The sequence below is a fragment of the Amphiura filiformis genome, chromosome 18 (genome assembly GCF_039555335.1).
Source record: "Amphiura filiformis chromosome 18, Afil_fr2py, whole genome shotgun sequence".
NCBI classification, from domain to species: Eukaryota; Metazoa; Echinodermata; class Ophiuroidea; order Amphilepidida; family Amphiuridae; genus Amphiura; species Amphiura filiformis.
The window spans coordinates 50,650,522-50,722,610 of NC_092645.1; the positions used below are offsets into that span (position 1 = coordinate 50,650,522).

The 72,089-nt window shown below is 35.9% G+C and overlaps 4 protein-coding genes across 4 annotated transcripts in view; 2 read left to right on the plus strand and 2 right to left on the minus strand.

The window, feature by feature from the left end:
* Positions 1 to 4,289: 4,289 nt before the first annotated feature.
* Positions 4,290 to 16,705, minus strand: LOC140139501 (uncharacterized). The gene is made up of 2 exons (XM_072161231.1): positions 16,521 to 16,705; positions 4,290 to 6,851 (listed from the first exon to the last, which is right to left on the minus strand). The coding sequence occupies exon 2, from the start codon at positions 6,845 to 6,847 to the stop codon at positions 5,261 to 5,263; it is 1,587 nt and encodes a 528-aa protein (XP_072017332.1). The 5' UTR covers positions 6,848 to 6,851; positions 16,521 to 16,705; the 3' UTR covers positions 4,290 to 5,260.
* Positions 16,706 to 21,528: 4,823 nt separating this feature from the next.
* On the plus strand, positions 21,529 to 30,925 carry LOC140138779 (uncharacterized). The gene is made up of 2 exons (XM_072160547.1): positions 21,529 to 21,686; positions 28,409 to 30,925. The coding sequence occupies exon 2, from the start codon at positions 28,413 to 28,415 to the stop codon at positions 29,871 to 29,873; it is 1,461 nt and encodes a 486-aa protein (XP_072016648.1). The 5' UTR covers positions 21,529 to 21,686; positions 28,409 to 28,412; the 3' UTR covers positions 29,874 to 30,925.
* Positions 30,926 to 32,246: 1,321 nt separating this feature from the next.
* Positions 32,247 to 36,680, plus strand: LOC140138780 (uncharacterized). Its single transcript, XM_072160549.1, has 2 exons — positions 32,247 to 32,991; positions 33,978 to 36,680. Exons 1-2 carry the CDS (start codon positions 32,969 to 32,971, stop codon positions 35,500 to 35,502), a joined length of 1,548 nt encoding a protein of 515 aa, XP_072016650.1. The 5' UTR covers positions 32,247 to 32,968; the 3' UTR covers positions 35,503 to 36,680.
* Positions 36,681 to 46,882: 10,202 nt separating this feature from the next.
* Positions 46,883 to 72,089, minus strand: part of LOC140139502 (sialidase-3-like) — a 29,641-nt gene continuing 4,434 nt past the window's right edge. The window contains exons 3-5 of the mRNA XM_072161232.1: positions 66,852 to 66,985; positions 57,240 to 57,473; positions 46,883 to 47,351 (exon numbers count right to left, since the gene is read on the minus strand). Coding sequence (XP_072017333.1) covers positions 47,004 to 47,351; positions 57,240 to 57,473; positions 66,852 to 66,985 — 716 coding nt within the window. The 3' untranslated portion in view covers positions 46,883 to 47,003. The remainder of the gene's footprint in view (positions 47,352 to 57,239; positions 57,474 to 66,851; positions 66,986 to 72,089) is intronic.

Genomic DNA, 72,089 nt, shown 5'->3' on the forward strand with positions numbered 1-72,089 from the left:
TATTGAAGATATACAAGAAATTTCATAAAAGACCTAAACATTTTAGGTAAACATGCATATGTCAACATTTTCAATTGATGGTCGACTTTTCCTCCCAGCTACATACACTTTAAGTATCGTTAGATTTATTAAGTTTACTTCGAAGACCGTTAAATGTCAACAATTTTAAAAATGTCAATTTTTTAATAATTCGCCATAAAAATTTGTATTATATCGGGAATAAAAAAAAATCAATATTCAAAAACTCACATTCAGAATGCAATTTGGTGTGTCTGATGTGCTCTCAGATCCCACAAAACACTGTGCAAAGGTGGGTTACTGACCCCTTAAAATCTTAAAATATGTTTTGCTGCGTAGACTACTCATTTTCAATAAGCATATGAAATATGCGCTATAACATAATGGTAAAAAGTCAATGTGTTCGAAAATATATTATATTTATATAACTAGTCTGTCTGTCTGTCTGTCCGGCTATGCGTTCCGCCGCGCTTCGACGCATCGAGCCGAAATTTTGGATATGGATAGGTAACGGGAAAAGCATGTTGACCGGGTGGTTTTCGCAGGGCCCCCTTCGAGGTCAAAGGTCATCTAGGGGGGAAAATACCCCAACTGGATAGCAAAAGCAGCAGCAAGTGGATACAAATATGTGTACTGGGCAACTCTGGACATGTTTCATCCAGCTTTTGGCTATCTCCCCAATTTGAAATGCACTGTAATGTCTACCCAGAATGCATTGCTGCAAATGAATCTTAAATTTCAAACTTTGTCCGATCGGGCCCAAACTTGCTGGAAATGAATTCTACAAGCGCTCATGATACCCCAATCAGTGTCCACACCCCAAAAAGCGCCCATACCCCAATAAGCGCCCATACCCCAATAAGCGCCCATACCCCAATAAGCGCCCATACCCAATAAGCGCCCATGTACCAATGAGCGCCTATATACCCCAATAAGCGCCCACATACCCCAATAATAGCTAAAGGGCCATTAGGGTCATTATAGCTGCAGGTGCACTAGTATCAAAATAAAAATATATTAAAATCCGCGGTCGCGGTTTGCCAAAATTTAAAAAAAAAGAAAAGACATTTAATGAACGAAATGAAGAAGACCGCGAAATTTAAGCAACGAGAGGGTTTATTAGCGCAAAGCATTCAACTACTTCAAATCTATTGAAATCTACCATTGTATTCTATTTATAAAACGTAATGTGAGTTTCGCGTAAACCGGTCAAATACATATTTATTAAATTTCTCAATTATTAGCATGTTAAAAATGCTCCAATGACAATTAAAGACTTATACATACTTTTTTTTATAACATATGTGACCCGGCAGCACAAATGAGCCGTAAATTCCCTAAATTGTATTCTGAGTTACGGTGTAAAATGTGTACGAAGGTCGTATTCATCGGTAACTTAAGCTGGCCAGACATCTGTCTCATTTTGATAGTCAAAAACTAATCAATAATCCTATTGTTGAAGTGGATAATAAGCTTCTACCTTAGATGGCTATAGAACTTTTAATAGCTCTGGTCTTTGTTTGCTTTTGCTAAATCCTGTTCAAGTGGTGGGTTACCAGGCATTGTATTTTGTACAGGTATGCATAACCAACAATTAAGGGGTGGTGCAATAATTATATGTACCCCCGGGGGGTGAATACTCAAAATGGTCTGCCAAAAATCGCTTGCCCCCTCCTTTGGCCGTGCCAAAAAACCTTTGCCCCCCCCCCTTTTGGCGTGCCAAAAAATCTTTGCCCCCCCCCTCACACATGCAAGATTTTGGTGAGCTCGAATTTAAAACCTTCAATTGTCTTATCATATAATGCGAGCGCAGTGAGCAGGAAATTTTGCATATTTGAACGTGTTTCTAACGTTTTCCTACGCCTTTTTACTTTTAGGGCGTAATATAGAAATGGTGCCCAAAATATCTGTGCCAAAATTGCTTGCCCCCCTTTCGACCTGCCAAAAATCGCTTGACCCCCCTTTCGACCTGCCAAAAATGCTTGCCCCACCCTTTTGGCCTGCCAAAAATCTTTGCCCCCCTATAATTCACCCCCGGGGTACACATAATTATTGCACCACCCCTAACAATGAGAGAACTTTCTTAGACCTCGTTGACTTGGGGATGATTTGAAATGACCGCCAATTATGACTGTTTGATATTTATTGCCAGCAATGTGGAAAAAGAGACACATGTAAAAACGTAAAAAGCTATAATTTTGTTGAAGGAGCAAAGTTTAACAAACCATAACCCCGCTTCTGGATATCGTTTGAAGTCAAATGATATACCATTTTAAGTTTATGATGTTTATTTTTAAACACGAAATAAAACAAAATTGACCGGGGAGGAATTTACGGCTCATTCGCCGTGAACGGTCACATATTGACAAATCGAAAAAACAATGATTAGGCCTAAGAAATAACTTGGTCAATTCTTGTTCGATTTTCACGAACTGGGTATCAAATGAGAAAGCAAAGTCCAATTAACAAAATATATATTCCAGAATAATCCAAAATTATCAGGTTGTTGAACAGCAAGGATCATGACTATAACTGACGAGTTTCTTTTTGTGCCTGGGTGTAGTTGCACCCTATTCGGCAATCGCTCCAAAATTGATAATACTGTAATGCAACAAGTAGATACAACTAAATTCCTAGGCATTATTATTGATTCTCTTTAAATTTCCTGCTCAACATATTTAAAATTGTTTCCCAACTTTATTTATTTATTTCTTATTTAACCTGGGGTGACCAATCAATGCACTGGCACTGTTCTCCCTTGGTGCCCAGGTGGAACTTAACTGCATCGTTCACAAAGTTCGCCCTTCCTTACCCCAAGATTCTCTTCGCACCATTTATAATTCGCTAATATACGAGGGTCATTCAAAAAGTTCTACTTGTTGGGTCATAACTTTTGTTTTGTTAAGGGTAGCTATTTGAAAATTTGCATACATATAGTTCGTAATGTCACCTATAGGTGATGAAAATTCATATCAAGACCATTTTCAGATTTTTGTAGGTGACCTGAAAAACACAGTAAGATATGGTACACCGGAAACGGCGACGCATCTTTGGATATTGCACTTGAAAACATGCGTGCAGCCAATGTACGAACTTCCCTCTTTAAAAAAAAAAAAAAAATCATATTAGTAACAATATAAATACACCTTACAGTCCAAAACATCATCTGTGACTGAAAAAGTAAAATTTGGATGGACAGAAATTACCCAGAATTCCAATTTTTGAAGGGATATCTTGTAACATCTCAGGTAAAGATAATCAGCATAGTGTCTATCCCTACAGTGAGACTTTTTTTTTTAGATAAAAAACAAAAGTTAAAGCTACTGTAACATATTTTTCAGTCATTCCCTTTGTGATCTTTTGCAAAAGAAAGCGAAAGCGACATAATGCCACCATTTTACACCATGTTTTATTAAAGTCAATATCTTCATAGACTGTGTTTGTGGTCATCTATACTAATTTTATTACACTGCTACACTGCATATTAATGTCCATCATTTTCAGTTTGTGGTAACCTTTTAACCAGTACATATAATTTTATGATTATTCTTGTGTTTTATACAGTTTTTACTGTATAACATGACCATATGGAATAATTATGGGATCTTCAACAGTCAACACACTGTACTTGAGACGCCTTTGTAAATATTGTACATATTTTTACCGTTTCCGGTGTACCATATCTTACTGTGTTTTTCAGGTCACCTACAAAAATCTGAAAATGGTCTTGACATGATTTTTTCACCACCTGTAGGTGACATTACGAACTATTTAAGTAGCTACCTTTAACAAAACAAAAGTTATGACCCATCAGGTAGAACTTTTTGAATGACCCTCGTATTTGCCTATTCCTCTTACGGAGCCATGATCTGGGCGGATCCGAACAACACAAGCATCGATTCCCTCTTCCTACTACAAAATGAGTTATCGGATCATAATCCTACTCACCAAGGCTTGCGCACACTGACCCTCTTTTCTCGTCTCTGAATACATTTAATCTATGACATCTACAAACTTCAAATGTCTATGGCGAAGTAACGTAATAAATCGGATTAACGACCAGGGGCGTATTCCAACTTTTTTTTGGTCGGGGGAAAAAATTAAATTTCGGGGGCACAGACGAAATAATAACAGTTGCATCATACAATACATAGAGACTGTAATATTTTCGAGCTTCGAAAAAGGCTTTATTGGGATGATGTGCGCGAGTATCGCACAAAAGTTGGTATTATACACTATTTTCGCCCATTATCAGGATGGAAATGGCTTTATCGAAACAATGTGCGCGCGTTGCGTGCAAGAAATTTGTATTTTACACTATTTTGGCCCATGATTTGGCTGAATTTTGGTAGAAGAGGGGCTCCTTGCCCCTTTTCCTTTTTGTTTTCCTGATTTTTTCTTTCATTTTTTGTCAGAAAGGCACTTTTATCTTTCATTTTTTGGGGGGGGACACTCTGCTACTGTTACGGTACTGTTAACGACCATAGCGATAGGTGAAAACAATTGTGAATATATCGCGCTGCACTACAAGCAAAAGCAGGTTGTACTCATCACCTATGTCTGCAATCATAGATTGAATACCGGTCTTTTCAAAGATACTAATCTTACAGGTATAAGATTGCCAATTTAATTACCAACTTCACAAGTTCTCTGAGCTAGAGTGAAGGACACTATGGTACACCAAGGTATTATAGCCATGGATAGTGCACTATCGCTCCTCCTGTGATCCATCATGTATGCCACCTGATTAAATAATAGCACAAAGGATCACAGCTGAAAAGAAATTTCTTATCAACATGGATGTGTCTCAAACTAAAAATGCATGATTATTAAAACCCCCATAGTTTCTTGCTTGAAAATCTCTATTCAACACATATGTTAATTTTATAAATATGTTAATTTTATAAATAGACAAATCAAAATAATTAAATGTATAAAATTCAAGTCCACTGAATAATATTGGGGGATTTTTACGACAATTCTTGCAATATTTACATTGGTAGGGTTTCGCTTTGCTATGAGTCCTTTCATGTGCAGTCTTGGTACCCGAATGTGAGAAACTATTGTTGCAATATTTACATAGATGTGGTTTCTCTTTGGTATGAATCATTTCATGTACAGTCTTGTGACCCGACTTTGAGAAAATCTTGTTGCAATACTTACATTGGTAGGGTTTCTTTGCTATGAACTCTTTCATGTTAAGGTCTTTTGACCTGACTGCGAGAAATTCTTGTTGCAATATCTACATTGGTAGGGTTTGTTTCTCTTTGCTATGAGTCCTTTCATGTTTAGTCTTGTCACCTGACCATGAGAAACTCTTGTTGCAATATTTACATTGGTAGGGTTTCTCTTTGCTATGAATCCTTTCATGTTTAGTCTTGTTACCTACGTGTGAGAAACTCTTGTTGCAATATCTACATTGGTATGGTTTCTCTTGGGTATGAGTCCTTTCGTGTACAGTCTTGTTACCTGAGTGTGAGAAACTCATGTTGCAATATTTACATCGGTATGGTTTCTCTTTGGTATGAATCCTTTCATGTTTAGTCTTGTTACCTAGTTGTGAGAAACTCTTGTTGCAATATCTACATTGATATGGTTTCTCTTTGCTATGAATCATTTCATGTTTAGTCTTGTTACCTAGTTGTGAGAAACTCTTGTTGCAATATCTACATTGATATGGTTTCTCTTTGCTATGAATCCTTTCATGTTCAGTCTTGTGACCTGACCATGAGAAACTCTTGTTGCAATATTTACATTGGTAGGGTTTCTCTTTGCTATGAGTTCTTTCATGTTCAGTCTTATGACCTGACTGTGAGAAACTCTTGTTGCAATATCTACATTGATATGGTTTCTCTTTGCTATGAATCCTTTCATGTTTAGTCTTGTTACCTAGTTGTGAGAAACTCTTGTTGCAATATCTACATTGATATGGTTTCTCTTTGCTATGAATTCTTTCATGTTTAGTCTTGTCACCTGCTTGTGAGAAACTCTTGTTGCAATATTTACATTGGTAAGGTTTCTCTTTGTTATGAATCCTTTCATGTGAGGTCTTATGACCTGACTGTGAGAAACTCTTGTTGCAATATTTACATTGATATGGTTTCTCTTTGGTATGAATCCTTTCATGTTTAGTCTTGTTATTTAACCGTGAGAAACTCTTCGTGCAATATCTACATTGATATAGTTTCTCTTTGCTATGAATCCTTTCATGTGTAGTCTTGTGACATGACTTTGAGAAACTTTTGCTGCAATATTTGCATTGATATGGCTTCTCTTTGGTTAGGATCCATTCATTCTTTGACTTTTCACACGCTGCCAAGGTCTTTAAATCACTGCGCTCTGCATTCGTTTTGTCGCAGCAATATTTATTTGATTTGAGGTGATTTCCTGTAACATTGCCCTTTAGTATTTCTTCCAAATTTAGTTTCTTCAAACAAATTGTCAGTCGTTTTTTAAGTTTATCATGCTGATCATGTACTGATTTGCCTTTAGTACGAATCCGTTCATGTCTTGCTTTGTCATTTGCGCATGAAAAAATCCTACATCTGTCATGTTTCTGATTGGTGCTTATCCTTTTACGTACATTTATCTTTTCTGGACTCGAGAAACTCTGCGCGCAAGACGATTTTGCGATGTGTTTTGCCAACAAATGTCGGCGATATGCTGCAGCAGCCTGCTGGAACGAATCATTCCTGTATGGGTGTGTCCAGTTTTCATGGAATCTTAAATGAAGTAAATATCGACTAGTACTATAATAGAATCTTTGTTTGCAATACTTGCATGTATGAACTGGCACACGGTCAACCAGATAGTGAGACAATTTCTTCATGATTCTGCGCAAAAAATGAAAAAGCACAAAAGTATGAACATGACATGTGATATTTCTGAGACGTAAATATGTGCGTGTAATGAGCCAGGTTTGTTATGGCTTCATGGTAATTTTACCCTAACGCCCCACTTGCTTTTTGGCGAGGGGGAAGGAAAGAAGGAAGAAAGAAAGAAAAAAGATGAAGAGAGACCTTTTTCCCAGATGCGGTTTTAAACCACCGACCCCTCGGGTGCTAGAGACGTGGACGGAGCTACCTTGCCACAGGGGTGTAGATTGCCCGGCTAAACTTTCCCTCGTCATATCACTGTTCTCATGATGACACAGTCGCATCACGTGGGATACCCGCCCGTGCATATGCTGTTTTTTATGTTTACTGCGGTTAGGGTTAACCTACAGAAGAATTTAATCCATTCGACAAAAAAATCAAACTTGATCAGAATCGTTATGATCTAAAACTACTCGTAGTTCAAAAGAAACTTACCGTAAATTTTACTAAAACCTCGTCTACAAGCATATGGTGTTTTTGATGAAAGCTATATTAAAACGAAACAGACCTGAATATGCAAATACAATATAGATTGGTCTTACAATAGCAGTTGTTTGTATCGTAATGTTAGGATTTTGTCAATGGATGGCGCCTGGATTAATTTAGCTTTCATCAAAAGCGCTCTATATGCTTTTGACGAGGTTTTACGGACTTTCTTGTGAATTGAGACCCACCCCCACCCGGGGTCGTCCCGTATTATTTTTTTAGATTTTAGTTTGTAATTTCAATCATTTTAAAAGTTTTAAAAGATTTAAACTTTGCATTATATATACTATTCCCAAAACATTAATGTGTGTGAGAAATTTTTAAGCCAGCTTGAATTCTTTATACAATAATTCTTTTGTAACATTAACGAAAATATATATTTAGTACCGAGCATCATCTTGCATGCAAGCTTTCATTTTCAATATCGTGCCGGTTTTCAAATTTGAATAAAAAACCTAATTAAATGTTTTGCAAGAAATAGATTGTTTAAAAAGAGTATTTCACAGAAGAAATATGAAACCCATTGACAGTTTTAAAACAACTAGTGTGCATTATGTTGAATGATCTTTCTTTCAAACTTGGATTGAAGTGGATTGAGACATGCGTTATTTTCCGTTATGTAAGATTTTTGGATTTTGATGTCTATTTCTCGACTTACGTTGAAATTTGTTCGCCCGGTTTTTTTTTTTTCTGGGACACCCTGTACTATTGTTGATTTTTTGTCACAATTTTTGGCTCATCGGATCGGGCTTTAATTTGCCAACGTTGCCCAATATGGGTATTAGAACGTCGTAGTCCAGTACACGCTAAATTAATTTGCATAATACATAGGACAACGTTCAGCGTACGTCAACAATCACATACATAGGATGTAATGTTGACCTCGGTGTTTCAACATATAGCTACAACATATTGACATGGCTACTTCAAAAGGCTATACCATTAGTACAAGCAGGCCCGTACGCAGTTTTTGCAAAAGGATACAAAAGTCCACTTTTCACAAAATCGCCCCCTTTGGAAAAATGTCCACTTTTTCAAAATCAGCACGTACGAGTACGAGCCTGATCGAGTAGGCCTACAAGGAACTTATACGATGTCCTCATTCACAAACTGATAGGCCTACTATTTGTCCGAATTTGAGTTAGGTGCGGGATTGTAACTTTTTTTTATAGATAATTTGTGTGTTATAGTATAGGGTGAAAATATGCTATTTTAGATAGTTACAAGGTTGTTTTTAGCTATTTGGCTATTTTTGTGGATCATAATATCTCATATTATCTAAAATATCAGATATATCAGATATTTGAGATATTATTCAAAGTAATTTGAATAATAACATGATAATTGATGGCTATTAAGATATTATCAGATATTTAGCTATTATCTAAAATAGCCCAAATATCTGATAATTCAGATATTATCTAAAATATCCGCTATATCAGATATTTAGATATTAGGAACTTATACAATTTTTATTGCAAATTTTTTACTAAGTAAGTGATGGATATTAAGATATTATCAGATATTTAGCTATTATCAAACTTATCCAAAATATCAGATAATTTAGATATTATCTGAAATATCCGATATATCAGATATTTGGGACTTAGAAATTTTTTTTTTGCCTGGTTAGTGATGGATATTAAGATATTATCAGATATTTAGCTATTATCTAAATTAGCCAAAATATATGATATTTAGCTATTATCTAAATTAGCCAAAATATCTGATAATTTAGATATTATCTGAAATATCCGATATATCAGATATTTGGATATTTGGGACTTATAAAAATTTAATTTATTTTTTTGGCCTGGTAAGTGATGGATATTAAGATATTATCAGATATTTAGCTATTATCTCAATTATCCAAAATATGTGATATTAGCTATTATCTAAATTAGCCAAAATATCTGATAATTTTGATATTATCTCAAATATCCGCTATATCAGATATTTGGATATTTGGAACTTATTGTATTGACATTGTATTGACATTTTCTAATTAATAACTGATGGATATTAAGATATTATCAGATATTTAGCTATTATCTAAATTATCCAAAATATCGGATAATTTAGATATTATCTGAAATATCCGATATATCAGATATTTGGATATTAGGAACTTATTGTATTGACATTGTATTGACATTTTCTACTTAATAACTGATGGATATTAAGATATTATCAGATATTTAGCTATTATCTAAATTATCCAAAATATCGGATAATTGAGATATTATCTAAAATATCCGCTATATCAGATATTGGGATATTTGAGACTTATAAAAATTTAATTTATTTTTTTGGCCTGGTAAGTGATGGATATTAAGATATTATCAGATATTTAGCTATTATCTCAATTATCCAAAATAAGTGATATTAGCTATTATCTAAAATAGCCAAAATATAGGATAATTCAGATATAATCTAAAATATCCGATATATGAGATATTTGGATATTATCTAAATTATCCAAAATATCGGATAATTAAGATATTATCTGAAATATCCGTATATCCGATATTTTAATATTTGGGACTTATAAAAAAATTCATTAATTTTTTATGCATGGTAAGTAATGGATATTAAGATATTATCAGATATTTAGCTATTATGTAAATTATCCAAAATATCGGATAATTTCGATATTATTAGAAATATACGATATATCAGATATTTTGATATTTGGGACTTGGAAAATTCTTACATTTTGTTTTGGCCTGGTATATTATTAATATTATTTAAATTATCCAAAATATCAGATAATTAAGATATTATCTGAAATATCCGATATATCAGATATTTTGATATTTGGGACTTGGAAAATTCTTACATTTTGTTTTGGCCTGGTAAGTGATGGATATTAAGATATTATCAGATATTTAGCTATTATCTAAATTATCCAAAATATCTGATATTTAGCTATTATCTAAAATAGCCAAAATATCGGATAATTCAGATATTATATAAAATATCAGATATATCAGATATGGCCGTGTGTCTTGAGTTGGTAGATTTTTTGGTACTCGAAATTTCCAATTTTTTTCCTCTTTGAAAATGCACGCTTTTTGATACAAATATAATTGTTTGTTAACTAAACCCATAAGTACAAGAAATATACATTTCCTGACAGGAAATTAAACAGGGAATCCAAAAATGATATTAGTTTCCCAGTAGGAAGATTGGTTAGGAAGGTAGTGGAAGTTGAATAGCAACATTTTCCATAAAAAATGTTCTATCTTCAGTGGGATATATTTTTACATATTATACCCTATGCTGAAAAGAACATCATATTTGAGTTCCTTGGCTCAAGAGCTTTAAAAAATGTATACTTTTATTGTGATACCTGCTACAGGTTTCACTGTGTGCGAACATATTTGAAACACACATTTGAGGCATTCCGAATAGGGATTTACACACAAACAGTGCAATTTAAGGCATTTTCTCTAATTATGTGATTTACACTAGAAATTCACTAAATTTTAGGACAGAGTTACCTTTTTTAGTTTCTAAATAATTGTTCTTAAGTCTTTACAACATAAAACCAATTAAAAGAAGCAAATATATTAATATACACCCATTTTTTTGAAATTTTTAGTTAAATTTACATATCAATCCTCCATATCAATCCTCAGCTCCACCCTGTCAATTTTTCACTAAAATCAAAATAACTTGAGAATAGTAAATGCTACATAAAATGTTATGATATCAATACAAAGGTCTCATTAAAAGCTTTAAATTGATAGGTAATTTGTCTAGGTAGCTGACACCCTTGACTTAAAAATAATAATAATTAGCACAAAAAATCTCGCACAAAAGTACTGCTCCACCCAATTGGTGTACCCAGTTGGAAACGCATGGCCATATTTGGATATTAGCAACATATAAAATTTCTATTGGAAATGTTTTACTTACTAAGTGATGGATATTAAGATATTATCAGATATTTAGCTATTATCTAAATTATCCAAAACATCTGATAATTTAGATATTATCTGAAATATCCGATATATCAGATATTGTGATATTTTATTATTATTATTATTATTATTATTATTAATAATCAACACTTATATGGCGCTCTAAACAATGAGCACAGCGCCTTACAAAATATACAAGCAAAAATGAATCAAGAAACAAATACAACCAACATTAATATAAATGTGTTTTAAGCAAACGCTTGAAAGCAGGCACAGACACCGCCTCCCTCAACTGGATAGGCAAAGCAACTCATTCCAGATCCATGGAGACTTAGAAAATTAAAAAAAAAATTGCCCTGGTTAGTGATGGATATTAAGATATTATCAGATATTTAGCTATTATCTAAATTATCCAAAATATTGGATAATTTAGCTATATATTATAAACAGCCTACATCATGCATGTTGTGTTTTAGTTCATAATCCTAGACGATGGATATAGTTGGTAAAGACTTTTAAAGAACGACGAATATTATATTGTGCATTAAAGTTGCATATGCATCAAGTTTCCTAAACATGTATATTGCTGTAAAAGAGTTTAAAAGAGCATACACTAGTGATATTGCATATTGAACAATATTATGAACATCCTACATCATGCATGTTGTGTTTTAGTTTGTAATCCTAGACAATGGATATAGTTGGAAAAGACTTTTAAAGAACGACGCATATTATATTGTACATTAAAGTTGCATATGCATCAAGTGTCCTAAACCATGTATATTGCTGTAAAAGAGTTTAAAAGAACGACGCATACACTAGTGATATTGCATATTGAACAATAATATGAACAGCCTACATCATGCATGCTGTGTTTTAGTTCATTAGCCCTAATAATATCTATATTATCTAAAATATCCAAATATCTGAAATATCCAAATTAGCCATAATAATATCCAAATTATCTAAAATATCCAAATATCTGAAATATCAAAATTATCCTAATTAGCCATAATAATATCCAAATTATCTAAAATATCCAAATATCTGAAATATCAAAATTATCCTAATTAGCCATAATAATATTTAAAAAAATATCTAAAATATCCAAATTATCCTGCATGTTGTGTTTTAGTTCATTAGCCATAATAATATCCAAATTATCTAAAATATTAAAATATCTAAAATATCCAAATCATCCTAATGAGCCATAATAATATCCAAATTATCTTAAAATATCCAAATATCTGAAATATCAAAATTATCCTAATGAGGCATAATAATAACCAAAATATCCTAATTAGCCATAATAATATCCAAACTATCTAAAATCCAAATTATCCTAATTAGCCCTAATAATATCCAAATTATCTAAAATATCCAAATATCTGAAATATCCAAATTATCCTAATGAGACATAATAATATCAAAAATATCCACATCATCCTAATTAGCCATAATAATGTCCAAAATATCTAAAATATCCAAATTATCATAATTAGCCATAATAATATCCAAATAATTTAAAATATCAAAATATCTGAAATATTCAAATTATCCTAATTAGCCATAATAATATCCAAATTATCTAAAATATCCAAATATCTGAAATATCCTAATTATCCTAATGAGCCATAATAATAACCAAAATATTAAAATGATCCTAATTAGCCATAATAATATCCAAGATATCTAAAATATCCAAATTATCACTAATAATATCCAAATTATCTAAAATATCCAAATATCTGAAATATCCAAATTATCCTAATGAGACATAATAATAACCAAAATATCCAAATATCTGAAATATCAAAATTATCCTAATGAGGCATAATAAAAACCAAAATATCCAAATTATCCTAATTAGCCATAATAATATCCAAATTATCTAAAATATCCAAATATCTGAATATCCAAATTATCCTAATTAGACATAATATAGGTTTTCTCAGTTAATTTAACACATTTTTCGTTATATTTAATATCCCGTTAAGTTTATATTCGTCCATAAAATTTTGAAGTGTCTATTTGTAAACTTAAATTTCGTCTTTGGTCAAATATATTCATATTTTGATCAAACATATTCATACAATGTTCATTTAATTTCGTCCAAATGCATTTAAATTTCGTCCAATGTAGTGGTTATCAACTTAATGTGTAAATATATTTCGTCTTTGATCAAATCTTTTCATATTCGGGTCATTTAATTTCGTCTTTGACATAAAGCATGTAGAAGTAGGCCTACATTTTTTTTTTCTTTCTTTCTGTTTATCTTTCCAATTTTATATATTTCATTATTTCTTTATTTTGTTTTCTTTCTTTCGTTATTTCTTTCTTTTCTGTTCTTTTTTTCTTTGTTTTCTTGTTTTGTTTTTGTTTGTTTTTGTTTTGTTTTTTGTTTCTTTCTAATTTTTATATCATTTATTATATTTCAAACGTGGTTGTATGGCCCTCTTTGTGGTAACTGTTATTTGGTCAGAATAAATTTAAACGCGTCTGTTCGGATTTATATCAGTAAGGTGAAAACTAGTGTTATTTCAATGCATTGGAATAGGGAGTGAATTGAATTTGATTTAGGCCATTTTCATTTCAATTAAGTGAAGTGAATCGAAATGTTTATTTTTCATTTGAATTAAATTAAATTCATTTCAATTCATTGTTTTATTCTTTCATTGCAATTCATTGAATTGAAAATGCTTACAACATGTATTTGGTTGTATACCACTTCATCTGTATTGTCAGCTTATCAGTTACAATGAACTTTTTCCCTGAACAGTTTTGAGCTAAATGGCCGGTAAAATATATCAGTGTTGGTAATAAGAATTGAATTTGAATATGAATTGAATTCAAATACTGTGAATTGGAATTAAATTCAAATGCTGTGAATTGGAATTGAAATTAGTTAGCAGTTTATTTCAATGCATTGAATTGGAATTGAATCAAAATGATTTAAAGTAGAGAAGAATTGAATTGAAATTGCATCAAAATGGTTTTATATATATAATAAGAAAGTGAATCTGAATTGAATTGAAATTCATTTTGTGAATCGAAATGACACTAGTGAGAACTCAATACCAGTGGTTGAAATCTAAGATGCAATTAATAAAGGCCTGCAATGCATTATGGAGGACGAATCGCTTTGATCACAGCATGAAAATTAATGAACAAAGACGAATTATATTTGTGCAAGTACTGTCCATGCAGCAGGTGAGACGATTTCAATGCACTCTTGGACGAAATCAAATGAACATTGTATGAATCTTTTTGATCAAAATATGAATTTACTTGACCAAAGACGAAATTTAAGTTTACAAATAGACACTTCCAAATTTTAAGGACGAATTCAAACTTAACGGGATATTAAATATAACGAAAAACGTGTTAAATTTACTGAGAAAACCTATAATAACCAAAATATCCAAATTATCCTAATTAGTCATAATAATATCCAAAATATCTAAAATATCCAAATTATCCTAATTAGCCCTAATAATATCCAAATTATCTAAAATATCCAAATATCTGAAATATCCAAATTGTCCTAATGAGGCATAATAACAACCAAATTATCCTAATTAGCCATAATAATACATGTATCTAATAATACAAAATATCTAAAATATCAAAATTATCCTAATTAGCCATAATAATATCCAAATTATCTAAAATATCAAAATATCTAAAATATCCAAATTATCCTAATTAGCCCTAATTATATCCAAATTATCTAAACTATCCAAATATCTGAAATATCCAAATTGTCCTAATGAGGCATAATAACAACCAAAATTTCCAAATTAGCCTAATTAGCCATAATAATATCTTAAATATCTAAAATATCCAAATTATCTTAATTAGCTCTAATAATATCCAAATTATCTAAAATATCCAAATATCTGAAATATCCAAATTATCCTAATGAGGCATAATAATATCCAAAATATCCTAATTAGCCATAATAATATGTAAAATTATCCTAATTAACCATAATAATATCCAAATTATGTAGAATATCAAAATATCTGAAATATACAAATTATCCTTAGGCATTATAATATCCAAATTAGGCCTATCTAAATTATCAAAATATCTGAAATATCCTAATGAGGCATAATAATAACCAAATAATAATATCCAAAAATCTAAAATATCCAAATTATCCTAATTAGCCCATATAATATCCAAATTATCTAAAATATCCAAATAAAATTATCTGAAATATCCAAATGAGGCATAATAATAACCAAAATATCCAAATTATCCTAATTAGCCATAATAATATCCAAAATATCTAAAATATCCAAATTATCCTAATAAGCCCTAATAATATCAAAATTATCAAAATTTTCCTAATTAGCCATAATAATATCCAAATTATCTAAAATATCAAAATATCTAAAATATCAAAATTATCCTATTAGCCCTAATAATATCCAAATTATCTAAAATATCCAAATATCTGAAATATCCAAATTATCCTAATGAGGCATAATAATAACCAAAATTTCCAAATTAGCCTAATTAGCCATACATCCAAAATATCTAAAATATCCAATTTATCTTAATTAGCCCTAATAATATCCAAATTATCTAAAATATCCAAATTATCCTAATGAGGCATATTTTAATACTTTAATATTAAAATAACTAAAATTCCAAATTATCCTAGTTAGCCATAATGATATCCAAAATATCTAAAATATCCAAATTATCCTAATTAGCCCTAATAATAGCCAAATTATCTAAAATATCCAAGTATCTGAAATATATAAATATCCATAATATCCTTGATAATATCCAAATTATCTAAAATATCCAAATATCTAAAATATCAGTAGGTGCAACTATTACCCAAATTATCCATAATATCCTTTAATAATATCCAAATATCTTAAATATCTAAATTAGCTTAATAGCTGAAGCTAATTGGATATTTGTCAGGATAGTTTAGACAGTTACAATCCCGCACCTTAATGCCGAATTTTGAGCCATACAAGTTTACATACGTGGTGAACTACTATACCATGCTGTTTACAACGTCGTAATCTACACGTTAAATTTATAATTTGCACACTTGTAAGTTGTAACCAAATGAGTACGTTAATATAACGTTCGTGCGACGTTATACATGTATAATTAACAATAACATTACCAACCATTTTTTTATTTTACGGATATTTTATCCGAATAATTTCCCAGGATAATTTCTTACCTGTTTAAAAACAGCAAATAGATGAAATATATACTGAGCGTCCAAACAATTAAAGCGTGAGATTAGGAAATAAATAAGCACGTAATTAACGAATATAAAACGCAAAATGTAATATTCATGCATGAATTACCCGCCATATAGGCCTATACAACAAGTCAGTTGTGTACTGTGGCTACACCATTTGTACACTGAACAGCAGTCATCACAAGGTCTTTACTACAAGTAGGCCTACACCACATTTCGCCATAATGCATTCTAGAAACGCTTGCTGTTAGAATAAGAAAAATTTTAATGCTAAATTATTGCACATTCTAGGGAAGCTTGGTTACCGTTGAAATAACCGAGTGAGAGGGTTTTCAAGAAAATATTTTTCCTGTCAAAACTGAAGCATCCTCTGTATCAAAGAAAATATGAATATTAACTGCACATCATATATAACGATTCGTGATATGCCTACCCAATTGTGGCACATTTGATGTCGTTTATGAGGCAGAGAATTTTATTTCAATTTTATATACGCCAAAATATTTTTTTAATTGAGCAAGAATAAGGATAGAAAAACGTTGAAAATTCTATGTATAAATAACATTAGACCCGGCAAAAGATTACTGTTTCATTTTTATGGTAATCTAATCTTTTATTTCCGGAAAAAACATTTGGGGTCTAAAATGGATTTTTTATGTAATTGATAAAAACATCGAACGTGTACACAAGAAAAATGGTAGGTTCCTCTATAGTATTTTACTGACCATGGAAATGTACTGACACCGTGCGAGCACATGTCAAAATCGATATAATGTATTGTCCATATAGACGCGCATTTATCATGTTTATTGTCGGATTAACAACAATTGAGTGCTATTAATACACATTAATGTTTTTAGGCAAATAAAATTCCAAAATATAGTACGTTTTCTGCTTTTGCTTGTCACGTGGTAGGCCTATATTGAAGTTGCGATTATATCTTCAAATAAGTTTCAAATGGATTCCATCAAGACGAGTGGCCGAGTGGTCTAAGGCGCTAGGCTCATAGAACATATCCAAAGCGGCGTGGTGCGCCGTGAGTTCGAACCCCGCCTCTGCCAAACTTTAAAAGAAGTAAAATTAAAATTAAAATTTAACTTTTTTTAAATTTCATATTGGGGAAATGTGACTGGGAGAATTTATGTATGGCGTGGAGTGGTGTGTACTACAAGCGAGACAAAAAGGTTAGAGTTCAAACATAGCCTGAGGAAGTACGGTTTACAAGAACTGTCTTTAAAAAAGACAACGCAGTTTAAAAATAAAATTTAGTAGGTCTATTTAAGGGGTGAGGTATGAGCGTTTGGATAGCGTTTTTTTGTAATTGTGGAACATGATAGCACATCAGACATATTGCATTGCATTCTGAATACGAAGAATGTCCTTCTGATATCAAATAATTTTGATTTGTTTTTTAATTCGCGATATGATATGGCAAATTAAACTTGAATTGATATTTTTGATAAAGGCAGTCCTCGAAGTAAACTTTATCAATCTAATGATATGTACTTAAAGTGTATGTAGCTGGGATGAAAAGCCGACGATCATTTGAAATTTTGACCTTTCGTATCGAAGATATGGATTTTTTCCAAAAAAACACCAATTAGGTCTTTTTGGGGGAAAAATTAAATGTATATCTTCAATATGAAAAGTCAATATTTTCAATCGATCGTCGGCTTTTCATCTCAGCTAGGCATACATACACTTTAAGTACCGGTACATATCATTACTTCACTAGGACTGTAATGTAGGATATCAAAAATTTAAAAATATCAATTTTGAATAATTCGCCATAAAATTTGTATTATATCGCCAATTTCAAAAAAAAAAGAAAAAAAAAAGAAAAAAGCAAATAAAGAAGCACGTAATTAACGAATATTAAGAATAAAACACAAAATGTAATATCCATGCATACGCCATATCAAAAAAAATCAAAAAGAATCAATATATCAGAATTCGATATGTCTGATGTGCTCTCAGGTCCCACAAAATACTGTGCAAACGTTGTTATCACAGCCCGGGGGGAGGGGGCACTCAACTTTGGAAGTGACGGTATGTGCCTGTCAATAGGCCCCCTCTTTTGAAGTTGACTATACCCGATGACCCCCTTTTTTAAAAGTTATACCCAATGACCCCCCCTTTTTTTTAGTTGCGGCTACCCAATTACCCCATTTTTTGGTTGCGGCTACCCAAAGACCTCCTTTTTTCTAGATTTTCTATAATAGCATCATCAAAATGCCAAACATTAATGCCGAAACTTTTGCTCAATTTTTTCAAAATTATGCCGAAATTTTCGTTCTGGTGCACCAGAACGAAATTACAACGCATTGTCTATGGAGCAATGTAATACACATAATCATGCATAACTCGGAAACGCAATATCGGAATCAACTGAAATTTTGGAAATAAGCTTTTTTCGTGGATATGTATTGGAAAATGTCATAAAAAGAGGATGCTAGGATCACGAAATACTCTTTTTAAGTACATATCATTAGTTTGATAAAGTTTACTTCGAGGACTGCCTTTATGTCAATTCAAGTTTAGGCCTAATCATTTGCCATATCATATCGCGAATTTAAAAACAAAATCAAAATTATTTGATATCAGAAGGACATTCTTAGTATTCAGAATGGAATTCCATATGTCTGATGTGCTCTCATGTTCCACAAAAAACACTATCCAAACGCTCATTCCCCACCCCTTAATATAGGTTTTCCCGGAGTATTTCGCATGTATATTGTTCATAAAGGACAGTTTAAATTCGTCCTAAAAATCAAAGTCGCACTAACTCAAAAGCAATTTCATTATTCGGTCATAGAATTTCATATTTGTATCAGTATATTTCACATTTGTATCATTCATATTCGTCAAATATGTGGTCAATTTCGTCTCGCGTGGCGATGGTTTAGTAATCGTAAAATCAATTTCGTCTTTTGTCATTCATTTTAATACATATGCCATTTATATTCGTCAGGTGCTAAATGGATGTATAATATGCCTATTTAAAAGGACATTGTTCGTTCGTTTTAGTTTATGTTGAAGTTCTTATTCTTAGTTGAAAATGAAAATCTTAAATAATCATAAAATTATATGAGAAAATGAAAGAAAACACATAAAGATCATAAGAAGACTATAAAGAATAGAGTAACGTTAAAGAATTAAAAAATACCGTATACCTAGAACAATCTGAAGGAATATGTAGTGGGCATTTCCAAGCAAACAGGAACATGACCCAAAACATCAAAAAATGCTCAGAACTTAAAAACTGCAAGTGCTAAAAATATTGGTATCGAATGAAAGAGGTTAACATGCTCTTTAAATTAAGTCGTCTTACATGTTTATCATGTTCTTAGAAAACCTGTTTTTGGCCAAATTTGTTACTTTTTTGAGGGAAATAAGACCTACATTTTGGATCTCTTTTGCACATATTCATTGATTTTATTGCATTTTTTTTTCTGTGTTTTGTTTTATTGCTTTTCATGTTTTTGTTTTTGTTATTTTGTAATGTATATTGTTTTAGGACACCATCAAAATAAAAATGAGTGATTTTTTAGCATGTCCTCTGCTCGTAGTACGAGGTTTTTTACAGTCGTCCCATACGTACAAAAGTTGATATATGCATTTGGCAATACTATGAGAATCTAGCCTTAAATGTTGGATATTAAAATTTAAAAAAAATCCACTTAAATGTGTTTTAAAGCTGGAGCATAAAGTATGTAAAAGATTGCCTATAAGTGTAGCACGAGTTACAATGCATTGCCTATAGGCCTTGTATGATATATCAAAGAAAGAAAGAGCGACAGAACAGAATTACATGCAATAAAAACAATCCAGAATAATCCCCCCAAGAAAAATAAAGTTGCTTTAAAAATGTTTTGTATACTTATATCAATTTCAAAAATAATCTTTAACATGTTTATATTTGTAACAATTTTTTGGATTAAAAAGGTAAAAAGAAATTACATATATGAGCTCATAAGCATAAGGGGTGGTGCAATAATTATGTGTACCCCCGGGGTGGTGAATTATAGGGGGGGCAAAGATTTTTTGGCAGGCCAAAAGGGGGGGGGCAAGCATTTTTGGCAGGTCGAAAGGGGGGGGGCAAGCGATTTTGGCAGGTCGAAAGGGGGGGGGCAAGCAATTTTGGCACAGATATTTTGGGCACTGTTTCTATATTACGCCTTAAAAGGCGTAGGAAAACGTTAGGAACACGATGATGTGCAAAATTTCCTGCTCGCTGCGCTCGCATTATATGGTAAGACAATTTGAGGTTTTAAATTCGGGTTCCCCAAAATCTTGCATGTGTAAAGGGGGGGCAAAGATTTTTGGCACGCCAAAAAGGGGGGGCAAAGGTTTTTGGCACGTCGAAGGGGGGGCAAATATTTTTTGCACGGCCAAAGGGGGGGGCAAGCGATTTTGGCAGACCATTTTGAGAATTCACCACCCAGGGTACACATAATTATTGCACCACCCCTAAGTAAAAGATAAAATATATTTAAAAATATTTAAAACAAAACAGACCAAAAAGAAACCCTAAGAATGAACGCACGATTAACACGTATTCTTGCATATAGGCCTATATGAGACGAAATTAAATGAAACGATAATGAATATCAATGACGAATTTGCTTTGGCGAAAGGGGTCGCTACGTATTTTCAGACGAATTTGACCTGCAATTTGACGAAAATCAATGACACAAACACGAAATATAATGCTACAATGTTGAAATCTAATGTAATGGCACAATAGTGAAATTGAATTGGAGTTTCTGGCTTGAAGATTTTTCGGGACGAAATTGAAATGTCTTTTGTATGAAAATCAATGACACAAGTGCGAAATACTCTGGGAAAACCTTTAATATTTTTGAATTTGATAAACTGCGTTGTCTTTTTTAAAGAAAGTTCTTGTAAACCATACTTCCTCAGGCTTTGTTTGAACTCTAACCTTTTTGTCTCGCTTGTAGTAAAGACCTTGTGATGACTGCTGTTCAGTGTAGCCACACACAACTGTGTTGTATATAAATGGCGTATGCATGAATATTACATTTTGCGTTTTAATCTTAATATTCGTTAATTACGTGCTTATTTATTTTCTAATCTCACGCTTTAATTATTTGGACGCTCAAGTTTGCTGTTTTTAAACAGGTAAGAAATTATTCGGATAAAAAATCCTTAAAAGAAACAAAATGGTTGGTAATGTTATTGTTTACATCAACGTTATATTAACGTACTCATTTGGTTACAACTTTTAATACAAGTGTGCAAATTATAAATTTAACGTGTAGATTACGACGTTGTAAACAGCATGGTGTAGTAGTTCACCACGTAAACTTGTATGGCTCAAAATTCGGACAGATAGTATCAGTTTGTGAATGAGGACATCGTATAAGTTCCTTGTACTAATGGTATAGCCTTTTGAAGTAGCCATGTTAATATGTTGTAGCTATGTTGAAACACCGAGGTCAACATTACATCAGGCGTACGTCAACAATCACATACAATGTACATAGGATGTAATGTTGTAGCGAGTGTTGCTAATCTTCGAGTATCGAGTTTCGAGTTCGAGTATCGAGTTTCGAGTTGCAATTTTTAGAGTATCGAGGTGCAATTTTCGAGTATCGAGTTGAAATTTTCAGTATCGAGTTGAAATTTTCGAGTATCGAGTTGAAATTTTCGAGTATCGAGTTGCAATTTTCGAGTATCGAGTTGAAAGTTTCGAGTATCGAGTTGAAATTTTCGAGTATCGAGTTGAAATTTTCGAGTATCGAGTTGAAATTTTCGAGTATCGAGTTGAAATTTTCGAGTATCGAGTTGAAATTTTCGAGTATCGAGTTGAAATTTTCGAGTATCGAGTTGCAATTTTCGAGTATCGAGTTGAAATTTTCGAGTATCGAGTTGAAATTTTCGAGTATCGAGTTGAAATCTTCGAGTATCGAGTTCAATTTTCGAGTATCGAGTTGCAATTTCAATTTTCAATCTGCTTTTGAAGTAGGCTATAGGATGTCCCCTCTCCGACATGAAGAGAAAGCACAAATGTTTAACCCTTCTCTATCCAATTTGTTATTACGTTCTCCACGGAATTCGTTAAAGCCCCGGTAAAAGCACACTAGTTGTTCATAAAAAGGGGTAGGCCTACTAGTGGATAGGTATTAACCTCGGGGGTATTACCCTCCCGAGTAGGCCTACATTGATACCAGAATGACTAAAATTAGACTAGGGTTAACTTATATATATACCGGGATATATACACGTTACCATTATATTAAGGGCTCGTGGATAACGAGAAAAAAGGAAAATCTGCATCAGAAAATTCAAACTAGAAAATCGTTCATTTTAGCATACTTCAAGTTTCAAACTCGAAAACCTGCAAAATGAGCCTACTTCGAGTTTTATACTCGAAAATCTGTAAAATGTTTAATTTTAGAGTTTCATTTATACCTAGGCCTATTATAATGAAAAGAAAACTACTTCACATCATATTAGATTAACCCTACTCTAACGCAGGGGGTGCATGGTACCGTGGTATCCAACTCCCCTTACGGATGACTTTAACGTAACCCTAAAACGCTTTTATTTAGTTTTAGCACCCTCTACTTTTTATATAGCTCGAAAATCGTTCATTTTAGCATACGTCGAGTTTCAAACTCGAAAACCTTTAACATGAGCCTACTTCGAGTTTTAAATTCGAGAATCTGCAAAATTTTAAATGTTCGAGTTTCATTCATTCCCCATAATGTAAGGTAAACTAAATTTACTTCAGATCATTAGATTAACCATATAGTCCAACGAAGGGGTGGTGTCGTGGTATCCAGCCAACACGGGATCCAACACCCCAACAGATAAGTTTACCGTAACCCAAAACGCTTTTATTTAAGCTTTAGCACACATTTCTTTTGTGCATGCGCATGTGCGAAAAATGTATCATTTGTAACAGGAAAGTTTAACCCGAACTTCGTTCATTTGAGCGCATTTCGAGTTACAAACTCGAAAACCTGCAAAATGAGCGTTCTTCGAGTTAAAAATTCGAAAACCTGCAAAATGATTAATATTCGAGTCTCGTCCATATTTACTATATATGAAAGGCAAAATACTTCAGATCAATCTAGATTAACATTTGGCCTAATAATATGTGTTTACCACTTTGATTAAGGGCCGCATGTGCGACAAATGCATCATTTGCAACAGAAAAGTTTAACTCGAACTTCGTTCATTTGAGCGCATTTCGAGTAACAAACTCGAAAACCTGCAAAATGAGCGTACTTCGAGTTCAAAACTCCAAAACCTACAAAATAACCAATATTCGAGTGAAATCCATATTTACTGTATATGAAAGGCAAAATACTTCAGATCAATCTAGATTAACCTTTGGCCTAATAATATGTGTTTACCACTTTGATTAACGCGGCTGTGTACTCTAGACATTGTTTCTTTCGCGAAATTGAGTTTTTTGATACGTTTGTACTTTGTTATGTTTTTTATAAATACAAGGAATGAAAATCCAGATTTGTAAACTCCAACTGCAATATTTTAAGGATTTTATTTCGCTATTAATATTCCACTCGTGTTTGAAATTGAAAAGGAAAGAAAATCTTTGTTGTACCAGCAGGATACACGCGCGCAATGACGCATCGCGTTGCGTATCGCGCAATTTGTTAACGCGCAAATACGCTACGCATACGCGACGCTTATCTGCATGCGCGGCGCATCTTATGGAAAAGCACTGATTTCACAAAAATCTAGTGGTCAAATGGCTCCGTTTTAGCTGATAAGGGTTTTTCAAGTTCTTTCCCCGATTTAAATATCAATTTATGAATGGATTTCGCTCAAACTTCTCAAGGGGCCGTGGATTTACCCGATGTTCATGTAATGTAAGGTAGAAAACGAAAACTGCCGCATTCTCCTGTGAGATTCGATGAAAGTGCAAAATATGACCACTTTAAACTTCAACGGCCATTATTTCAATGTTCATTTTCTCGGTAAAATGACGATTTAGGTACACGATAACTCAATACAGCATCTATATGTAAGCAAATATGATCATCGTAAGAAGCATGATCGACTCGAGAAACGGTTTTCCCATTTTTTTATATTTTGGTCTATTTCCGATTTTGGGCATCATTTTGAGCAAATAGGCGTTTGTGAATTTTAAAAAGTTCATTTTGATGCCTTATATGGTCAATAACTCAAAAAATAAGGCCAATATCAAAAACTAAAAAACCGTTTTTGGAATGGAGCCTCAAGATTGAGATAAAAACAAAATGAAATATTTTGGAAAGAGTGTTTTTTGTTATGATGTACCAAACAAATATTGCCAAAAACTCACTTTTTGTGGTTTTCTTCATAACTGTTGTTTTTACACCAAATCTATATTTATATTAAGATTCATTGATGTCTTGCCTTTATAAAAATGTATACTTTTATATGTGTTGTGCGAATAATTACAAAGTTATTGCACTTTTACTACATGCATGTCTGAGAGTACACAGCTGCCTTAAGGGCCGCGTGTGCGAAAAATGTATCATTTGCAACAGGAAAGTTAAACTCGAACTTCGTTCATTTTGCAGATTCTCGAATTTAAAACTCGAAGTAGGCTCATGTTAAAGGTTTTCGAGTTTGAAACTCGACGTATGCCAAAATGAACGATTTTCGAGCTATATAAAAAGTAGAGGGTGCTAAAACTAAATAAAAGCGTTTTAGGGTTACGTTAAAGTCATCCGTAAGGGGAGTTGGATACCACGGTACCATGCACCCCTGCGTTAGAGTAGGGTTAATCTAATATGATGTGAAGTAGTTTGCTTTTCATTATAATAGGTATAAATGAAACTCTAAAATTAAACATTTTACAGATTTTCGAGTATAAAACTCGAAGTAGGCTCATTTTGCAGGTTTTCGAGTTTGAAACTTGAAGTATGCTAAAATGAACGATTTTCTAGTTTGAATTTTCTGATGCAGATTTTCCTTTTTTTTTTTGTTATTCATGAGCCCTTAATATAATGGTAACGTGTATATATCCCGGTATATATATAAGTTAACCCTAGTCTAATTTTAGTCATTCTGGTATCAATGTAGGCCTACTCGGGAGGGTAATACCCCGAGGTTAATACCTATCCACTAGTAGGCCTACCCTTTTTATGAACAACTAGTGTGCTTTTACCGGGGCTTTTACGAATTCCGTGGAGAACGTAATAACAAATTGGATAGAGAAGGGTTAAACATTTGTGCTTTCTCTTCATGTCGGAGAGGGACATCCTATAGCCTACTTCAAAAGCAGATTGAAAATTAAAATTGCAACTCGATACTCGAAAATTGAACTCGATACTCGAAGATTTCAACTCGATACTCGAAAATTTCAACTCGATACTCGAAAATTTCAACTCGATACTCGAAAATTTCAACTCGATACTCGAAAATTTCAACTCGATACTCGAAAATTTCAACTCGATACTCGAAAATTTCAACTCGATACTCGAAAATTTCAACTCGATACTCGAAAATTTCAACTCGATACTCGAAAATTTCAACTCGATACTCGAAAATTTCAACTCGATACTCGAAAATTTCAACTCGATACTGAAAATTTCAACTCGATACTCGAAAATTTCAACTCGATACTCGAAAATTTCAACTCGATACTCGAAAATTGCAACTCGATACTCGAAAATTTCAACTCGATACTCGAAAATTTCAACTCGATACTCGAAAATTTCAACTCGATACTCGAAAATTTCAACTCGATACTCGAAAATTTCAACTCGATACTCGAAAATTTCAACTCGATACTCGAAAATTTCAACTCGATACTCGAAAATTTCAACTCGATACTCGAAAATTTCAACTCGATACTCGAAAATGTCAACTCGATACTCGAAAATTTCAACTCGATACTCGAAAATTTCAACTCGATACTCGAAAATGTCAACTCGATACTCGAAAATTTCAACTCGATACTCGAAAATTTCAACTCGATACTCGAAAATTTCAACTCGATACTCGAAAATTTCAACTCGATACTCGAAAATTTCAACTCGATACTCGAAAATTTCAACTCGATACTCGAAAATTTCAACTCGATACTCGAAAATTGCAACTCGAAACTCGATACTCGAACTCGATACTCGAAGATTAGCAACACTCCGCCTGGTTAACGTTGTCCTATGTATTATGCAAATTAATTTAGCGTGTGGACTACGACGTTCTAATAACCATATTGGGCAACGTTGGCAAATTAAAGCCCGATCCGATGCAGTTGTAGTAACTACAAATTTCAAACGTTTGAGGACTTGTTCTCAAGTTGTAGCAGGTTCCATAGGGTGTCTTCAGTGTTAATTGTTTTCATTATAAATGTCGCAAAATATTAAATTTGACAATAATTAACAACCTGTTTGATCTCTCCATATATTCATACATTGCTCACCAGTGTTTTCATATCATATTTTGTGGTGAAAAATAATTACAAATGTGTAATTTGCAATCATTTTTGGAGCAACAATTTCTTCGTACCGACGGCTAAGTCCCGGCTAAATGTGTATGTGAATGCACATTAAACACATACAACACATACACAGCACCTGTTGGAACTCCCGGTCGGAGCCGTGAGTTTCAATTATTGGAACTGGATCCGATGAGCCAAAAATTGTGAAAAAAAAATCAACAATATAGTAGGCCTACAGGGTGTGACACTGTCCCTGAACGTAAGTCGAGAAATAGCCCGGAGAAATAGACATCAAAATCCAAAAATCTTACATAACGGAAAATAACGCATGTCTCAATCCACTTCATTCCAAGTTTGAAAGAAAGATCATTCAACATAATGCACACTAGTTGTTTTAATACTGTCAATGGGCTTCATAGTTTCTTCTGTGAAATACTCGTTCTTTTTAAACAATCTGTTTCTTGCAAAACATTTAATTAGGTTTTGTTCAAATTTGAAAACCGGCACGATATTGAAAATGAAAGCTTGCATGTAAGATGATGCTCGGTACTTGTAAATATATATTTTTCGTTAATGTTACATAAAAAATTATTTTATAAAGCATTCAAGCTGGCTTAAAAATTTCTCACACACATTAATGTTTTGGGAATATTATATATAATGCAAAGTTTAAATATTTTAAAACTTTTAAAATGATTGAAATTACACTAAAATCTAAAAAAATAATACGGGACGACCCCGCGTGGGGGTGGATCTCAATTCACAAGAAAGTCCGTAAAACCTCGTCAAAAAGCTAACGTAATCCAGGCGCCATCCATTGACAAAATCCTAACATTACGGAGTTTCAGCAAACAAATTACCGATACAAACAAGTGCTATTGTAAGACCAATCTATTGTATTTGCATATTCAGGTCTGTTTCGTTTTAATTGAGCTTTCGTCAAAAACACCATATATGCTTGTAGACGAGGTTTTACGGTAGCGTTCTTTTGAACTACGAGTAGTTTTAGATCATAACAATAAAGATTCTGATCAAGTTTGATTTTTTTGTCGAATGGATTAAATTCTTAGGTTAACCCTAACCGCAGTAAACATAAAAAACAGCATATGCACGGGCATCCCACGTGATGCGACTGTGTCATCATGAGAACAGTGATATGACGAGGGAAAGTTTAGCAAGGTAGACCCGTCCACGTCTCTGGCACCCGAGGGGTCGGTGGTTTAAAACCGCATCTGGGAAAAAAGGTTTCTTTTCTTCTTTTTTCTTTCTTTCTTTCTTCCTTCTTTCCTTCCCCCTCGCCAAAAAGCAACTGGGGCGTTAGGGTAAAATTACCATGAAGCCATAACAAACCTGGCTCATTGCACGCATATATTTACGTCTCAGAAATATCACATGTCATGTTCATACTTTCGTGCTTTTTTCATTTTTCGTGCAGAATCATGAAGAAATTATCTCCCTATCTGGTTGACCGTCTGCCAGTTCATACATGCAAGTATTGCAAACAAAGATTCTATTATAGTACTAGTAGATATTTACTTCATTTAAGATTCCATGAAAACTGGACACACCCATACAGGAATGGTTCGTTCCAACAGGCTGTTGCAGCATATCGCCGACATTGGTCTCTGCATCATCAATCTTGCGCGCAGAGTTTTTCTAGTAGAGAAAAGACGAATCTACATAAAAGGATAAGCACCAACCAGAAACGTGACAGATATAAGATTATTCCATGGGTAAAGAATAAGACAAGACATGTACGGATTCGTACTAAAGGAAAATCAGTACATGATCAACATGATAAACTTAAAAAACGACTGACAATTTGTTTGAAGAAACTAAATTTGGAAGAAATACTAAAGGGCAATATTATAGGAGACCACCTTAAATCAAATAAGTATTATTGCTGCGACAAAAAGACCTTAACAGTGTGTGAAAGGTCAAAGAATGAATTGAACCACACCAAAGAGAAACCCTATCAATGTAGATATTGCAACAAAAGTTTCTCACACCAAAATGACACGATTCAACATGAAAGAATTCATACCAAAGAGAACCCATATCGATGTAAATATCGCAACAAGAGTTTCTCACAGGCGAGTATCAAACCTACACATGAACGGATTGATAGTAAAGAGAAACTCTATCAATGTAGATATTGCAACAAGGGTTTCTTATGGGCAGGTAACAGAACTGTACATGAAAGGATTCATACCAAAGAGAAACCTTACAAATGTAAATATTGCACCAATTGTTTCTCAGCGCCAGGTCACAAGACTAGACATGAAAGGGGCCATACCAAAGAGAAACCATACCAATGTAAATATTGTGAAAAGTGTTTCTCACAGTCATATAACAAGACTGCACATGAAAGGATTCATACCAAGGAGACATCATATCAATGTAGATACTGCAAGAAGGGTTTTGCATACGGTGGTAACAAGACTAAACATGAAAGGATTCATACCAAAGAGAAACCATATCAATGTAAATATTGCAACAAGAGTTTCTTATGGGCAGGTAACAGATCTGTACATGAAAAGGTACACACCAAAGAAAAACCTTACCAATGTAGATATTGCAACAAGGGTTTCTTATGGGCAGGTAACAGAACTGTACACGAAAGGATTCACACCAAAGAGAAACCGTACCAATGTAAATATTGCAGCAAGTATTTCACAGCGTCAGGTCACAAGACTAGACATGAAAGGAGCCATACCAAACAGAAACCTTACCAATGTAGATATTGCAAGAAAAGTTTCTCACAGTCATATAACAAGACTGCACATGAAAGGATTCATACCAAAGAGACTCCATATCAATGTAGATACTGCAAGAAAGGTTTTGCATACGGAAGTAGCAAGACTAAACATGAAAAGATTCATACCAAAGACAAACATTAAAGGATTCATACCAAAGAGAAACCGTATCAATGTAAGTATTGCAACAAGAGTTTTTCACAGTTAGGTACCAATACTTTACATGAAAGGATTCATTTCAAAGAGACTCCATACCAGTGCAACTGTTGCAAGAAGAGTCTCTCACGTGCAAATGACAAGACTTCACGTGATAGGATCTATACAAAAGAGAATCCAAAATCAATGTAAATATTGCAAAAAGAGCTTTTCACGTGCAAATGGCATGATATGTATACGCATGAAAGAATTCATACCATATCGATGTAAATATTGCAACAACAGTTTCTCAAGTGCTCAAACTAATGATAAAGACAACGTCACTGATAATCTGTCAATTAGTCATTGAAATAAAAAGTCAAGTCATTCATCATATTTCGGCAGAAAGTCATAAATGTGTAATGAGGGTGCTCTCTATGTAATAATGAATAAGTTATTTTGATACAAGGTGGCAATTGTTATAGAGATTGGGTTGAGCAAAAAACCCCTCAAAACCTCAAATAAATGCCTTACGCAATTTGGTTAAGAGTGCGACGATATAAATTGTAACAAGTGTTTTACACAGGCAGGTGAGAAGATGGTACATGAAAGAATTCATACAAAAGAGACACTATACCAATGTAAATATTGTAGTACTTTTTCAGTGGCAAGTAACAAGAATATACACAAAAGGATTCATACCAAAGAGAAACCATATCAGTGTAAGATATTACACTTTAAAAAGTTTCTCACAGTCAAGTCACAAAACTGTACATAAAAGGATTCACACCAAAGAGAAACTAAAGCGAATATTGTGGCAAGAGTTTTACAGAAACTTGTAAAAAGACTAACTAGACAAGGAAGAAAGACAGAAAGAACTAGGGGGCCTTCTATTTGTACACAAATACGGCTATACCCGAATGTTATCGGTGTACACAAACTTATAGTCGTTATTTGCTGAGGATTTGAAATAAAGAAATTGTAAAAAGTCGCCAATTGGGCGGAAAAAGTATACAAAGTGAATGTCCAAGTCACAAGCTTTAATATGATGAAGGTTGCACCCTCGTATAACTTAAAATTAAGATTATTAAAAGTCGCTCAATTGCGCGTCGTCCAAGTATAAGCTTTCCTTTTATTATGCATGTTCTACTCACGAAGCACTAAATAAAATCCATGAAACATGAAACAATTATTATAAGCCTAACATTGCATTGTTAACCATGCAAGTTTAATGCCAATTTATAATGAACAAGAAGAAGGAAAAATAATTAATAATGATAATAATAATAATTCTTTTGTTTATTCTTGTTTTTAAATGATTAATAACGATGATTGAAAAATATATGGGTTATAATGTGAATTCAATTTCAAACATGGTTGTATTCGTCGAGACAGGCGAAACACTCCCGGAACACTACGTCTTTAGAGTTGGTACTTGCTTAATTATTCATAGATACCTTGAACGGTTGGAATACTAGTACACGGATTACGGTGACGTGACCGGCGTAAGATTTATCCACGTTGTGTAGATATAAAACTTGGTTTATCGGCAAAGTTTTTCAGTTGCGATTGCGTAATGTTCAGTTATTTGAAAAACCAAGATTTGAAACCGATAAACGAAGTTTTTTCAATGCACAGTCGAGAAACCCAAATTTTTCAATCGAAAATCCAAGTTTTTCAGTTTGAAAAACCAAGTTTGTCGGTGAAAATCTTTGATTTTCAATCGATGAATCCAAGTTTTTTTCGATCGAAAATCGGAAGTTTTTCAATGCCCAGTCGATAAACCAAGTTTTTCGACGAAGCAATTTTTCGAAAAACTTGAATTTTCGATTGAAATCCATGTTTTTCAGCTTGCAAAACTCGGTATATCGACTGAGCAATTGAAAGTCCAAGGTTTTCAATGCCCAGTTGATAAAGTTACCCAATTTCGAAAACTGGACGTTGAATGTACACTCTCATGAATATTGAATAGCAACATTTTCCAATTATGTCAGCGCTCTAATCAAAACAATAGATGAACAGATGCTGCAGCCCGTTGCTTACAGGCATAAGGCGCAAAGTTTATTGGAAATTCCTACACCTGACTAGCAGCCTTTAGTTGGGTAGCCGTCGGCTACAATGCTCTCAAAATGTGAAATGATTCGGCCTTGGCAGAAATTTTAAACTGCATTCCATCACCCGTTTTACACCTTCCGCGAAAACAAATGTAGACAATGAATGATTTTAAGTGTACAACACAATACAGTTCCAACAGTTGTGCAAATAAAAGCCGCCTTACAAGTTACACCTAGATAAGGTCGAGGAGGGTTAATAGAATAATACAATAGAGATAATTCCGCAGGTAATCCCGTCGCATCTATTCATAGATGTACAAATGGATGAACAATAGATGCGACAGGATTACCTCTATTATATATATTATTCTATTAACCCTCCTCGTCTTTGCATCTTCTCCAGGTGCTAGGCGGCTTTTATTTGCACAATCGGGCGCTCAAAACCCCAGGTTGGTGCTAGCGGGAAACCAAAGATGGCCGACCAAATCCTGACCATGACTTGGCTCGTTGGATTCGTCTATAGAGGAATCCAAATTCACGCATTCCTACACCTGACTAGCAGCCTTTAGTTGGGTAGCCGTCGGCTACAATGCACTCAAAATGTGAAATGATTCGGCCTTGGCAGAAATTTTAAACATTCCATCACCCGTTTTACACCTTCCGCGAAAACACAGGTAGACAAAAGAAAGATTAAAGTTTACAACACAATACAGTTCCCTTCGACAAAACACACAGCTGGTCTATTCGCTGTTGAAGTGACATAATAATCGGATTAACTACACGCGGTATCTATGCATTGATGTACTTGCAAACAAAAGGACTATGTATGAATAGATGCGACGGGATTACCTGCGGAATTATTTCCATTATATATATTTTTAGCTATTATTCTATTAACCCTCCTCGTCCTTGCATCTTCTCTAGGTGTTAGGCGGCATTTATTTGCACAATTGGACGCTCAAAACACCAGGTTGGTGCTAGCGGCTACCCAAAGATGTCCGACCAAATCCTGACCATGACTTGGCTCGTTGGATTCGTCTATACCAAATTATGAAATGTTATATAAGTTTACGGTAATAATTTTCTTCTTAACAAATTTAGCTTGGAAATGAAATTTACACACAGAAAAAGTAAACCATGATTAAAATTACAAACTAAAATCTAAAGAACAAAATAAAACGGGCCGACCTCGGGGTGGGGTCTCAATTCACAAGAAATTCACAAGGTAGACCCGTTCACGTGGCACCCGAGGCACAGTGTCATCGTCCCGATATCTTCATGGCAGTAATCGCCATGGTAGGTTGAATCCACCGCCACGCATGGCCATTTTGTATCGACCTGTGTAATAGTTTTGAGTCGCATAATGGGCCGAAGGACATCTGACTAAGGCTACTGACAATAGCCCCGATTAGCCCGGTGACTGACCTCGGTGTTTGTTAGTCGAGCATGGTACGCCATAGGTCATATGCTTTTAGACCCGGGGTTTTAAAGAACCTCAACGATTGGCCTATACTGCGCTATGTAATTCGGCACATATAAATCAGAATTATTGCCCGGGAATTATGGTCAGTTTTTGACTCAAGACGCACGGCTCTTTCTCAAGACGCAAGCTAACGACTTTCATATCTGTTCAAAATATATATTCAAGTGCAAGGAACCACATCTGGTTTCTTTATACGAAATCATTTACGGGAGATATTCATCATTTTCTACCCCGGTATCCAAAGATTTTCTTCTCATATCAAACTCGTGCATAGTACATTCACGTGTATCGATCCCGTGTATTCATTTTAGTATCTCTGCTGACAAAGTAATTATTAGCCAGGCGATGTCGATGTGCGAGGGGTCGGTGGTTCAACCGCATCCGGGGAAAAGGGTTTCTCTTTTTCTTTTTTCTTTGTTCCTTCCTTCTTTCCTTCCCCCTCGCCAAAAACAACTGGGCGTTAGGGTAAAATTACCATAAAGCCATAACAAACCTAGCTCATTGTACGCACATATTTACGTCTCAGAAATATCACATGTCATGTTCATACTTTCGTGTTTTTTCATTTTTCTGCAGAATCATGAAGAAATTATCTCCCTATCTGGTTGACCGTCTGCCAGTTCATACATGCAAGTATTGCAAACAAAGATTCTATTATAGTACTAGTAGATATTTACTTCATTTAAGATTCCATGAAAACTGGACACACCCATACAGGAATGGTTCGTTCCAACAGGCTGTTTCAGCATATCGCCGACATTTGTCTCTGCATCGTCAATCTTGCGCGCAGAGTTTCTCAAGTCCAGAAAAGATTAATGTACATAAAAGGATAAGCACCAAAACGAAACGTAACACATGTAAGATTTTTTCATGGACAAAGGACAAGACAAGACATGAACGGATTCGTACTAAAGGGAAATCAGTACATGATCAACATGATAAACTTAAAAAACGACTGACAATTTGTTTGAAGAAAATAAATTTGGAAGAAATACTAAAGGGCAATGTTATAGGAAACTACTTTAAATCCATTAAATGTCATTGCTGCGAAAAAAAGACCTTAACATCATATGAAAAGTCAAGGAATGAATGGATTCACACAAAAGAGAACCCCTATCAGTGTAGATATTGCAACAAAAGTTTCTCACACCCAGGTGACACGACTCAGCATGAAAGAATTCATACAAAAGAGAAAGCATTTTGGTGTAAATATTGCAATAAGAGTTTCGTACAGGTAAGAATCAAAACTACACATGAAATTATTCATAGCAAAAAGAAACCCTATCAATGTAGATATTGCAAGAAGGGTTTCTCACTCTCAGGTGACAAGACTAAACATGAAAGGATTCATAGCAAAGAGAAACCATATCAATGTAGTCATTGTAAGAAGAGTTTCTCACTGTCACATATCAAGACTAGACATGAAAGGATTCATACCAAAGAGAAACCATACAAATGTAAGTATTGCAACAAGAGTTTCTCACAGTCATGTCACAAGACTAGACATGAAAGGATTCATAGCAAAGAGAAACCCTACCAATGTAGATATTGCAACAAGAATTTCGCACAGTCAGGTAATAAGACCTCACATGAAAGAGTTCATAGCAAAGAGAAACCCTTCCAATGTAGATATTGCAACAAGAGTTTCTCATGGTTAGCTGGCAAGACTTCACATGAAAGGACTCATAGCAAAGAGAAACCATATCAATGTAGATATTGCAAAAAGAGTTTCTCATGGTCATGTGACAAAACTATACATGAAAGGACTCATACCAAAGAGAAACCTTACCAATGTAAGTATTGCAGCAAGAGTTTCTCACGTGCAAATAGCAAGACTATACATGAAAGGATTCATACCAAAGAGAAACCTTACCAATGTAGATATTGCAACAAGTGTTTCCCACGGTCAGGTGAAAAGACCTCACATGAAAGAGTTCATACCAAAGAGAAACCCTACCAATGTAAATATTGCAACAAGAGTTTCTCATGGTCAGCTGTCAAGACTAAACATGAAAGGACTCATAGCAAAGAGAAACAAACCCTTACAATGCAGATATTGCAACAAGAATTTCGCACAGTCAGGTCAAAAGACCTTACATGAAAGAGTTCATAGCAAAGAGAAACCATACCAATGTAAGTATTGCAACAAGAGTTTCTCACTCCGGTATCAAGACTACACATGAAAGGATTCATAGCAAAGAGAAACCATACCCATGTAGATATTGCAACAAGATTTTCTCAAAGTCAGGTCACAAGACTGTACATGAAATGATTCATACCAAAGAGAAACCATATCTATGTAAATATTGCAACAATAGTTTCTTACATTCGGGTACCAAGACTGCACATGAAAGGACTCATAGCAAAGCGAAACCCTACCAATGTAAATATTGCAAGAATTATCGTAAAATCCCCAATATTATTCAGTGGACTTGAATTTTATTTCATTATTTTGCGCCTTTGTCTATTGATAAAATTAACCTATTTTGTGTGTTGAATCATTCCTTTCTAGAGTCTATGGCTGAATAGAGATTTTCAAACAAGAAACTATTTGGATATTGTGAGGCAACGGGAATAGAAACACTAATAATCATGCATGATTGATTGATAATACGCGGCATATTCAATTTTAGTTTGAGACACATGTTGATAAGAAATTTCTTTTCAGCTGTGGTACTTATGATCCTTTGTGCTATTATTTATTCAGGTGGCATACATGATGGATCAAAGGAGGAGCGATAGTGCACTATCCATGGCTATTCGCTGGAATAGTGATTAGATCATCACCTTGGATAAAGACAGCCATGCATACAATTTGAAGTATTTTGGTTCAAGCACCTCTCAAGGACAGTCCCCTGTTTACCATGTTCATACAGTATGACTAATTGGATTTTTGGAAACCAACCAAATGGTAAAAAGAACATGATCAATTCTGACAAAACTTAATATTTTTAAGACATGATTGCAGAATATTATGATTTATTTAGCTAATTACTATAACTGGATGAGTTTTTAAGCTCTTAAAATTGTGTAGTTTTTGAAATAATGCCATTTAGGCGGATGTAAACTTCTTCTGTTCAACACAAAGTCAATAGGAACCATGCATGACTGGGAACATGTGCTTGAACCAAAGTAGGCCGCATACAGGCTGTATATGACATCACACTATTCCAGCGAATAATACCTTGGTGTACCATCGTGTCCTTCACTCCAGCTCAGAGAACTTGTGAAGTTGGTAATTAAACTGACAATCTTTGTAAGATTAGTATCTTTGAAAAGACCGGTATTGTATTCAATCTATGATTGCAGATATAGGTGATGAGTACAACCACAGATATTGGAACACATCTGTGGTACAACCTGATTTTGCTTGTAGTGCAGCGCGATATATTCACAATTGTTTTCACCTATCGCTATGGTCGTTAACAGTAGCGTAACAGTATCAGAGTGCCCCCCAAACAAAAAATGAAAGATAAAAGTGCCCTTCTGACAAAAAATGAAAGAGAAAATCAGGAGGGCAAAGGAAAACAAAAGGGGCAAGGAGCCCCTCTTCTACCAAAATTCAGCCCAATCATGGGCCAAAATAGTGTAAAATACAAAATTCTTGCGCACTACGCGCGCACATTGTAAATAGATAAAGCCATTTCCATCCTGATAATGGACGAAAATAGTGTAAAATACCAAATTGTTGTGCGATACTCGCGCACATCGTCCCAATAAAGCCTTTTTCGCAGCTCGAAGACATATACTCTACGTGCCGAAAAACTTTTTAACCCCCCCTGTTCATACACCCAAAACTTTTTTACCCCCCTATTCAGAACTCCTAAAATTTTATGACCCCCCCCTACATATTTTCCAGCCCCCCACCAGAGTATTTCTGAACACTCCCTTAGGAAATCATTGTGGAAAAAGCCAAGAATTATTTATCTGTAATGAGGGAACACCATATGTACATGGGGCACACCGTCATCATCCCTATATCTTCGTGTTAAAAATTGCCGTGGTAGTACGATGAATCCTCACATTTTTCAACAACTACGCATGGTGATTTTGTTCGAGATAGGCCGTGCGACTCAGGCTATGCATACAATTTGAGATTTTGAGAGCCGGCCACACTGTTTCTATTCTATGTTTTACGATTTTCGCATGATCAGTATATGGCTGGCCGTAACCGCCACAACGTGGAGCTGCTACGCGTAGCTTACTTTTCGCTTCGCGGAGCTAAATTGACCAATCATGTTAGATCTTTTCATTACGCGGAGCCAGTTGATGCATCATCGTTCCAGAGAGAGAAAACCCTTGCCAAAATTAATGTTTACTATGTGGATTTTAAATGAATCGAATGTAAATAAACCACAAACAGTTGTACAGGATCAATACCATTGTTTGATTAGTGTATAGTCAATGTTACCTTGCATGCATGTGTCATGTGTGTGGCGTGTTTGTTTGTTTGTCTACTGTGTCAGGCCAGGATCACTGACACCCACGGTACTGATACTGTCATACTATCACGGTGATCATATTGTTGAATGTTGTTGACTTTAAAATAATCATGATGCAGTCATGTCTACAGTAGAATTCACCACGACCTTTGAAGGACTTAAACCCCATTAAAAGCTATTAAACCAAGATAACACTCAATGAAAACAGCTCAACTATGTTACATCAGATCTTCTCTGGTTAAATACACACTGCACTTGTGTCTGTTTTACCTGTGCAATGAACAATGATCTGGTATTATAGTTTCAGTTGGGTGAATGATTATAAAGCGAACGCAAGGTAACAATACTGTCTGGGCTTTTGTTTACGAAATGAGACAATAGTCTGCTTATTGTTAACCAGCGTTCTTGAAAATGAGAAAAATTAGCTAAAAAGTTAGGAAATGTTACAAAACTATATTTTCTAGAATTTCAGAGAATACTTTAAATATTGGTTGGTTATTTTTTACACAGTGACGTCCGATAGGCAATGGCATAATACTTCTAACATACACAAGGTCACGCGTCAATGGTGAGCGCACTGAGTATTGTGTATAGGAAAACGGGCAGTACCGTAACTACAGTATGTATGGCCTACTACTAGTATATAAAGTAAATCCGAACTGGTTTGCTGAAGGTCGAATTCCGCAGGCCACGCCGCGCAAGATGTACAAATCAGCTCCCGGCGATACACTGCAGATCGCAGAATTGTGTGCATGGTTTACCACCACTCTGCCTAGCTATATAGTTGTGTACAATACTGTATATGAGTTTCTTGTGAGTGCATGTCCATCTTAATAATAAGTCGGTTCGTACTTTTCATAAATTACTTTTTGAATCATAACTATCGTGACCGAGGATATCTTGCAACTACGTGAAGCTCGTCTGGCAAATTCTTAATGACTAAATTCGCTTCACGTAATGAGTAAGTCGTACTTGATTGGTCAGTTTTACCTCCGAGTAATGAAAAACTCTAACATGATTGGTCAATTTGGCTCCACGGAGCAAAATGTCAGCTACGCGTAGCAGCTCCACGTTGTGGCGGTTGCGGCCTACCATAGCAGTATCCCATATGATATTTCTATTGTAAGAAAATGTTATTTGTTGTCACGTAAATCACAGGTTTCGTTTAAATGTACTAACTTGAAATTAAATTAACTAATTAGTGAGGACCGGTATTTTGCTGTGGATATGTTTAACTGCAATTTTGATGTAAAACATTTGAAATCCGCTGTAAAATTTTTGATAATATTCAACTCTTTGAGAAAATTATTTTATAAAGGAATGCTGGTAAAACCAGGTGCAATACAATGTACATTATTGACACACTATCACTCTCTTTATCTTCGTTAATAATAGAATAATCGATTTCAATCGAATTGAATACATGAGTTTGTAGTTGACTACTGAGCGACCTAAGCGATCGATTGCTAGCCAATCAGATAGAACTCCTTTTCTTGCGTTCAGTGAAATACCACTCGCCTGCCAGTCGCTCACTACCACTCGCCCGTCGCTCACCAACGGAGTATTAAATTTATATTTATCGTATAGGACGTCGACACTGTGTGGGGGTATAACTTCATCTAAAGTAAATAAGCAGACTAATTCCATAAGGAAATTATATTGGAAAAAGCCAAGTATTATTTACCATAGACTTACCATGTAGGCCTACATGGGAGTCTTTGACACTTTGTTGAGGCCAATTTAATTTAAAATCCCTGTCTATATGTTGCTGTGATGATTTATAAAATTTGAAGAACATCTATATCTACATCTACATATAGGCTACTCAACAAAGTTGCATGAAAGCAATATCTAGTTGAGGTGATCAAAGGCGCCGGTTGAAAACAACAAGGCTATACAAAACTTGAGGGAAAAAACGGCATGCAATTACATATTATTAAGGGAAGGGGTATGAACGTCTGGACAGTATTTATTTTGGGACATTAGAGCACATCAGACATATCGAATTGCATTCTGAATACGAAGAATGTCCTTCTGATATCAAATAATTTTGATTTTTTGAAATTCGCAATTTAATACATATTTTATGGCAAATCATTAAAAATTGATATTTTTGATATTTAACAGTACTCGAAGTAAACTTTATAAATCTGATGATTTTTACTTAAAGTGTATGTAGGTGGGATGAAAAGCCGACGATCAATTGAAAATGTTGACCTTTGGTATTGAATATATGGATTTTTTCCAAAAACACACACACAAAAAAGATCTTTTTGGGAAAAAAATCCATATATCTTCAATATGAAAGGTCAAAATTTTCAACTGACCGTCGGCTTTTCCTCCCAGCTACATACACTTTAAGAATATATCATTAGATTTATATAATTTACTTCGAGGACTGTTATATATCAAAATTTGAAAAATATCAAATTTTTATAATTTGTCATAAAATTTGTATTATATTGCGATTTTCAAAAAATGCAAATTATTTGATATCAGAAAGATATGCTTCGTATTCAGAATGCAATTCGATAGGTCTGAGGTGCTCTCATGTTCCACAAAAAATACTGTCGAAACGCAATAAACGCTCATTCTAGATCCCTTAAGGATACGATACATGATTTACCGACAAGTGACTCATTTCGGAATTCGATCATGAATTTTGAAGAAAAAAAAGCTTCCACAGGCTTCGTTGGGACTCGAACCAGCGATTCCAAACTTCCTTCGATTACGCGTCTAGCGCTTTACCGCTCAGCCACCGTGGCGGTTGAGCGGATTAGTGTAATGATAAAAGATAAATCTCATAATGCCATCTTTAGCCTTTTGTTTACTAAAAAAGACGCGTTTTGTAAAGATAGATTAGCCGTTTTATGCATAAATAGCACGAACGTTTGGGAAAGGTTTCAAACAAATGAATACATGAATACAAAAGCCACCTAAGTCCATGCGAAGTTATTTTGAGAGAAAAACCTGTGTATCATTTTAATTCCTTCAGTTAGATTTACCTGGTCAATATGGTAAGTTTTACGTGCAAATGAGTGGATTAACCTGTATTAGGTATGACGATTAGCATTTCAGGGACTTCGTGGGGTTCATTTTAAATTTTGGACTTAGGTGGTTTTTGAATCATATACAAAGACAACAATGTTAGAATGAGATTACCACTAGTAAGATAATACAAAATAAAGCACACTGGTATGTATAATGTTGATAAGCATTCTGCCATGTAATATAAACCACACACTTTCCTTTATTAAACCCATTTTTTGTTCAAAAGTCATTCTCTAGCAATGAATGTGTTACAAGTGGACTTTTATACATACTGGATTTCAATCAATGTGTTTACAAGACTCCAATCATGGAATTGGGTGATTCTTTCATACATGCTATTTTTCACATGCCCAATAGACACAGAGAATGAATTTGAGTTGTTCTTTCATACATATGACAGGCCTATGTATAGCAACAATTTCCCATGCTTAACTCAATTTGGCCAAAGTATGGACTTAGGTGGCTTTTGTATTCATATATTCAAATAATAAAGACACTGATGTGATGATGAAATTGCGTAAGTCGGGAATTATCTGCGTCGCAATTTTTTGTTTTGGGTTTAGGAATTTGACCTTAAAATTTACGATTTCATGACATTATCATAAAGCCAAGAATTTTCCGCGTTGCGGAAATTCCGCGAAAATCGCGGAATTCGGAGGTAAAGCGGAAAACGCATTTCTAAAAAAAAAAAAAAAAAAGCAAAAATGACCTAGAAAAAGGAAAAAAAAAACCAATTGAAAAGAAATGAATAAAATACTAAATGAAATGGGTCTTCAAAATTCATCAAAATAAAGTAAAATCCGTCATAGATTTACCGTACAACGCTTGTCCTACCTACCATTGCAGCCATGATACCCAATCACCCATCCCAACTTTGCAAATCGCAATGATCGTCACAAGATTCTTGTGAAATTTTATTATGTCCGAAATGTGCTAAAATTACAAAGCGGAGAAAAGCGGAATTTAGCATTTGTAAAGCAGAAAATTCTTGACTTTAGGGGTAATCCTGTTCAGGCTTTGTTTTGACAATCACTAGTCGCGTATCAACTAGCGTTTGTTGGGTCACTTAACGCCATTCGTGAGTTTCATTCTTAGGAAAGAACCCTTTTTTCGTGTTTTTCTGGTCATGTTTACTGTATACTATGAAACTTAAGTGACCGCTTGGCCCTATGTTGTTGCTTGAGAAATGTTTGTACAATATTGTAAACCCAAACAGAAAGGTGCGAAAAACATTCTTTAAGAGAGTAATTGATTGTTGTTTTTTTAAAATTCGTACCCAGCTGCTTCATTTCTTTTTGTCCATTATAAACAAATGCAGCACATTAGTATTTAATGTGCACTGCTCCATTGGAACGGTCCAAAAATGGGTCTATTTGTAAAATCCCAATTTTCTCTATGACGCGTAAACGGATTTTGATGTTTTGTGCACCATTTTAAAGAAGAAACGTCATGGTTTTTGAATCTTTAAAAAAGTTTTGATTGTACTGCCGACATTTTAAGTTACGTCCCCCAATCTACAGGGCCTATTTTTATTGAGACACCCTGTATAATTGAAATACTTCTTTGTAATTTAAACAACAATAAACACTGTTTTCAATATTTTGAAACTCTTCTTTATTCATATCAAAAGGTTTCAAACTTCTACCAAAATCGGAACTTTTATTAAATTGGAAATAAAAGCAGGCCTATTCGCGGCAAACGCACATACAGCGAAAAACCATGAACGCGCTTGTTGATGTCCCTCTTCTTTTCTTCGCGTGCATTTTAAATAGATAAAGACGCGCGGAAAACGCATGGAATTGCTCCTTCTGTTGCGATTTCCATTTTCTAAAAGCAAATTTCATAGGGAGGTGGTGAATGATATGAGACAATTTTAGTGTCTATTTTCTGTGATTCACAACAATGTATAAAATTCAAAATGGTGAAATTGCAATAGGCCTACCCATTCCTGAATATGTTCAAACACAGACAGTTAAAACTCGTCAATACCATCCCCAAAGGTTTAGAGTTATGACACCTCACATAAACACTTAAATATGGTTTCTTCCCCCGGACAATCATAGAGTGGAACGCCCTACCTCCTTCCGTGCACTGCGTCATCATCCCTATATCTTCGACGAATCCTCTCGTTTTCAAAAGCTACGCAGGGCCGTACGCAGGATTTTATTTGGGGGGGGGGGGTGCTGATTTTGAAAAAGTGGACTTTTTTCCAAGGGGGGGGGCGATTATGAGAAAAGTGGACTTTTCCCCAAAAATTTGGACCTTTTTGAACAAAAAACTTTTACAAACCTGATTTTTCTTAAATTTCAAATCGAATTGAATACATGTCTCCATTTTGAGTTTGTACTACACCTCTGAGCGACAAAGCGATCGATTTCTAGCCAATCAGATACGGTAGGCCTCCTTTTCTTGCGTTCGGTGAAATACCAATCGCCCGCCGCTCACCAACGGAGTATTAAGTTCATATTTATAACACTGGCTGTTGACACTGTTCCGTGTATATTGCCAAATCAGCTGACTGCTTCAACAGTTGTATTAAGGGGACTCGATCTTTTGTGCGTAATTATAGAGGGCCAGGCGATTCACTCTATCATTAAAAAATTATTTGAAGAAGTCAAAGAGCCCTAGGAATAACAACTGTAGTGTAATTCACGCCAGATACAATTTCTTTATGGATACGACAAAATTAATTTTTGTAATCGATCAAAAACAAACGTTTTATATCAATTTTAAATTTAGCCTGAATCCGTAAATATGGTACCTCTCGCCCTTTTTTAGGTCAAGGCTATTTTTACCATTATGCAGCGAACCATTGTTGAAGCTATTTCACATACGTGTACAAAACATTCTAGAGAAAGAATGAGGACATATAGTGTTGAAATATCTTTTGTTGATTTCGAATGATAATGTAAAGCCAAGAATTTTCTGCTTTACAAATGCTAAATTCCGCTTTTCTCCGCTTTGTAATTTTAGCACATTTCGGACATAATAAAATTTCACAAGAATCTTGTGACGATCATTGCGATTTGCAAAGTTTGGACGGGTGATTGGGTATCATGGCTGCAATGGGAGGTAGGACAAGCGTTGTACGGTAAATCTATGACGGATTTTACTTTATTTTGATGAATTTTGAAGACCCATTTCATTTAGTATTTTATTTATTTCTTTTCAATTTCCTATTTCTAGGTCATTTTTGCTTTTTTTAAATTTTTTTTCTTAGAAATGCGTTTTCCGCTTTACCTCCGAATTCCGCGATTTTCGCGGAATTTCCGCAACGCGGAAAATTCTTGGCTTTAACCTAGCCACAGGCATGCAGGGCCTAACCAATGCGTATTGTAAGCTTACCTTTTCACTTTGTTTTCTACTTTCCCCAAAGAAAAAAAATCAGAATAGGCATATTCGCAGCTTTATTTGTATATGTGGATTATATTTCTTACGGTTATTCATCATCCAGAATTGCCACAAAATAAGTGTGTTGTTTTAAAAATCTCCCGTAACCCGGTATGGCCGATCGGACTGAAAAAAACATGCAATTCTCTAGCCATGCAATAGAACGTATGGAATATAACAAAAATGCACGGTGCATATAACGAAAATGCACGGCGCATATAACCAAATTCCACGGTAGTGACGTAGGCCGTAAAATAGTTTATTTATTGAATGACATGTGACCAACAATCAACCAATCAAATGGCAAGGATCTACTTAAGTGTTATATAAAAAAAATAATGCACGCGTACTGAGATGTTGATGCGTCTAATGCACGAGCCCGAAGGGGGAGTGCATTAGACGCGTCAACATCTCAGTACAAAATGTTAGTGTAACAAAATTGTCACTAAATATGTTGGATAATGCAAGCAAATATAAATGCATCCACTCACAAGAAAAATGGACGCGTCCGAAAGCACTGTGCGTACTACGCGGAGTGCGCGCCCGTGCAATTATACAATATTTATGCACGGCTAGTAATTTACTAACGCTTGCTCTGATTGGTTCTCACTATCGAGGAGTGCATGAAGTTATTATATCTACCAAAAAACGTCGTAATACACTGTTAAAATAAAATTAAACAAGTTGTTTAAAATTTTAAACAACCACAAGTTACCAGGTGAATCGCTCAATAGTTGTTTAAAAATTAAACAACTCAAAATTGTTTAATTATTAAACAGTTTGTTGTTTAAAATGTTGACCAAGATTTAAACAACTGTTGTTTAGTGGTATAATTAAACAACTTAGTTGTGTAAGCCTAGATTAAACAACAGTGTTTAAATTGTAAACGGTTGTTTAAAGAAGGTTGTTTAAAAATATGTTTTTATTCACTGAATGTTGTTTACGTTTTATCAAACATTTTACTTGTATGTGTACACGTTTTACATTGAAATCGTTCGCTATTCTATATATACATGCTGCTGCTAAAACTGAATGTGATTTTGTGATCTGTGTGGTAAAAAAACTGAGCATAATATTGCTGATGTTAACTATAAGCTTACCTGTACAAGCATACTGTATCTTACAACACAGTAAGCTTACAGGCATAGTATCAATTTTTTAACCACATGTGGATCACAAAATTGCTTCCAGTTTGTGCACAGCAAACATTTACATAAATAGAGAGCGATACAGGCCTAAAACTTGTACACTTGCTGTATAAAGTTCAATAAAATTCCTTCGCTTCTCTCCACACATGCATGCTTGTCAAAACGGCCATCTTGGATTATGCAAATAATATTAAACAACTCGATGTTTAAAATGCCGATTTGGCGGTAAATTAGCATTTTTTAAACAACTCTGTTTAAATTGATTATTTTGCCTTTTCATTTGTTGTTGTTTAAAACAATCAAGCTCCAATTTTTTTTTTTTGAACAACTCTGTTTACTTTTCTGAACAACATTCTTTTAAACAGCAAAATTTTAAACAGTGTTCTAACGGTGTAACATGAAGGACGGGTCGTCATTTTTACATCCAACAATTTGCACTTAATAGTTTTAAGACTGTCGAAAGCGGTGACGTAGGCTATGTATTATCAAAAACATTTGAAGGTTTGTGTTTTATTATATTGCGTGTTCATAAAGAGTAATAGAGTATTATTATATACCGTACTTAGCAAATCGACTGTCTGTCAACCTGCTGCATATAGGCCCTACATCTGTACATAAGGCGCAGAATCCCACATGACGATAGAATAAAATTGAACAAAGTCTGCTACTCTTTCTTAAATCAAAATACATTATAACGTCTATACGGAAAACTTCAATCACGCCGAACATTAATTCATTAAATAATCTGTTCTTACAGGCAACGAAATTACAGCACAGTGGCTTATGAAGCAATGTTATATACATAATCATCCATAATTTGCCAGTTGACGCAGCATTGGAATCAACTGAAAATTTGAGACTTAACTTTTTTGTGGAGATCACCTCATACATAGGCCCACCATACCAAGAGGACCACAAAATACTCCGTGTCTGTGTCAGATATCATGAAAATGTCATATAAGGGGCTCTGCAATAATTATGAACCCTAGGGGAGGGTAAAAATGGAGGGGGGGGCAAGACATTTTGGCGGGCCGAAGGGGGGGTAAGCAATTTTGGCCAGCCGAGAGGGTGGGGGCAAGCGATTTTTGGCACACATTCATGAGGCGCCTTTTAAATAAAACGCTCTAAAAAGGCTTTGGAAAACAGTACGGAAACACTTTAATATGCAAATATTTTTCCAGCTCGCTGCGCTCGCAACACATATCTAGACCATTCAAGATTTGCAAATTGGAATCCCAAAATTTCGCATGTGTAAAGGGGGGGCAAATATTTTTGGGCGGGCCGAGAGGGGGGGGCAAGCGATTTTTGGCAGGCCGAGGGGGGGGCAAGCGATTTTTGGCGAGCTGTTTGGAAATTTTACCCGGGGGGGGGGAGGGCTCATAATTATTGCACAGCTCTTAAGAAAGCTTGAACGATTTTATCTATAAAACGAGGTCTTAAATCAAGCTAAAATGAGGATATACAGGGGTGAACATAACTGGAGTCTTATAAATTCTTTTGTGTACTGTGTGTCATGTATGTGATGTTTAATACTGCTGCAATACTTTCGGTTTTGGTCTTCGTAAGAAATTTCACCCTGAAGAAAATGGTGACGGTTCCTCTATCCCTTGCAACAGCCTCTCCAAACTAAACATTTTAAATTGAATTGATGCGTACGCAAAATCTTCCCCACCTTCGAATAAAATTGCAAAATTTGGTGAGTAGACTCCAGCATCCGAGTCCCAGCTCTCAAAATAAGCCAAGTCTGAGTAGGCACTATTATTTGCGTGGATAACCCATGGCTTGCTCCACGTTCGACAGCCATCTTTGCTGATTTTCACCGCCATGTTTCGTCTGAATATCGATGCTGGGTTGGAGAAGACAACCCATGTGTTGGATGGTGAGAGTGGCTCTGGGGCTGTAAAACCTATCATGCTGGCCTGTATCAATATAAACATGGATGATAAGTTTAATTAGCACAAACTGTTTTAATTAAATTAGATTCAAGCGCTATATTTCACAACTTCAAAAATACACGATATATATACTGCTAGAATTATATTAAAAACACAATATGAAGCAATGTACAAGCCCACTAGCGGACTGTTAAATGAGATTACAAAGGTGAATCAAGAAAAGAGACAGGAAAACATACAACTCTGTGGTGGACAAAACAATAATATCAAAAGAGGGCTAGACAAGATAAGAAGAGCGTACGGCATCAACAAAATAAAAAGAGTTCTGAGGCAACACATGCAGAGTAATTAAGCTGGTGGGGAACATGTTTCACAACAGGTATGCATTACAAGTTATGCTATCGGAAGTGAAAAAATTATGTCGTCTGTGACTTCAACAGTCTTGAAGAAGTCAGTGCCACACCTGACGATGGGAAACAATAACAAGCAACAAGGCCTCAACGATTACACTGTCGTCTGTGACTTCGTGAGTCTTGAATAAATCAGTGCCACACCTGACGATGGGAATCAATAACAAGCAACAAGGCCTCAACGATTACACTGTCGTCTGTGACTTCATCAGTCTTGAAGAAGTCAGTGCCACACCTGACAATGGGACACAATGACAAGCAACAAGGCCTGAACGATTACACTGTCGTCTGTGACTTCAACAGTCTTGAAGAAGTCAGTGCCACACCTGACAATGGGAATCAATAACAAGCAACAAGGCCTCAACGATTACACTGACGTCTGTGACTTCATCAGTCTTGAATAAGTCAGTGCCACACCTGACAGTGGGAAACAATAACAAGCAACAAGGCCTCAACGATTACACTGTCGTCTGTGACTTCATCAGTCTTGAATAAATCAGTGCCACACCTGCCAATGGGACACAATAACAAGCAACAAGGCCTGAACGATTACACTGTCGTCTGTGACTTCAACAGTCTTGAAGAAGTCAGTGCCACACCTGACAATGGGAATCAATAACAAGCAACAAGGCCTCAACGATTACACTGTCGTCTGTGACTTCATCAGTCTTGAAGAAGTCAGTGCCACACCTGACAATGGGAAACAATAACAAGCAACAAGGCCTCAACGATTACACTGTCGTCTGTGACTTCATCAGTCTTGAAGAAGTCAGTGCCACACCTGACAATGGGAAACAATAACAAGCAACAAGGCCTCGACGATTACACTGTCGTCTGTGACTTCATCAGTCTTGAAGAAGTCAGTGCCACACCTGACAATAGCAATCAATAACAAGCAAGAAGGCCTCAACGATTACACTGTCGTCTGTGACTTCATCAGTCTTGAATAAATCAGTGCCACACCTGACAATAGCAATCAATAACAAGCAACAAGGCCTCAACGATTACACTGTCGTCTGTGACTTCATCAGTCTTGAAGAAGTCAGTGCCACACCTGACAATGGGAAACAATAACAAGCAACAAGGCCTCAACGATTACACTGTCGTCTGTGACCTCATCAGTCTTGAAGAAGTCAGTGCCACACCTGACAATAGCAATCAATAACAAGCAACAAGGCCTCAACGATTACACTGTCGTCTGTGACTTCATCAGTCTTGAATAAATCAGTGCCACACCTGACAATAGCAATCAATAACAAGCAACAAGGCCTCAACGATTACACTGTCGTCTGTGACTTCATCAGTTTTGAAAAAGTCAGTGCCACACCTGACAATAGCAATCAATAACAAGCAACAAGGCCTCAACGATTACACTGTCGTCTGTGACTTCATCAGTCCTGAAGAAGTCAGTGCCACATCTGACGATGGGAATCAATAACAAGCAACAAGGCCTCAACGATTACACTGTCGTCTGTGACTTCATCAGTCTTGAAGAAGTCAGTGCCACATCTGACGATGGGAATCAATAACAAGCAACAAGGCCTCAACGATTACACTGTCGTCTGTGACTTCATCAGTCTTGAATAAATCAGTGCCACATCTGACGATGGGAATCAATAACAAGCAACAAGGCCTCAACGATTACACTGTCGTCTGTGACTTCATCAGTCTTGAATAAATCAGTGCCACACCTGACGATGGGAATCAATAACAAGCAACAAGGCCTCAACGATTACACTGTCGTCTGTGACTTCATCAGTCTTGAATAAGTCAGTGCCACACCTGACAATGGGAAACAATAACAAGCAACAAGGCCTCAACGATTACACTGTCGTCTGTGACTTCATCAGTCTTGAATAAATCAGTGCCACACCTGACAATGGGAATCAATAACAAGCAACAAGGCCTCAACGATTACACTGTCGTCTGTGACTTCATCAGTCTTGAAGAAGTCAGTGCCACACCTGACAATGGGACACAATAACAAGCAACAAGGCCTGAACGATTACACTGTCGTCTGTGACTTCAACAGTCTTGAAGAAGTCAGTGCCACACCTGACAATGGGAATCAATAACAAGCAACAAGGCCTCAACGATTACACTGTCGTCTGTGACTTCATCAGTCTTGAATAAGTCAGTGCCACACCTGACAATGGGAAACAATAACAAGCAACAAGGCCTCAACGATTACACTGTCGTCTGTGACTTCATCAGTCTTGAATAAATCAGTGCCACACCTGACAATGGGACACAATAACAAGCAACAAGGCCTGAACGATTACACTGTCGTCTGTGACTTCAACAGTCTTGAAGAAGTCAGTGCCACACCTGACAATGGGAATCAATAACAAGCAACAAGGCCTCAACGATTACACTGTCGTCTGTGACTTCGTGAGTCTTGAATAAATCAGTGCCACACCTGACGATGGGAATCAATAACAAGCAACAAGGCCTCAACGATTACACTGTCGTCTGTGACTTCATCAGTCTTGAAGAAGTCAGTGCCACACCTGACAATGGGACACAATGACAAGCAACAAGGCCTGAACGATTACACTGTCGTCTGTGACTTCAACAGTCTTGAAGAAGTCAGTGCCACACCTGACAATGGGAATCAATAACAAGCAACAAGGCCTCAACGATTACACTGACGTCTGTGACTTCATCAGTCTTGAATAAGTCAGTGCCACACCTGACAGTGGGAAACAATAACAAGCAACAAGGCCTCAACGATTACACTGTCGTCTGTGACTTCATCAGTCTTGAATAAATCAGTGCCACACCTGCCAATGGGACACAATAACAAGCAACAAGGCCTGAACGATTACACTGTCGTCTGTGACTTCAACAGTCTTGAAGAAGTCAGTGCCACACCTGACAATGGGAATCAATAACAAGCAACAAGGCCTCAACGATTACACTGTCGTCTGTGACTTCATCAGTCTTGAAGAAGTCAGTGCCACACCTGACAATGGGAAACAATAACAAGCAACAAGGCCTCAACGATTACACTGTCGTCTGTGACTTCATCAGTCTTGAAGAAGTCAGTGCCACACCTGACAATGGGAAACAATAACAAGCAACAAGGCCTCGACGATTACACTGTCGTCTGTGACTTCATCAGTCTTGAAGAAGTCAGTGCCACACCTGACAATAGCAATCAATAACAAGCAAGAAGGCCTCAACGATTACACTGTCGTCTGTGACTTCATCAGTCTTGAATAAATCAGTGCCACACCTGACAATAGCAATCAATAACAAGCAACAAGGCCTCAACGATTACACTGTCGTCTGTGACTTCATCAGTCTTGAAGAAGTCAGTGCCACACCTGACAATGGGAAACAATAACAAGCAACAAGGCCTCAACGATTACACTGTCGTCTGTGACCTCATCAGTCTTGAAGAAGTCAGTGCCACACCTGACAATAGCAATCAATAACAAGCAACAAGGCCTCAACGATTACACTGTCGTCTGTGACTTCATCAGTCTTGAATAAATCAGTGCCACACCTGACAATAGCAATCAATAACAAGCAACAAGGCCTCAACGATTACACTGTCGTCTGTGACTTCATCAGTTTTGAAAAAGTCAGTGCCACACCTGACAATAGCAATCAATAACAAGCAACAAGGCCTCAACGATTACACTGTCGTCTGTGACTTCATCAGTCCTGAAGAAGTCAGTGCCACATCTGAAGATGGGAATCAATAACAAGCAACAAGGCCTCAACGATTACACTGTCGTCTGTGACTTCATCAGTCTTGAAGAAGTCAGTGCCACATCTGACGATGGGAATCAATAACAAGCAACAAGGCCTCAACGATTACACTGTCGTCTGTGACTTCATCAGTCTTGAATAAATCAGTGCCACATCTGACGATGGGAATCAATAACAAGCAACAAGGCCTCAACGATTACACTGTCGTCTGTGACTTCATCAGTCTTGAATAAGTCAGTGCCACACCTGACAATGGGAAACAATAACAAGCAACAAGGCCTCAACGATTACACTGTCGTCTGTGACTTCATCAGTCTTGAATAAATCAGTGCCACACCTGACAATGGGAATCAATAACAAGCAACAAGGCCTCAACGATTACACTGTCGTCTGTGACTTCATCAGTCTTGAAGAAGTCAGTGCCACACCTGACAATGGGACACAATAACAAGCAACAAGGCCTGAACGATTACACTGTCGTCTGTGACTTCAACAGTCTTGAAGAAGTCAGTGCCACACCTGACAATGGGAATCAATAACAAGCAACAAGGCCTCAACGATTACACTGTCGTCTGTGACTTCATCAGTCTTGAATAAGTCAGTGCCACACCTGACAATGGGAAACAATAACAAGCAAAAAGGCCTCAACGATTACACTGTCGTCTGTGACTTCATCAGTCTTGAATAAATCAGTGCCACACCTGACAATGGGACACAATAACAAGCAACAAGGCCTGAACGATTACACTGTCGTCTGTGACTTCAACAGTCTTGAAGAAGTCAGTGCCACACCTGACAATGGGAATCAATAACAAGCAACAAGGCCTCAACGATTACACTGTCGTCTGTGACTTCATCAGTCTTGAAGAAGTCAGTGCCACACCTGACAATGGGAAACAATAACAAGCAACAAGGCCTCAACGATTACACTGTCGTCTGTGACTTCATCAGTCTTGAAGAAGTCAGTGCCACACCTGACAATGGGAAACAATAACAAGCAACAAGGCCTCGACGATTACACTGTCGTCTGTGACTTCATCAGTCTTGAAGAAGTCAGTGCCACACCTGACAATAGCAATCAATAACAAGCAAGAAGGCCTCAACGATTACACTGTCGTCTGTGACTTCATCAGTCTTGAATAAATCAGTGCCACACCTGACAATAGCAATCAATAACAAGCAACAAGGCCTCAACGATTACACTGTCGTCTGTGACTTCATCAGTCTTGAAGAAGTCAGTGCCACACCTGACAATGGGAAACAATAACAAGCAACAAGGCCTCAACGATTACACTGTCGTCTGTGACCTCATCAGTCTTGAAGAAGTCAGTGCCACACCTGACAATAGCAATCAATAACAAGCAACAAGGCCTCAACGATTACACTGTCGTCTGTGACTTCATCAGTCTTGAATAAATCAGTGCCACACCTGACAATAGCAATCAATAACAAGCAACAAGGCCTCAACGATTACACTGTCGTCTGTGACTTCATCAGTCTTGAAGAAGTCAGTGCCACACCTGACAATAGCAATCAATAACAAGCAACAAGGCCTCAACGATTACACTGTCGTCTGTGACTTCATCAGTCTTGAAGAAGTCAGTGCCACATCTGACGATGGGAATCAATAACAAGCAACAAGGCCTCAACGATTACACTGTCGTCTGTGACTTCATCAGTCTTGAAGAAGTCAGTGCCACATCTGACGATGGGAATCAATAACAAGCAACAAGGCCTCAACGATTACACTGTCGTCTGTGACTTCATCAGTCTTGAATAAATCAGTGCCACACCTGACGATGGGAATCAATAACAAGCAACAAGGCCTCAACGATTACACTGTCGTCTGTGACTTCATCAGTCTTGAATAAATCAGTGCCACACCTGACGATTGGAATCAATAACAAGCAACAAGGCCTCAACGATTACACTGTCGTCTGTGACTTCATCAGTCTTGAATAAATCAGTGCCACACCTGACGATGGGAATCAATAACAAGCAACAAGGCCTCAACGCTTACACTGTCGTCTGTGACTTCATCAGTCTTGAAGAAATCAGTGCCACACCTGACGATGGGAATCAATAACAAGCAACAAGGCCTCAACGATTACACTGTCGTCTGTGACTTCATCAGTCTTGAAGAAGTTAGTGCCACACCTGACGATGGGAATCAATAACAAATAACTGTCGGAGTCACAGTTTCATCAGGTGTGCCTCTGACCACAACAGTTTTGAAGAAATCAGAGCCACATATGACGATGGGACTCCTAATAAAAGAAGCAACGATTCAATGGGCATGCTCTGAGAATTGAACTTGTCCAACTGGAGGTGCTGCACCTGCTGAATTTTTGTCTTAAAAAATACTTCAAATACCCCAACAGATGTGACCCAATTTAGTGCACTCAGGCTAATGTCGGGAGATATATACAGCTTAACACGATTCTCTATGGATGAGATTGTCGAATTTCTGGCCTACTAAGATTGGCCATGATGTAATGTATCTTTAAATGGATCTGGTATATAATTGGGAAACCTGGGAGGGAATGCTTGCAAGAACCAGTACAAAAGTTAAAAGCATTTGAATGTTATGTTTGAACGAACCAATACAAATGTGTGGCAGTTGAGAACACATAATCGCGGAATTTATACTCGAACACCTTTGCAGAAAAGTGAATCGCACCAATGATCAGTGTACAAAATCGTCATCGTATATGAATATACTGAGCATGCGCGCAATTCACTTTTCTGCAAAAGCGACTGGGTATTGACGGACTCCCTGAGGCGGTTAACGTTCACTAACAAGCATTACACACATTGCACAGCTGGTGACAACAAGGATTCAGTCTAGAATGAGTATAAACTCAACTTTACACAATCACTTTTTTTACATGACATGACATGACATAAAGGGTCTTCATGTGGGAATCAATAACAAGCAACAAGGCCTCAACGATTACACTGTCGTCTGTGACTTCAACAGCCTTGAAGTCAGTGCCACACCTGACGATATGGGAATCAATAACAAGCAACAAGGCCTCAACGATTACACTGTCGTCTGTGACTTCAACAGCCTTGAAGAAGTCAGTGCCACACCTGACAATGGGAAACAATAACAAGCAACAAGGCCTCATCGATTACACTGTCGTCTGTGACTTCATCAGTCTTTAAGAAGTCAGTGCCACACCAGACGATGGGAATCAATAACAAGCAACAAGGCCTCAACGATTACACTGTCGTCTGTGACTTCATCAGTCTTGAAGAAGTCAGTGCCACACCAGACGATGGGAATCAATAACAAGCAACAAGGCCTCAACGATTACACTGTCGTCTGTGACTTCAACAGCCTTGAAGAAGTCAGTGCCACACCTGACAATGGGAATCAATAACAAGCAACAAGGCCTCAACGATTACACTGTTGTCTGTGACTTCATCAGTCTTGAAGAAGTCAGTGCCACACCTGACAATGGGAATCAATAACAAGCAACAAGGCCTCAACGATTACACTGTTGTCTGTGACTTCATCAGTCTTGAAGAAGTCAGTGCCACACCTGACAATGGGAAACAATAACAAGCAACAAGGCCTCAACGATTACACTGTCGTCTGTGACTTCATCAATCTTGAATAAATCAGTGCCACACCTGACGATATGGGAATCAATAACAAGCAACAAGGCCTCAACGATTACACTGTCGTCTGTGACTTCATCAGTCTTGAAGAAGTCAGTGCCACACCTGAAGATGGGAATCAATAACAAATAACTGTCGGAGTCACAGTTTCATCAGGCAGTCAGAATTAATAGGTAAATTTTCACGGGAAAATTTTCTGGACACGTGACACTCATGGGCGCAGACATATTAGCATTATGGAATGTGACCCTGAGCACAGCGGGTGTTCTTCCAATGTATTTGAATAGGAAGAATTCTTCATTTGAGGCAAAATAAGTTACTTGTCGCAAGTTAATAATGTTATGGTAAGAGTTTCCGTAGATAAATATTTTTTTCCGTAGATAGATATTTTTGAAATTACGTTTTGATGATATTGTGAAAAAATTAAGATAACATAATATTCAATAAATTTGCAAAGCACAAATTTCTATCAAAATTGCGGTCAAAGATACTATTCCAATTCAAAATTACTAAGACTTGAATAGCGAGGTCACTGCCGGGGGTTAGAGATCAGGCTCGAGGTTACACTCACATTGATACGCATTGGTCACGTGTCCAGAAAATTTTCCCGTGAAAATTTACCTATTAATGTTGACTGTCAGGTGTGCCACTGACCACCTCCACAACAGTTTTGAAGAAATCAGAGCCACATATGACGATGGGACTCCTTAATAAGAAGCAACGATTCAATGGCCATGCTGTGAGAATTGAACTTGTCCAACTGGAGGTGCTGCACCTGCTGAATTTTTGTCTTAAAAAATACTTCAAATACCCCAACAGATGTGACCCAATTTAGTGCACTCAGGCTAATGTCGGGAGATATATACAGCTTAACACGATTCTCTATGGATGAGATTGTCGAATTTCTGGCCTAAGGTTGGCCATGATGTAATGTATCTTTAAATGGATCTGGTATATAATTGGGAAACCTGGGAGGGAATGCTTGCATGAACCAGTACAAAAGTTAAAAGCATTTGAATGTTATGTTTGAACGAACCAATACAAATGTGTGGCAGTTGAGAACACATAATCGCGGAATTTATACTCGAACACCTTTGCAGAAAAGTGAATCGCACCAATGATCAGTGTACAAAATCGTCATCGTATATGAATATACTGAGCATGCGCACAATTCACTTTTCTGCAAAAGCGACTGGGTATTGACGGACTCCCTGAGGCGGTTAACGTTCACTAACAAGCATTACACACATTGCACAGCTGGTGACAACAAGGATTCAGTCTAGAATGAGTATAAACTCAACTTTACACAATCACTTTTTTTACATGACATGACATGACATGACATGACATAAAGGGTCTTCATGTACTCAGCCATACATGGTAGAGTAGGGCCCGGATGCAGTAAAAATTATATACCTCCCAGTGCACAGATACAAACAGAAAGTAACTATACTGCGCCAATAAAGTATCCTCACACTTGGAAAAATAATCACAATTTCAAAACTGAAAAATGTTGGGGTAAATTTGTTTTTTAATAGATGCACTATCTAATCCTGCACATTATGACACCACATTGAATCAAATGTGACCTCAAGAGGTAAAGTTTTAAAAGTGACAAACTGGCCTATACAAGGCGCAAAAAGATTTCCAACAAGCGAAACAAAAAGACAACACAGTTTCATCAATGAAGCGTTATTTAAAGCAGTTTTTATTTTAGTTTTTACTTCTCTGTACTTTTCATAACTTTCATTTTATTTGTCAGTTCTTTTGTTTCAGTTTTCCTTTGTTCCTTTTGTTTTAAATCAAAGCCAAACGCATAAATTAGCCATTCACCACTCTCAAACCAGATGTTAAATAGTCGGTGGAGTTTTGAATGCTTGTAACTTTGCTTCTTGAAGTCACATTGGATTCAATGTGGTGTCATAATGTGCAGTATTATAGAGTGCATCTATTAAAAAAACAAATTTACCCAAATATTGTTCAGTTTTGAAATTGTGATTATTTATCCAAGTGTAAGGATACTTTATTGGCGCAGTATATTATAATACGCAGAAAGCCGAATCTTGGACAGCTATCCACGATAGCAATTGCTTTATTCTATGTGGTAGTAACTGAATTTTGACCGAGATAATGCTCGCTGCATTGTAATACATACCTGACATCCACCAGCCTGGGCTGGCCATGTTGTGTTATCTTCCAATAAGAATGGTCCCTGCAGAAAGTAGGTATAATTCTTCGCCTTATTTTTATATCCTGGTTCTAGTAATGACCACGCAAAATTAGGTGTACCGAAACTTGCGCCCTCGTCATTACTGAATGCCAAAAGGCGAGGCTGATCCGGATGTAGTGTCCTTGCATTTATACAGAGTTCATTGTCAAGCTCTACTGCCTGTTTGAAGGAAAAAAGTCACGTTCATTGTACGATCATAGACCCGGGAAGATATGAAATACGTGTATCCCTACCTAAGGCTAAATGGAAGTGCGTGGGCTCAAATCATGGGCCAGTAGGAAACCGTTCTAGCAGCAAATGTATTGACAGTGGACATCCCTATAAATAGTCAATAACAAAAATGGAAAGCAAACTTATACTTCTACGCTACTCAAATTTTGGTACACTCACCGGAATGCTTTCACCGGTTCAACCGGCATCTTCAACGGATGTTATTGCTCTGAAGATTCTTTGACCCGGTGAAAATGTGCTCCGGTGAGTGTTCCAAATTTGAGTAGCGTAGAAGTATAAGGTTACTTTCTATTTACATTTCTGCTACGTATGAATATACATTAATAACCTCCGCGTATCACGCCATATATGCGTCCCAATGAAATTGGTCGTTAGATGATTTACGCACACCGCAGTGTATCGGCGCGGAGGTTATTGATATCCATCAATGACATACAATGACTTCCGCGTGTGCGCATCTGTTGCGCCGGAACACTTCACGCGCACGCAACTAACATATTTGCACATAGCGTGATTACGCAGTGCTGCATTGGTAAGTCCGTTTTAGCCTGTTCGACTTTTTGGGCGAAATATACGTTTTGATAGAAGTTGTTTATTTCAACAAATTTCAGAGAATAAAATTTTAAGATTTGGTTGAGTGATGAGTTAAAAATGACGGTTATGAATTCGGTTAATAACTTTGCATCAGTTATTTGTCGGGCATTGTATTTTTCACAATGACCTGCATTAAACACATCGCGTATATTCGTGAGGTTATTAATTATAGGTTAAACTGCGCATTAGTTATTTGGAGGGCATTGTGAAAAATCTAAACATTTTGCTTTGGACCTCGGAATATCCCTCGGGGCTGCGCCCCTCGGGATATTCCTCGGTTCCAAAGGCAAAATGTTTAGATTTTTCACAATGCCCTCCAAATAACTAATGCGCAGTTTAACCTATAATTAATAACCTCACGAATATACGCGATGTGTTTAATGCAGGTCATTGAAAAAGTATAATAACCGCGTCTCGTGACGTAGCTCAAAGTACGCTTTACAATGACCGCGCCGCGTGACCATTTATGCATTCGAACAGTTTACGCGGACGTGCCGCCGTATTTGGACATCACAGGATTGCGTGCTAGTGTGATTGGTCGATAGCGATATTTTCTTAATAGACGATTCGGGAAAACGAAAGATACCATAAAATTGTGTTCTGTTTTCAAATCTAAAAGAAGAAAATGTGACGTAAATTGAATTTAAAAAGTGAAAAGTGACGGTTATGAATGAGGTTAACGACTTTGCATCATTTATTTTTCGAGAATTGTGAAATATCTAAACATTGTGCTTTGAACCATGGAAAACTACTGATGCGAAGTCATTAAGGGATCTAAAATGAGCGTTTATTGCGTTTCGACAGTATTTTTTGTAGGACATGAGAGCACCTCAGACCTATCGAATTGCATTCTGAATACGAAGCATGTCTTTCTGATATCAAATAATTTTCATTTTTGAAAATCACAATATAATACAAATTTTATGACAAATTATAAAAATTTGATATTTTTCAAATTTTGATATATAACAGTCCTCGAAGTAAATTATATAAATCTAATGATATATTCTTAAAGTGTATGTAGCAGGGAGGAAAAAGCCGACGGTCAATTGAAAATTTTGACCCTTCATATTGAAGATATGGATATTTTTCCCAAAAGACCTATTTTTTTGGTGTTTTGGGAAAAAATCCATATCTTCAATACGAAAGGTCAAAATTTTCAATTGATCGTCGGCTTTTCATCCCACCTACATACAATTTTAAGTATAAATCATCAGATTCATAAAGTTTACTTCGAGTACTGTTAAATCTCAAAAATATCAATTTTAATGATTTGCCATAAAATGTGTATTAAATTGCGAATTTCAAAAATCAAAATTATTTGATATCAGAATGACATTCTTCGTATTCAGAATGCAATTCGATATGTCTGATGTGCTCTGATGTCCCAAAATAAATACTGTCCAAACGTTCATACCCAGCCCTTAACTTCTAATCATAATAACAGAAAAAAATAGTTTGTGTCCTGTAGGGCACAGCAAGCACACCTTCATTGTTGGACCAATTTTTATTTTTTATTTTTTTCAGAAATTAAAAAAAAATCATGCATATACGTGTATGCAAAATCTTTATGGGGTGGGTATTTAAATCACTTTTTGTTACTTAAGTACCGCCTATATTTCAATAATGCGGTGTCCGGAACAGATTTTGAGGACATAAGGTAGGGTCTCCAGAACTAAAATGATGTTGCATGTTCAGTGTCCTTTTTAGTGATGATAGTTTCTCAGAAATGTGCTTGGAGCTCAGATTTGAAGCTAATTTTTGGGTATTTTATTTATTTAAGTAAAATTTAGCCAAAGGTAGCCAGGATCTTCATTGGTGTCACGTACATCTCAGGAAAGGAATGGAAAAAGAGCTTGGCGTCAGGTCTCCGGACTGGAAAACGATCTTGAGAACGGCACTTATCATCTGTAGTGGAAAGTACAGACCACAGAAGAAGTAAGGTACCAATATGTTCACCCCTGTATATCCTAAACAACGGAAAATATGTCCAAAAAAAAATCAGCAGCCAATGCCCCCCGGGAGCCAATGCCTGTACCTTAGCTCCGATTTAAGACCTCATTGTTGAAATCAGTTGAGAAATAAAGACAGGATGATCCAAAATTCTAAGGAAGATGCAAATTCATACACAAAGTGTTCTTTAAAAAGAAAAATAGCGCCATGCTTTTCATTGATTGGAACATCAAAGCTCACCTTTTAATTTTTGTCCTTCCTTGGGGTTTAAATCACCGTTTCTTTTATTCTCACTAACTTCAACAAATATGTCTTAAATCAGAGCTTATAGGGTACTGGTAATGGCTGCAAGTTTTAATTTTGACTATTTTTCTTTGTTGAGGATGTACCTTAATTCTTTTGCGGTCATACCGAGTAGCCCCCTGGGAATTTGAAATTATGACACTGAAAATAACACTGAAAACCATTTTCAGCATTACTCTAGTCATTTTCAGTGTTACTCTGAGTATTTCAGTGTGGCTATTGTTCAGGGATTATCTTTTATAACAATAGCATGGTCCAATATATTCCAGTGTGATTAGGACCGTTTCAGTGGGATTAACGGCACTCATTTTCAGAAGTTTTGCAAATGATTTCTCAGTGTGATTTAGACATAACAAAATAACTCTTTTCAGTGCTATTTCAATGGTAATTGTTCAGCATTACTGTGCAGTTTCCATTACTCGTCGAGTGGTCGATAGACGTCCCAATAAATCGTCAAAATAAACTGTCATATGGGCATGAAACTAGGTCGTACGAGGCTCAAACTCGGTGGGTGGGTGTAGTTCTGTCCTGGCAAGAAGAAATTTATGTTCGTTAAGTCATCCGACCCCGGGGCCCCCTCCCAGGGGTCATTTGAGGTCAAATTACTAAAAAGTGTCGTATGGGCATGAAACTTGGTAGGTACAGTCAACATTTAAAACAACATTTTTGAAGGTCATTTTGGGGTCATCCAAGGTCACCACGGGTCATCTGAGGTCAAATTAGTAAAAACTCATATATGGACATGAAACTTGGTGGGTACAGTCAACATTTAGAGTTATAAGTTTAGGTCATTTTGGGGTCATCCAAGGTCACCCAGGGGTCATCTGAGGTCAAATTACTAAAAACGGTCGTATGGGCATGAAACTTGGTGGGTACAGTCAACATTTAGAGCCACATTTTTGGAAGGTCATTTTGGGGTCGCCAGGGGTCATGTGAGGTCAAATTAGTAAAAACTGTCGTATGGGCATGTCACCATCAGCCTGGTAATCGCGCCCAGCCGAGAACCGCCAAATATGGTAACCGCCTAGTCTATTTTAAAACTGATGCATCAATGACTATGTTCATCATGTCATTATTGTATCATTCTCACATACATTAGGAAATGAATTTGGAGAATAGAGGCCTTGCATGTGACATATCATCCCGTAAATATGGCGGACTACTCAAATGCATTCAACAAAAGCATGATTGCAATCAAATAGGTTGATGACAACATTTGATTGAATGGACTGCACTCCGCCATAACTACGGTGAAGGACACCGGCTCAAATCCTTTGTTTGGAGCCAATCGATAATTTCATGCAGGGCCTCTATACTTTCTGTTAATAAAATACTATGCTGACCTCACACTCCAGTAATTTCAGATCATTGAGCTCAGTAATACATCAAAGAATGTCTTCCAATTCATGAAAACAAATAGATAATCTGAATATCGGATTAAAAGCTTGAGGCATTTCAATTGCAAGGCCCATTACTTATACACCAACAACAACATAGGCCTACAAGTGTATATAATGTAGCATGTGCACACATTATCATGTTGTGGATGGTGAATCAAGCTGCAGTCCCTACACATTCCCAAATGAATGCAGTGACCACTCATTCATGATGGACGTACTGATCATTATGTATGATTTAAACTCATAGGTGTTGTGCGTTAAGTTTGGCAATTTGGGAGGGGGTGGCTTCAAAATGACCCCATAGGATTATACGGGGTAAAAATTTCAAATTGCTCAAATACCCCTTTCAAATATATCAAATTATTTAAATAAATAAATAAATAAATAAATAAATAAATAAATAAATAAATAAATAAATAAATAAATAAATAAATAAACGAAAAAAAATTGAACAAATTGTAGCGTAGCATTAAAATCATAATAACCATTGCTGACGGGCGGATTCGAACCAACGATATTGACATTAGCAGTCTGATGCTCTAACACTGAGCTATGCCATCATCTAGTAATTAGGGTCGAGTTTTTAGCGTATACAGTGTTTGTCTGTGATAATGCCTGCCTCGTGAAATAAATAAATATAAAATCTAAATTTTTAATTTAAATTTATTTGATAATTTTCTAACCTATATTTTCTTTAGAGCAGGGACAAATATTTCCCTTTTATCCAATTTGGCCGCTAAATAAGAATCTACTTCTTTTATTACTGATTTAATTCCGCGATTTGTTCCATTAAGCAATATCAAAGATTAATGTCAAGCATCTCACAACAGATATTTAGTTGGCTTAGTGGTTTTGCACAGTGCTTTTTAACCGGGAGGTACCGAGATCGATTCCCACCTCTGCTTGCAATTTTTTTCAAGACTGGGAAATAATAACCTGACATTCGCCGCTGACATTCGTACTGCAGAAGCGGAGTTATAACTTGTTGAACTTTGCTCCTTACGTAAAAGGGTACATTATTTTGGCACTACATTATTTCTTTTTTCCACATTGCTGGTACAGCTCAAATTACCGTACTTTTCCTGACCAGACAGTCCATGCCAAAATTGTTACTACACCTTTACATTTCATCGAATCTCTTTTTGATGTGTCATTTTGAACATCACACTTGAAAGATGTATGCTATGTAGAAACTTTATTTCATAATTTGCATATTATTAGCATATTTGCAAGAAAAAACATGAAAATCAATAAATACCTATATTTTTCACAATTTCAATATTTTATTAGAAATTAAGCATGTAGGCCGTTTGTTATGACTTGATGAATGAAGCTGTTAAACAGATTTTGATATTTTTGCTTATTTTTCCTTTTTTGCCCCAAAATGTGTAAAAATCTAAATTTTTGGATGACCTATATTTTCTTTGAATATTTATAAAATTTCTTAATTTAGGTATAATACAGTGCAGAAAAGATGTCAAAAAATCTGTTAAACAGATTTCCAATAAATTGTTCCATTTTCCATTTTGGGTTAAATACTCAATTTTCAGCCGCGGGATATTTGAAACATAAAATGAAAACATGTCCATTGCACTTTTTCCTCGAGATGTACTATAATATCAAGGTTACGGATATATTATAATCCCTTCTTATCTTCACTGATCCATCAGATACCTATTGTTATGAATGATCAATGAAAAGGTTCAGAACTGGGCTACTGTCAAGTATCTATAGTTATTTTCATGACTGTGTCAACTCAAAAATCATGCATCAGGTCGAATGTAGGAAAAGTACGATCAGTTGAGCTGTATTAAATATCAAATGGTCATAATTGGCGGTCACTTCAAATCATCCCCAACTGAACGAATATTATAATACACATTAATGTTTTAAGCAGATAAAATTCCAAAATATAATACGTTTTCTGTCTTTGCTTGTCACGTGGTAGGCCTATATTGAAGTTGCGATTATATTTTTAAATAAGTTTCAGATGAATAACAACAAGACAAGTGGTCGAGTGGTCTAAGGCGCTAGGCTCATAGAGTACTAAGCGTTGCGCCGTGAGTTCGAACCCCGCCTCTGCCAAACTTTAAAAGAACAAAATTAAAATTTGACTTTTTTTAATTTCATATTTGGGAAATGTGACTGGGAGAATTTATGTATGGTGTGGAGTGGTGTGATAGGGCATGTACTTTAACTGGCCGGCGCGGTCCGGTGACTAAGGGTCGGTTCATAGTGAATATTCGAAGGCGAATATTCGTTGTCGAATACTTTTTGTGACGTCAAAATATATACGGCAACGAAAAAAAATATGATGACACGCCGAGTTGAGTCGGATTAAATATCGCGCAACTGATAGCGAGATACTATTGATTTATATGAAAGGCTCGAGGTCACCTGAATATCGTTCGACGAACGATGATTTCAAAAATCCCCAATGAAAATTAACCTGCACAGTTGTGCAAAATACGCCTGGATAGTTCCAAAATGGCTGATAACGAACTGAAAGAAAACGTTATTAGTGCGGTACAAGCGTACCCATTTTATATGACATAAAAGTAAGGGACTATATAAAGACGTCCAGAATAAGGAAAATGCCTGGCAGGCAATAGCATTCCAATGCTGTAGTGATGGTAAGTTATGTTTTATGCAAATAATATGATATTTAGGCTTACAAACATAACCTACAAATGTACAAGTGAACGGTTCATTGTTTGCTAAATCCAAGCGAGATCACCCGAAAATCTATGCAAGAGAAATTTCTACTGCTGCTGATGAAAAATCCTAGAGTGCGTTTGGAGTGTTTTTCTGCACTTTACCAGTAGGCCTAATAAATTCAAAAAAAAATAAAAATCAAGTAAACATTTAGAGCGAATGTGTTTACTCACTGCTCATCTGATCCACTTTCCCAGGAAATATCGATACTCCTTTTTTTTCCTGACTTTCCAGACATATGAGTAAACATCAAAATTAATGTTTACAAAACAATCAAATATATATAGGCCTACATACATTCGTTTGCATTTTGTACATTAATATTAATATTAATAATGTACAAACATTGAAAAAGGGGGCCTAAGAGTATGTCTATTTTTAATCATATATTAATTCCGCCATGCCCAAACATATTTTATATATGAAATCGTGTAAAACTGACCCCTTGTAAATCTATGGAACCCCAAATTCCAATCAAAAATAAAAACAACTTTGTTATCAAATACGCTAGGACTATACATTGTATTACAGGAATTTAATAGATGGTGCATTTTAATAAATAAATAGATTAACACCGGTAATGGACGAGAAATATTTGGCAATACCGGATTGACCACAAAGGCAGTGAATAAAGAAATTAATAAAAATAAAAATAAATTAAATGAGAAAATGAAAGCAAGGACATTTGGTGAAGTATTGTGCGAAGGAGTCCTACATGTTATCCTGGCCCAGGACACTGATTAATGTAAATTCAACCCATAGTTATTTTATCTGCTTTTGCCAGCATTCAACCTGTTCAAGGTGATTTATGCCTATTTTAAATAAAATTCCGAAATATGAAGTATCAACGTTGTATCGTGCACAAATTATGATCCGAGACTATTTCATTTGACACGGTTGTATGGATTTCAAAAGATCGGTCCTATAATAGATATCGATTAGAGAATTACAGCAAGAGACTTTGAGGATGCCGTAATCCTCTTGACCATCAACCAATCAGATAGACATATTTCAGAAATATATTCGTAGAGTTGAAACTTGTTCAACTCTTGAAATATATATTTCAAGTAATCTCGTTTCACATTTAGCAGCATTTTGGCTTGCAATAAAGTCACGAAGGGCGGTAATGCTAATATACGATTTCAGTCAAATATTGGTGCAAATATACGATTTCGGTCAACTATTTGGCTAGTCTTTGCCCAAAATTATGAAATGTATATCAGTAACAACTCTTAGGAGGGTTTTCGAGTAATTTTAACGAAATAATGAGGTAAAATAAAAGAAAACCCACTTACAATTTTGGACTTGACGCTTAACTGTGGTGTTCTAGGGAATTAAAATATCACAATTAATATGTTTAATTCAAAATCGTTGTCCTACAAGCACATGTTAAATGGCTCGATTCACATTAGGTATAAGTTGGGACATTGTCAGGTTGAATAGGTTGAAAAAGAAAAAGCCATTGACCTAGGTAAGCTAAATGTATAGAATTGTAAACAAAATGTGAAACATAAATAACAATTAGCCATGTGTTTGATAATTATAGAAAATAAAATATGCAAAATTGCTTCTCAAAGCAAATTAAATTACCTGGAATATGATTGTATGGTGTTAAAGTATGCAGTTTAAAGTGAATTGTAAACAAAATGTGAAAAAGAAATGGCCCTCTTGCATTATATGACCACTGGGGGTCACTTATATTCAATTTGCTCCTCCTGATCATCCTCCATCCCGCAAATTATGCTAATTATATACCAATTATTTACTGATGTTAATAATTTTTACAACATTTATTATGCTTACTGTATTGGTCTCATCACAAGCTTTAGTTTGACACCAAATTTAACTACATAGGCTGTAGGCCTCCCCGGGGTAGGCCTATATTATGAACCCCAAAATGTTACATCTCCACTTAAAACGCATGGTCACTTATTGACTTATTTATTGACTTATTTATTTCTTTATTAACTTATTAATTAATTTATTCATTTTTATTTTACAGACATTAAATCATGACAGTAGTTCAATATTGAGTTTACCTATTATTGTATTGACTACGTTAAAGAAATTCTCTAATTTGTGCTTACCTAGGTCAACGGGCAATACTTGTTAACAGTCGGGCAACGCTGTGAATTGTAGAAATATATCTTTCTCCGGTTCATAGTTTTATATTCGAAGCCGCATATATTTTGACGACCAAAAAGTATTCGAAGCCGAATATTCGCCTTCGAATATACACTTTGAACCAGCCTTAAGTCTTTATTGGGCGTTTTATCGGCAGTCGCCCAGTAATGAGTGTGATTTTCAGTCTCAATATCTATAACAACCTGTAATAACTTACTGTTGCTTCATCACTAAATATTGCAATGCCGTTTGTATCTTCCCTATAGCCAAGGCTGCCTCCTGGATGCCACGTGTTACCGTGATCATCACTGTATATCACATTGGATTGGGGGTAACTCCCATTTGTAAAATCTGCAAAGTGTAAGGTAAACATACTGATAGATGAGAAATGGGTGTTGGCTCAATTAAAATAAAAAATGGCAGAACATTAATAAATTGACATATTTTGATCAGGGAAGAAAGTAGGGAAGAATAATTATAATGTACATTCATGTAGTGCATACAGCTTTCTTGCACATCCAAGTCTGTAAATATTGCCACAATATTGAATGAGGAATACTGCAACCATAATGCTTTTAGGCCGTGTAAAATTAATATTTTGGTTCTCGTCCCTCCCTCCTCAATTTCTGGGATTTGTCAGATTTTTTTTTTTTTTTAGAATTTTTCAATTTTTTAGACTTTGGAATGATTTATGAAATCTTCATACATATAAATAAGTTTATTAGAGAACAAGCATCACTTCCAAGTCTTTTGTGGTACTCTAGGGGTTTATCCTCAGAATCTCACATTTGAAAAAAAAGGGCCTCATCGTTTCCTCGAGCACTGTTGGAGAAGACCGAAAACTACTGACAATGCTAATTTTACATTGAAAAAAAACAAAAAAACCTCCCTCCCTCATCAATTCATGAAAATCCTCTGGACGAGAACCAAAACATTAATTTTATACGGCCTTATACAACAGGAGCTTAAAGGTATGGGTCCTTAACAGGGGCGTAGCCAGCTTTCTTGGTCGGGGGGGGGGGGGCAAAATAAAATTTTTGGGGCACAGACGAAAAAAATTGCAGTTGCGTCATACAATACATAGAGACTGTATGTCTTCGAGCTTCCCGAAAAGGACCTTATTGGGATGATGTGCGCGCGTAGCGCGAAAAAATTGTATTTTACACTATTTTCGCCCATTATCCGGCTAAAAAGGGCTTTATTGTTACAATGTGCGCGCGTAGCGCGGAAATTTTTGTATTTTACACTATTTTGGCCCTAAATTTTGCTAGAAAAGGGGCTCCTTGCCCTTTTCTTTTCCTTTGCCCTCCTGATTTTCTCTTTCATTTTTTTTTTAGAGGGCACTTTTTTCTTTCATTTTTTTTTTTTTTGTCAGGGGCGGCACTCTACCCCCCCGCCAACACCCCCCTCCCCCGCTGGCTACGCTACTGGTCCTTAATATATTGTGCTCTATTATTTTAGTTTAAATCTGAGTACTAAGTCTAAGTAAAACACAAAGTCTTCCCTGTAACATGTTCTATTAGCTAGACACACCCAACATTGGAAACAGATGAAACAGATGATGAACCAAATCAGAGTGATGTCTACAGAATATCAATAAGAGCAAAACTTCTGACCGGTATACATTTACAAGGAAACCGGGAAAAGTTCAACCAATTTAACATTGAGCCAATGCCTGCTGTGTGGCGAAGCTGCAGAAACATGCAGGGGACAATTCCTTGTCTGCTGTTCAGAATTTCTAGTGCACTTTTTGTATTCCAATTGATCCATGTTGTTTTTGCAGATTTAGCACTTCTGTGGTCCTTGGAACTGGACATTTTTGGATATACATTTACTGTGGTTGTCCCCTCTGCGTATCACGTCTGTAGTCTGTATTTGACTCGTTTCCTACGTCAAGTTGGTGTACATTGCACCTTTTCTTTCCAGTTGTTCGTATATTCAAGGTATCCTCGTGTAAACAATACAATATACATTGGACCTTTGTTTCATTAATGCTCTGCGTGCTAGCCATAGGCTTCAACATAAAAAGTCCAAATTGTAAGATATTTTCTCAAAATATCAAGAGCTATCTAAAGAACCACTGAACCAATACTAGGCTTGTTTGTACTCATTTCAATGCATTTTTCATGCTGATTCCAAATATGGTAATGAAAATTTACATTTTGGAAATTTTTGAATTTTTAGAAGTTTTTTGAAACATGTCGTTGGCAGTCGACACCCGCGTCATGTCCATATGCACCATGAAACGGTTTGAATTGCAGTCTGCGCACATCACGCACAAGCAGTGATTAGCTATTAATGATGTCATGTGCTTTGAGTAATTTAATTTGATTATTTATCTTTGTTTAAAATTAAAATATATTTCATAAGACATTTTAGGGATTCCCCTCGCAGTTGAGCAACAACAAATTGAATCATTTCTAATTTGGGATAGTTTGGAATTCCCCGAGATTGTAAAGTGAAAATGACATAATTACTGGGAAAAACCAAAAGGAAGTTATGTAATGTGAAAGGTTGATCATGTTTAAAATTGTTCCTTGGAATTTCCAAGATCACATCATGTGTTGTAAAATAGTGACTATTAAAATAATGGGATTTTCCCGTGCCTGGTATATAAGAAAATGTAAACACAATTTTGTACAATTGAATGTTGTTTGGGGCTAACTAATGTGCTTACAGTCCAATTTCTTCAAAGAAAGGAAATTGCGAACCAGAAATATTTTATGTAGCCAATGTACTACTGCATGCCAGTGTTGCCGGAGAAGATCTAGTTTACGTCAAAGTGCGTACCTCTTCCACAAAAGGAAATTATATTCTTCTGTCGACTTGCTGAAGTCTGGTTTATGAAACATTAAACAACACATCTGTCAAAGTAAGTGGAAACGGGCTGTTTCCTGGTGAAAGTGTGAAAAGTGAAAATAGCACCATTTTGGAGATAGAGAACGGCGCATTGAGTTAAGTGTCTGGAGCAAGGAGTTAAGTGTGGAAAAAGCAGCACCATTTCTGAGCGAGGATTTTATACGCAAAGGATTTTACGCATAGGATCATAACTGCAAGTCTTCAGTGGACTTTGCTGAAAATTGATCATCGCAGGACAAGTGAACCAGGATATACATCAAGAACATTGAGAACAAGAACCTTACAATCAACTACAAGATGAAGGTTGCCGGATAAGTAACTTTGCTAAATGAGTGTATCTGTATCATTGATTGTATGTGCATTTGTTGTCATATATTGTACCAATCATATTTTACTTTCAATTAAAGACTTGGATATTGTCAACTTAATTAATCAGTGTGTTTTGTTGTGCATTCTGAAGTGAATTTGGGATAAAGGTGTTTTTGGCCTTGAGTCATTAAGCAACTCGTAACAATGCACTGTGGCAATAACACAAATACCCCCCCAATTATTTCCAACATGCCTAAATACATTCGGTCATTTCAAATGTTTAGTTTTAGTTTTGGTTTTGGTCACGTGGTTTCCTATTATCCTGCCTAACCACTTGACTCACAAGATATCGAATTATTGGTTTCTACCTTTTGTTAAAAACTGAACATTTGTATCAGGCAGATTCGGTTTTCGTTTCAGTTTCTTATAAGTGGTGTGAATAAGAAATTTATTTGGTTTGAAGTTACCTGATCTAAGTATACAAAAGAAATGTTTAAATTTCGCAGTGCAATATTCACAAGCAGAGAAATCGAGCATGTCGATCTACATTGAAAAACGTGGTTTAAAAACCCCCAATAAGCTAAGGCTATTTTACCTGTGAAAAAATATAGACCATCGAAATATTGGCATTCGTCATTACAAAAGCGGTGACTGAGTTGTTATAAACAAAATCGCGACATTACAAAAGCGGCGACTGAAGTGTTATAAACAAAATCGATCCATCCCTCATTTCAAATATATAGTTTTGGTTTCTCTTTTGTTCAGAAACCAAAATCAAGGGATTAAAAAGTAGAGCTGATCTGGTCTGCAATCATAACACTATTATGCTGGGAGGACACAGTATAGGGTATACACCAGGCACAAAAAGAAACTCGTCAGTTATATTCATCCTTGCTGTTCAATAACTTGATAATTTTGTATTATTCTGAAATATACATTTTGTTAATTGGACTTTGCTTTCTCATTTGACACCATGTTCGTGAAAAACGAACAAGAATTGACCAAGATATGCGCCTCCAAAGCCTCAAACCCCAAAATCAAAAGTTGCATTTTCAACGATTTTCAATGGGAACACATCGTTGTATTGCACACAAGCACCACGGGCCAATCAATAAAGCACACAGTGTAACAGGCACAATTGAATCGTTAAAATTGCAACTTTTCATTTTGGGGTTTGAGAGTTTGGAGGCGCATATCTTGGTCAATTCTTGCTCAATGTTCAAGAACAGGGTGTCAAATGAGAAAGAAAAGTCAAATTAACAAAATGTATATTTCAGAATAATCCAAAATTATGAAGTTATTGAACAGCAAGGATGAATATAACTGACGAGTTTTCTTTTTGTGCCTGGTGTATAACCAGAAGTATACAATAGCCTATTGTGCTAACATAATTATTATCATGATTGATATCGGAAATCTATCCCGCGGACGACAGTTGATGCTCTCTGTCGACGGTAGGTGGCATATTACACTCACGAGCTCTAGGCCTAGAAATCATATACATGCGCGTATATTGAAGGATGGGGTGGGGTGGGGTGATTTGTTTGTTTGTATGAAACATAAACGATGCATGGAGATGATTTGATTATTATTAGTTTATTATCCCCGGGAAGCACAACCCATACCTCTTCTCTTTAAGAGGGGGCTCCCCTCCCTATATAACCACATCTTCCCTAAATTACCCCTTTCCCCTCCTCCTCCCCTACATTCGATATCTTCATCTCGAGCTCTCCTCCCCTTCTCTTTCACTTCCAATGCTCTCTCTCATATGTTTCTCTCTCTCCCGGCCCATATCCCCCCTGCCCTCCACCCCCCCACACACACACATCACACAATCTCTTCTCCCTCTATCTTCTATTTTGCAGTAAAAATTGCTTCATTATGCGTCATTAGGTTATTAGAGGTCATATAATGGCCTTCCATCGATTCTGGTACATGGGATTAAGGACATGAATCGATTTTGTTTATAGCACCTATACAATTACAATAGTGGCCCCTTTTGTAATGTCGAATGCAAATATTTCGATGGTCTATAAATTTTCACAGTGAAATCAGCTTAGGCTATTTCGTAGTCTCAAGTCAATGCTTTTAAACTAAATCAATGCTTTCAAATGTAGACTGCTTTGTTCGACTTCTCTGCTCGTGAATATTGCACTGCGAAATTTAAACATTTCTTTTGTATACTTAGATCAGGTAACTCGAAAATCCTGTAATTTTATTCGTCACACCACTTATAAGAAACTGAAACCAAAACCGAAACTACCTGTCACAAATGTTTAGTTTTAAA

Bases quoted from the DNA above. Each gene is read 5' to 3' on its own strand.
- LOC140138779 (XM_072160547.1), top strand. From the start codon at position 28,413: ATGAAGAAATTATCTCCCTATCTGGTTGACCGTCTGCCAGTTCATACA.
- LOC140138780 (XM_072160549.1), top strand. From the start codon at position 32,969: ATGAAATGTTATATAAGTTTACG. The intron at 32,992-33,977 runs GTAATAATTTTC...ATTTTTCTGCAG, and splicing joins AAATGTTATATAAGTTTACG to AATCATGAAGAAATTATCTC.
- LOC140139501 (XM_072161231.1), bottom strand. From the start codon at position 6,847: ATGAAGAAATTGTCTCACTATCTGGTTGACCGTGTGCCAGTTCATACA.